At 37.8% G+C, this 72,089-nt stretch overlaps 1 protein-coding gene across 3 annotated transcripts; it reads left to right on the top strand.

Moving 5' to 3' along the window:
• Positions 1–25,720: 25,720 nt before the first annotated feature.
• On the top strand, positions 25,721–46,965 carry Gpr37 (G protein-coupled receptor 37). 3 transcript variants are annotated; one of them, XM_069996674.1, is made up of 3 exons: positions 25,721–25,815; positions 26,162–27,418; positions 45,652–46,965. In XM_069996674.1, the coding sequence occupies exons 2-3, from the start codon at positions 26,423–26,425 to the stop codon at positions 46,468–46,470; spliced, it is 1,815 nt and encodes a 604-aa protein (XP_069852775.1). In that variant the 5' UTR covers positions 25,721–25,815; positions 26,162–26,422; the 3' UTR covers positions 46,471–46,965. The 3 variants fall into 3 exon arrangements, with proteins under 3 accessions (XP_069852775.1, XP_069852777.1, XP_069852776.1); XM_069996676.1 differs by having other exon boundaries at positions 25,722–25,835; XM_069996675.1 differs by lacking the exon at positions 25,721–25,815 and having other exon boundaries at positions 25,979–27,418.
• The last annotated feature ends 25,124 nt before the right edge of the window (positions 46,966–72,089 follow it).

The raw sequence follows: 72,089 nt of genomic DNA, 5'->3' as shown, positions 1-72,089 counted from the left end.
CTTGATCATATCTTTAATATCCTGTTGAAACACCATGTTTTTAGATTTAAGAGTATACCACAGAATTTGACACATGGGATTTGCCAAGATATGAACAATCCAAAAATATTCCTTTTTTGACAATATATGAAAGAACAATTTCACCAGCCACTAATTGAACAACCTGCTAGGGGAAAAAGCCATAGTACTCAGAGAACAAGATCTGAATCCTGTATCACCCCAAAGTAAAATCTGCCATGCCTAGGATATAATGGTTACTCAATATACATACTATGATGCTGGACCAATGGGGGAAATAACACAATAGAAATAAGCCAACAGCGATTGATTCTGTCCTGGAATTAGAAGATAAGTCTTTTAAAATATTACTATTATAACTATTCAGGTACTGAAAGAAAAAGATGGTCATATTAAATAAGCATGTAGAGATCTCAGCATAGAAAGGTAGATATGAAAGAGTACTATGAAAATTCTTGGGCTGGAAATTAAAATATGTTAGATATTAGTACATTGGAGAAACTAGAAGAAACAGTTAAAAGATAAAAGATATCAGCCAATTTGAAGAACAAAGAAAAAAGAAAAGGAAAAGATATTTAAAGATATGCAGATTAGTGAGACAAAGAATAAATGGTGAACCTGACAAGATACTTCATTGGACATGAACTTTACAGCTTGGGGAGAAGAAAAATGGGAGGGAAGTGGGAGAAAATGAGGGAGGAGGTAACAATGTTCAACAAGAACTGTACTCATTACCTTATTTATGTAACTGTGACTACTCTGTAATGTTACAATTAAATTTAAAAAGATATGCAGATTAGCATCAAGTTGAGTTATCTAATCAGTTGTATGTTTAATTAATACATAAACAGCTTTTGACTATGCATCATAGTAAAACTGCTGATAACCCAAAATAAAAAAATTGAAAGCAACGGAGTAGTGGATGTCAGGGGAGGAGATAATAGCCTATTATGCACAATGAAATAGTGATTCAAAGATTTTTCACTTCTCACCAAACATTGCTCAGGCCAGTGAAACAAGATCTTTCAAGTTCTGAAAGACAATTTTCTCTACCCAGAATTATCTCCAGAAAGAACATCTTTCTGAAGAGAAAGACAAGACTGAATTTTCAAATAAGTGAAAGGTGATGATTTTCCCTCAGTAGACATATACTACAAGAAATACTAAAGGATTTTCTTAGAAAAATAGATAAGATTTCAAAAAGTTAGGATTTCAAAAAAAGGTAGGATTTCAAATCTTCAAGAAGGGTTTGAGAGCAGAAAAAAGTAAGAAAATATTAATTTGTTTAAGAACAGTTGCCTTTCAATAGATATGTTTGTGTTTTTAATGTATAGAAATTTGAGATGCATGACAACAACATATAATATGTAGAATTGTGCAGTTAAACTCTGGTACTGTAGTCCAAGTGAAAAAAATTAACTATCTGTAACCTGTGTTAACAGGGTACATCTGATAATTATATATGAAATGCTTTTAAAATCCACTAATAAATATAGCTAAAGTGCTTCCTCTCAAAAAAAGATCCCAAACAAAATATTAAAAATTAACTAGTGTAAAAGGAAAGATTGTACACGTTATTGTAATATAAAAATAAAACTTTACATTGTGATATTGATATAAAATACAAGATAAATGCAAAACAAATGAATGAAAATAGCTCTAGTGGATTAGAATATTGAGAATTGGATTCAGGAATTTACTTTTTTATAACACATTTCCCCCTAATTGTGATTATTATCCATGTTGGAAATTAATGGTATGGATGGGCCTTACCAACTTTCCTGTATTGTGAAAGCACATAGCTTCTCAAACGGCTATTTTCTTCTTCATGTGGACATCTTACTCAATTGCGACAGCAGCGGGAAGTCTGGCCTGTCAGTGGAAGAAGCCGGGTATGGCCTGATGCCCTGCAAGAACGATGTTATCAAAATGGCTGCAGTTATGAAAGCATTGGAGAGTTTAATGGCTTGTATTCCCTTTTATTTTTACACCCCTTTTGTCAAATTTTATCTTCCTTCCATTTGTCTGCCTTTTTGTAGATATCTGATGGTGATAGAATTGTTATAATTTGACACATTTTTTATGAGATAAAGGAGACTTCCAGAGGATTATCAATGTTCTTGGTCAACTCTATTTATGGGCTGACTAAATCTGGCACTGAGATCTTAAGCAGAGAAGACAGTGGCAGAAACTATCCATAGAAAGCCAGGGCTGTGTGTAAGATGGAGAATCTGTCAAAAAAAAAAAAAGTGCTACAGAGGCCAACGGGACCTGGCCTACATTGACAGGAAGTCATGGGATATTTCATACAAACCTGCTTCTCATGTCCCTAGAAATCACCTGCCATTATATTAGGGCAAAATGTAGAAGGAAACTCTTCAATAGCAACATCAAACATACACTGAAATCAGGAAAGTGGTATTAAAATGAAAAGGGTGGATTCTGTCAGTTTTTGACTTTACAAGACCCCCCACATTTGTTGGGGGTGTTATTTATATTTTTATTGGGTTTTGTTGAGCTTCCTTAGTTCAAATATGGAGGTGCCTTTCTAGCCATCACCTTTTCTGTGGTTTGTTGTTCTTCCTGTGTAACTTTAAATGGTTTTACATTCCTGTCTTTCACTCTACCTCATACTTCCACATTCTGAGTACCTTCTTTTCCCATTTGCTTTCACTTACTCATCCTTTTGAGTTTCTGTTGCTAGTTTTAAACTAACCCTAGGCCCATTTTAACTGAAAAATGTCACTCAAACTGTCTGCAGAGAACCAAACTGGTGACAATTTGAAGTAAGGACTCATATTAAAACTTTATAATATTATACATCCCCAGCAGAGACATCAGTTTCTAGACATAAAATTGCTTTGAGCTCATCTAAGGAGAGGATTTATTTCTCATTTACCTCTACTCTGAGGGTTTTACAATGTAAGGTCCATGTTGTACTCCAGCATTAACTCAGCTTTACTTCCTGCTTCTTTCTTCCAGAGTCCTCTCATGGCGTTTTCTGAAACCAATTATCCAAGCAAATTTTATAACTCCCATTGTTATTGTTCTCTTCAAGTTTTGACATTGTGTTCTTTTGACTTGTGACAGGTTGGCTTTATTTTAAAAGGTGCTTGATACTATAACTTGAATTTATGTTGGTTCAGTAGAACTATGGACTGTGTTAACTATGTATGTACCAACTTCAAAGACAGATTTCATTTTATAATGAAGATTAAAACCTTTCTCATCATGGAATAGATTAGCAGCTTTGCTCTCGAGCACATGAATCAAATTCACCCCATATAGTTAACAAAACATCTTCCTGTTATAGTTTGAATATTGAGTATCATTCAAAGTTCCAGGTATTAAAGGCATGGTCCCTGCAATGTACTACAAGCATATCCTTAAGCCCTTGGGTGAGTGTGCCTGAATAGGACTGTAAGACCACAGTCTGTTTCCTCCTACTTTCTGCTTTATGCTATACACAATTTTGCTCCACCACACATTCCTGCAATGGTGTACTACCTTTGCCAAGGACCCGTAGTAATGAGGTTGCCGATCTTGGATTGCAAACCTGCAGACCCATGGGGGAAATTAACTTTTTCCTCTTCTTTAAAAAAAATTGTGTGTTTGTTATAGTGGCAAAAAAACTGATCAGGATACTTTCTTTTATTAAAAGCAAGAAAAAGTTGCATATATCATAATTATGACAGGAAAAAATAAATTTGATTGTTGTCTATGAAATCAATGCTCCTTTATGATCCTTAGAAAAGAAAGAGAAATGCTGCATGATCTTACCTGATCCACTTTGAATTGATGTTAGTATAGGGTGAGAAACAGAAGGGTAATTTGAGTATTCTGCACATAGATTCCATCTTCCCATTGCCATTTCTTGAAGAGGCTATCTTTTCTACAACTTACATTTTATATCTCTTTGTCAAAAGTCAGATGGCTATAGATACAATGATTCACCCCTATAATTTCTTCTAATGTGTTCCATTGGTCTTCAGGGCTGTTTTTGTGTCAGTTCTGTTTCTGTTATGCTTGTAAAGTATAATTTCAACTTCAATATTGTGATACCTTCCACTATTGCTTTTTTTCTTTTTTTGGTTCAAGATTGCTTTGGTTACTTGGGACCTTTAATACTTCCGTATGAGTCTTAAGGGTTCCTTTTTAAATAGATAAATCTTAAATTGTAATAAATAAACTCTGTGGCTAGTGACATTGAGATTTTTGAAGGCTGGACATGTCTTTCTATCTTCTGGTAGCTTCTTTAATTTATTTTTTCAAGGTTTTGTAGTTTTCATTGAAGAACTATTTTATTACTAACTATTGTATTTTGGGAAGCTATTGTAAATGGAATTGTTCTCCCAATTGTCCTCTTATCCTGTTTATTGTTGTTGTACTGAAAAGCTCCTAAAGTGAGAGTGTGGATTTTGTATCCTGCTATACTGCCTAACATGTGTATCAAATCCAGGAGTTTTGTGGTGAAGTCTTTGGGGCCTTTTCAGTAGCATTTAAATTCTATCAGCTAAGTGTTCTTCATAATGTTGCCTACTATATTCATCTGGAAAAATCTTGAGATATTTTGTATTTAGAGCAGTTAATATAAAATTTTTAATGCAGTGTCATAGACATAAAGATGCCAACAACCTCCTGGGAATTTTTATATTATTACATGTTAACGTGTTACATTATGTTAGCATCTTTACTTCACTTTCTCTTCTCTTTTCCTTCTTTCCATCTGTCCTTGCAAATTATTGCTTTACTTTTATTTCTCCACTTTATAGCTACATTTTCATTTTTGTAGTATGCATGCTACATTTTCTTACATCCATTCCATTCTGCACTTTACATTGTACTATCTCTGTAAATCTTGGCACTTACTAAATTAATCTTTCTATATCTTACCATATCCACTTACAGTCTATGTCATAATCCCCTTTCACTTTCTGATATCGGTCCCATCATAAGATAACATTTCTCTCATTTGGACTCAGTTCTTTGGCATTGTGAGTGTTATTCTAGATCAGTTAAATCCAACTGCAAATTCACACCAACCACCAGAGTAACAAAGAAATTGCAAAGAATTATAGGAGAAAGCCTGAGTAAAATGGTTCAGCTTGGAATGCACAGTGCAATGATTATCCCTTGGGTTCCAGAGCCACAGCTGGGTTGAAAACACAACTTCACTACTTCCTGACAGGGTGAGCTTGGTCAATTGAATTCCCTTGGCTTCAGTTTGCCTACATTCTCTTTATATCCTGGGATTTCAAACAATGGATGTAATACAATTAGTGCAGTATATAGTACAATACAGCAAATCACTTAGTATACTTTAATTCATATTACTTTGGGGATCTTCTAAATGCACAATGACAATGAAATAGAACACAAGTGAGTGTCTTGCTGAAAACTAACTTAATTACCATTATGATTAACTTCCCATCGCATTCTTTTTTCGTAACACCTTTCCTTTATTCTGAATCTTGTATGTTTCCTAGTACAACCAACTTCCTTTTTGAGATTCAGAAATTGTATTGCATTTTCAAATATTCATGAACAGAGAAAATCTCAAAATGGCCTTTTAATATCTACTCACTAATTATGGAACATTGTCTACACATTCTTGTTAGAGGAATGAATAATAGGATTTGTTGTAGATAGACAGATGAGACAGATAGGATTTTGTGTATAGCCACATTCTCTCTGGTACCTTGAGTATTTATGTTTTGTATTGTATCCTTTATGAACATGAGAAAAATATTAATTTAGTAAATATTATGATTATTTCAATATTGCTATGGTAAGACAGACATTTCTGTTTTGTGTCTTTTTTTGGTAAGACTGAAAGCTTTAAATTTAGATATTTGGAATTCATTCTTCCTTTAAAGTTTATTTTAAATCATACATAAACATGTCATTTGAATGTTGATTAACTGCCACAATTTTCTCTATAATAATCTCAGAACTGGAAGTGTGCATAAATCAGAACCAAACATTTCTATTCATGCAAAAGCTCATAATAATTTCAGTGATTTTTTAAAGAAAAACTGTAGTCAATGTGCAAATTATATATTTTGTTGATAAATGCACTGTAATAGATGCTTAATTGAACATTTGTTTTTATATAAAACTTAAGATTTGCAGATCAAGGACTGTAAATACACACACAAAGAAGTCTAGCCAAACAAACTGAAGTGAAAACATCATGTAATCAAATTAAACAGCATAGCTGCCATAGGCAGTTAATGATGGAAATCCTGCAGTGGCACGCAGAGGTATTACCTTCTGCAAGGCAGGCGAGGGAGCTCTCCCCCACAATGTGCCAGCTAATAATCTGCAGCAGTAAATCAGGTGTAAAAGGTCCACTCAGAGCAAGTACCCCAGAAGTTCAATTAACATCCTAGCAGATGCTTATTTGGATGCCTAGAAAAATATAATTATGTTGATCACAGCTAGTCATAGGGAAGACTTTGATCAATCTTAGGCAGGTTTTCAGAGATTCCATGTAGTTCTGGAATAACACCAAAGTTACAGTATCTATTCAAAATGGAACAAGGTATTTCAAATCAGCAAATTCCTCCAAGTTTACTCTCATCCTAGAGTATCAAGTGTACTTAAGGCTAATCTATACTATCTGGGCAGGTGCCTTCTAACCAGATTCCTAGACTCCTGGGTGGTGTGGGCAGTGGTGAACAGTGCTGGGATGGGGAACACTTTATTTACTCTTCAGGGAAGTTCTAGTTTCCCTGGTAGAAGATTCCACGCAATGGACTTTGCCTTAGATTCTGGATACTTTCTTTTATGTATCCTTTAAGTTTTGTGAAACATAGAATGGAAGTTTATAAGCTTTGGAAGTTTGAAGATGTGAACTGCCTCTACCTTCTATAAGGGATGGTTTTGTATGTGTGTTTGGGGAACTCAATAGTTAGAATCCTCCTACACTTTTATTCTTCTCTTTAATTTACTCTTTGATAGCTATGAGCCTCTCCTCTTTATTGAATGTATTGTCTGTCATATGGAAGTAGTTATTTATTTTAGATAACAATGGGAGTGAGTATTGCATGTTCCCTAGCCTGAAGTTTGTCTACAATGTGACCATTTTAGTAGCATGTGGATATATATTTAAAAGAACTGTCCACTTTAATCATGTCCTACCGAGCTCATACCGTGTGTTGTACATGATGGGCTTTGAGTTGCCCATCACATCGTGTCAGTCACTGCTGTGAATGCCTGCAGTGGAAACAGGATGCTATTTCTTTTAGCAGACCACTGGACATTTCTTAGGTTCATCAAGGGGTCGGAAATAAGAGTGAAGGTGATGACACTGGATTGTCAGAGAGGGAATTAAATAATTTGCATTGAATTTGTTCTCAGGAATAAATACAAACATCAGATAAGGGGTTATCCTTCAGATGATAACATTTTTTAATAGATTTCTAACAATAAAATCAAAGGAATGAAAATGTTTTCAAGGAAAAATAAGAAAAAATGGAACCCAAATGCCTTTGTAAGTTTTTAATTACTTTATTTCTATCAGCATAGATTGGTTGTACAAGGGTGTTTCATTGAGATATGTCCACACATGCATACCCTGTCTCCTGGTCAAATTTACCTCCTCTGTCCCCCTCCCTCATTCACCATCTTCTACCTCTTAAAATGATCTGGACAGGTTCTGTTTTCATGCATGCATATAAAATACTTAACATATTTACCTACCCTCATTCTCTTCATTCACCTTTTATCTTCCCACTCATACCATCTCCCAACAGCAATATCTTATTAAGCCATCTTTCTTCAATTAAAATCATTGTCTCTGGGGAGAAAAGTTTGATTCTTAGAGAAAAGAACAAGACGCTGAAGACAGCAGAGTCCAGGGTCCACAGCTTACTGACTCCATCAAAGCAGTATTCACATCCTACAGGGAGGCTAAGACTGCAAAGTAGTCCTTTGTGCAAGAAGAGACAGAGTGGATGTAAAAGTCACTGGAGCACTTAATGTTATTCATATTTATAAAATACTCTGAAGGAAAATGAAAGTGTGTGTAAATGTGTATACATATATTCATATTTATACATATATGTGTGCTTTCATTGTATTCATACGCCTTTCTATATGTATGCTTTCATTTTCCCTGTGTATATACTATGCTTTTGTTGCATATAGATGCTTTTATTTTACATGCATATACAAATGCAAATATATGTATAGGCTAGATACAGATATAGACATAGTCCTACGCATTGCCACATGGCAGCATGGGAAATAGGAAATAAAGGAGAAAGCTTGAAGGAAAAAACAGTTCATAAGTGATTATCAGTAATGATTATCTTCTATTTTTCTCTTGGTTAAGTTGTTTATAAGTATCTTGTTAAGAAAGAAAGAAGGGCATGCAAGAAATATTTCTGTCCACTAGAACCAAATTGAATGAAGAACATTAGTTAAGTCAAAAAGTAATGAATATTTTTCCCAGATGCCAATATATACATTTTACTAAGAATTTTTTCCAGCATCTCTATATTATACATGCAGCTTTGCCTACGGCCTGAACAGCTCTGAACCACTGACCCATTTATTTCCTTGCTCTGGGGATACACCATTTGCTGCCTTTTCTTCCTCATTTCCTTCTGCTTTGCTTTGCTTTGCCTCCACTTCCCATCTCTCCATAGGCCCACACTGCCTTTCCATGCCTGGATAGTTTTGATCCAGTCATCTCTCCTGTCATTTTCTTTGTGTGCTTCTTGATTTTTCCCTCGGCCTTCCATATGCATTTGTTTCTCCCCTGCTTTCTCTTAGGCTCTTCTCTTCCTCCTTCACTGAGCACAATTTAAAATAGATCCAGTTTAAAGTTTGAAGTATGTATTAACCAAATCTTGTACTTCCTTTCTTATTTAAAAATGGGGTATTTTGAGTTGTATCTATGATCTTGAAGAAATGACAATCCCACTTGAGTAAATGACCCTGCCATGGACATGTCACTGCATGGTTAACCTGTGTGTCATCACTCAGCTGGCTGTATCAAAGCTTACTTGAGCAGAGACAACAATGCCAACTCTTTTGTTTCCTCCACTGCTCACCATCCCTTAATGCTCATCTGCATGAACTCCATCAACATCTGATAGTGATAGCCATGTTTGTTACTTTGCTTGTGATTCAGATTTCTTGTGCTCAGACCTATGATGTAGTTGGGTATAAATTAGACAATTGCTTGTTAAAAGAAGCCAACAGCATTTCATGCAGTTAGAATAGGAGTTAGTAGATGTGTAGTCCTAGGAGAATGATCCAGAAAGAAAATCACTATTCTAAGCCATTACTGCTCTCTTCTTTGTGCTTTCCTTCTCTCTTCCTTCCTGGTGACCTTGACTTCTTTCATCCCTGCAACTTGTCTTCTAGGATGTCACATGCTTTTCAGCATCCTGCCTACACCTTCTAATTAATCTTTGATAAATAAGCCTTTAAATGATCCTCATTGGAATGTATAACATATATTCTATTGGACTTGGCCCAGAGTAATGCATTCAACTCTTGCTTCATTTAACAAATTGCTCTTCATTGTCCATTAAGTTGAAGATATGGACCCAGAATTAAGGGAGGGCATGAAGCATAGACAAAACCCTGCCATCCCTTTATCCTCATAGGTAATAAAACTTAGAATAAAACTCTCCACTTTTGTGGAAGACTAAAATGGACTGGGTTCTTTATTTGGTATTAAAAAATAAAGATCAGTCTTAACTTAAATGTCACTTCAAACATTGTCAGTAGTTTCCTTTTCTCCTTAGTATACTTTCTAACAGATATTTTGTTGAAGAATGTGTGGGAGTGCCAGGTGCAGGTATTTTCGATAGGAACATAGTAATTAGCTGCTAATAATTTCACCTGGTTAGAGGTGTGATGTGGAGATAGAGTTCTTCCTCAGAAAACTGCACAGATAGGTGAATTCAAGTAAATGTGAAATTATCCTAAACTGATAGAGGAATTCATTTGACTACTCACTTTATTTCATCGAGGGTAATCTAAAATAGTCAGTTTCTTTGCAAGAAGTTCAGTCATTTGAATGTGTGTATGACAAGTGACTTGTAATCATCTTGAATTTTTTTAAACATGTAGATGCTCTTGCATTTTTAATCTATGTTGTGATATTAAAATCATCCTACCTGCCCTGACTTCTGATCATAATACTGCAGCAAGATAACTATTTGTAATATAAAATATTTGCAAGAAAAAAGTAGGTTAAGAGAGGATCAGAAAAACCTTCAAGACAAAAGACTTGCATGAAAAACTTAAGTACTTGAGCACTGAAGTGTCAGAAGTGTAGACTGAAGAGGGGAATGGATAGATCACATGGAGTCTTTGGCTCGTACCCTTTCGGGAGATACCTTCCATCAAGGGTCTGGTTACCAACATAGTACGACCTGCTTTGCTACTGTCTACATGGAACTTGCGTTTTATATCTTTTCTCATGCTAATCCTCCTGCATGGAATATCTGCCTTGTTCTCCTGGTTCATCATTCAAAGTTCAGTTCTAATGTTCTTGCCCATCTTTATGTTCTCTTTCTGGTCTAATTATTTCCCCTGCTCCTGTATTCTGTTAGTTACTATCATGCTTGCAAGGTCTATGATATCGCCATTTCCCTTCTGATTTTAAGGGTGATGTCTCATCACCCTTGAGGAAACCAGTCTCAGCTAGGCCCTAGTTGCCTGGGTTCCCTGGGCAAATACGATCCTACCTCAAGGCCTTTGCATTTAATGTCTCTTCTATCGGTGATGCTCTGCCTACAGGGTCTGGATAGCAATTTCTTTATTTCCACTCAACTTTCCTCACAAAAGGCACCTATTCTAGATAGGCTTTTCCTTTTCAGATAATATGCTTATTTCTTAAAAGTAGTGACTGATACTGGACACCGGTGGTTCATCCCTTGTAATCCTAGCTACTCAGGAGGCTGAGATCTGAGGATCATGGTTCAAAGCCAGCCCGGGCAGGAAAGTCCGTGAGACTCTTATCTCCAATAAACCATCAGAAAACCAGAAGTGGGGCTATGGCTCAGGTGGTAGAGCACTAGTTTTGAGCTGAAGCCTGAGGGACAGAGCCCAGACCCAGAGTTAAAGCTCCACCACCAACCAAAAAAAAAAGTAGTGATTGCTTCCTGAAAGGAGCTTATTCATGGTTTGGTTTGCTTTTTTAGTTACCAATCTTTTATTTACTCTGCTATGATGGAAAGAGGTTAGAGAAAGGATCTTGTGTGACACCATTTTTCTCTATTATATCCTGAGCTTCTGAAACCAGTGTGTGAGGTTCTCGGGTGTTCAAGAAGTTTTTGATGAATAACTACATGAATAAGTGAATGGAAAAAAATCGAAGTCAATGAAAACTAATCTAGGACATAACCCATAACTTCTTTCTCCAAGCATTTTACACCCTAACTTGCTAGATTGAACCCATGAACCATATGAAACATATCCCAAGAAGTTTATGGCCATGCCGACCATTTCTTAAGAATCCCTTGAGAAGCATAAGTCATGGAGAAAGAAACTTCTTGGGGTGAAGTAGTTCATACAACTGTAGAGTCTGGCAAGTTCAGAATCTCCATGGTCACTAGGGAGTCTGGAAATTGTTATCAAGGTCAAAGCCAGTCTTCTGGTACCAGGAGTGGTCATCGGTTTGCTGTATTCAGCCTTCAGCTAACTGACAGAGGCCCACCAGATGCAAACCACACCCCTCCCCCGCCGCAGCTATGTACACATATCCTACTGCTATCAGCCTGATTGTATGCTTGCCTCTTCTCTGGGTGCAAATACGTAATGCAAAACAAAACGAGCACCTTCCTATGTGTTTACATGAGGTGGGATGAGGTGAAGTTCTATTAGCCAGGATGAGGCTGTGGCAGGCCTGGGCTTCAAGCTCTGTGAGGATCCCTCCCACAAACAAGATGCTCAACGTAGAGGCACTGAAAGCACCCATCATGGAACAGACATTTGTTCACTCACAAATGAGGACCCTGTGACACAGGAAATGCCCTGCAGAATTCGGTAGGCACCGGATTGGATGGATTTCAGAAGATAAGATTCCTTGAGCTTACTGTTTTAAGTCACTCATGACAGCAAGTTATTATCAGGTGTTCTTCTGTAGATTATTGTTCAGCGAATTATTCAGTGGACTCTATTCAGTGAATATCTGTTTGTACATATCTGCAACTTTTATAAATGGACTATAACTTTATCCTATGTTCTTCTCCAATAGAACAGAGTTCATTATTATTTTACTTATTATATTGGATATTTTACTTATCATATTGCCAAGAAACTACACAGCATATGTTTAAAATAATTATTTAAATATTTGGTTAGTTTTAGTAAGATTATGCTCGCTTGTGATTTTCTTCCTGACAAGAATAGCCAAGTATACAATGTAGTAACACAAGTCCTACCTTTTGAAAGCTATTTAGCTGTATTATGTGGCACTGAAAATATATACATGTGCAGATTCTGGTTTTGCAGCTTTAATATTTTCTTATATGCTATACTATATTTGTATTTTTCCACAATCTGGATATAAAAACACTTTTCATTCAACCTCAACAATTCTTACCATTCTCAAAAACTGTTAACAATGATAGCTGTGTGTTGATAAAATTAAGACATGGTTAAATATTGTGCAAAACCAACCTGTTCGATTCATGCCACTCAAACACTAAGACATCTCATCCCCAGAAGACATGCACAGGCATATAGACTCTCTCCACCCCAGCCCCCAAACTCTCTCACAGAGCTACCTTAAATACTTCATTGACTTTATATACCTCTCAGGTTACCAACAAAACAAAAGTATCTCAGGTCTATACTAAATTCAACATCTGGCCCCCAAGTCTCTTCATTCATTCTCATGTCTCATGCTATAGACACTTGCTGCTCTGCCTTAATCACAGCAATCCTCTTTCAGTCTCTCAGCTGATCATATTCTCTCTCCTGCCCCAATGCCTTTGGACATGCTATTTATTTCCTTCTGCCTGGAATATCTCTGTCCCCTTGCTGAGTAGTTAATGTCTAAGAATCCGTTAGAATTTTTTTTTTAATAAAAGCTGTGCTTAACCTTCTGGATTAGATAAAATGCTCCAGTCACAGACTCTCAGAATCTTATATCTGTAGCTCTCTTTTCATCAACTTTGTCTCCAAGGCAATGTCACACTTGCATGTGTCAAATGAATTGCTATGCGGCCACCCCATCCTCATTACACTGTGACCTTATGAGGAAGAATGCTGGTCCATTTCTACACAACACTACATCTCTTGGTGCCCAGCACTGTGCCTTGATGTATTAGGAGCCTTATAAATGCAGAAAAGAGCAAAGAAATAAGTATGAGCAGTGCATAAAATCATGTAACGATGGCCTAGTTTTAAGTCTATAATTTTGTGCATCTGGGTTGTCAGAGACATGTAGAAGGCTTACTTGGTGGGGAATATTAAAAGGAAAGGTTTCTAATATTTCTGTTCTTGATTTCTATTCCTTGGGGGCACCTACTAATTTGCCAAATTCCTTCAATGAAAATGTTTGCATTTTCTGAGGCTTTTGTTTGTTTGTCTCTACCATCCCCAGAGAGCAGAATGCCTGTCTGATTCATTCTGACAGATGAGCGGCAGCAGATTTGCTGTTACTGAGAATTCGCCACCCTAAAGGCTCTATCTCTCCTGCAGAGAGAGCTCACAAGCAACGTCTCTCTGCAGCAGCTGTGCATTGTTGAAGATGTTCAGTGAGAAAAGATGGCATTTTCATAGAAAATCATGAAAAGTTTTCAGGTTACCTACTATATATTAAAACAACTTTTCACCTATAGCCTAAGAAATTGCTTTATCCTTTGGCTTTTTAAAAATTCTCTTTAAAATTAACTCATTTACTCTCAATTTGCAGGAAGGATGCTTTCATCTAAGAGGTTATTATTTACAGCTGGTGTTCACTCCCTTTTTAAATAGAGTATTTCACTCCTCATAGTTTAAAGTTATGGAAAGAAACCTTTTTAAATAGAATATTTCACTCCCCTAGTTTAAAATTATAGAAAGAAACCTTTCCTACAGGTAGGACAATAGATATGCAAGCTTCTTAACAGAGATTTCTTGTTGCTCTTTTTATTAACATGAAAGCACTTCCCTTGAATACAAAAGCCAAAGAATATATTTTGAATCATGTAAATAGCCTGTGTACATGCATTTATTCACAAACACTTTAAAAAATAGTAATACTTTAATACATCTTTTTAGATGTTTTTATAGCAATGAACTACAATGAACAACTGCATGAAAACCATAAAGTTAGATGATCAAGTAGATTTTGAGCAAGCAATGTATTTTCTTATAAAATGCAAATATTGGAGTAGTCAAATTAAAGAGGTGTTAATACATATGTCTACGTTTGTTTTCTTTCAGGTTATTATAGTTCAGGAATTTAATTCTATGCTTTGTTCATAATTTAAAAAGTATTTAGGGGCTGGAAAGGTGGCTCAGTAGTAGAGTGCTTGCCTTGCATGCTTAAGGCCCTGGGTTCAATTCTTCAGCACCACAGAAGCAGAAAAAGCCGGAAGTGGTGCTCAAATGGTAGAGCACTAGCCTTGAGCTGAAGAGCTGAGGGATAGTGCCCAGGCCGAGTTCAGGCCCCTCGAGTAACAACAACAACAAAAAAGTATTTAGGAGCAAAGGGTGGGTTTGAGCTTCTAGCGGAAAGGAGCCTTATATGGGATTAAAAGTTTGCTATATGCAGTAATGATTAGCATACTGGAACCTAAAAACAAAGTTAGAACAAGAATTTTCATATCTAACAGACAATTGAAAAGCAGTAATAAGTGATTACTTTGTATCTTATTTTGATCTAAAGCACATGAATGTTTATGCACCAATTTTGATGGTGGCTAGCTTACGGCCCTCATTTTGTTTCTTGCATAAATCATGTCCATCACACATTAGTTATAGCTCTGTTTGGGGGGGGTCTCAGTAGAACTTAATACGGAAACGCAAACACTTTTACTATATTATGATGCTGTTTTGTAGTTGTCTGCTTCACATCTAATTTTACAGTATTTTAAAAACCAAACATTCAAAATAATGCCTCTTCACTTTCTTAGTCACATCTTGCATTTAAGCATAGTGCTAACTTGCATAATTATTAAGACAAGTCCAACTAACTCTCACAGGTGAGTAAACAAACCTAATAGATTTTGTCTTTGAAAAGTCATAAAGGTCAAGGAGGTGACTGGGAACAGAATTGCTAGAGTCTATTATTGAGCAGTGTACTGGTGACTGGCTGTTCGTTGGCAGTCTGCATTTTATGGGTGGAACAATAGCATTAGTGAATCTAGCAATTTCTCTTAAAATCTTTCTTGAAGGAAAATATGTTTATCACAGAACTTTGAACACAAGACACTGAGTGCTCCACTTGGAAAATTACTACAAATATGTTTAACAATTTTTGCAATCATTCTCAATCCACAATCTTTAAAAGATAGACCACTGTAGCATTCTGTTAAACAGAGTTGATATTTTTGGCTAGTACTGTATGTATCATGTATTATATATATATATATACATAAATGAGCCATTATTCCTGTAATAACTCATGAATATTAGTACTAAAGTCAAAAATATAGCCAGTTTCCTTTTCTTTCTTCTGGTGTATAACTGATCTATAAGAAAGAGATTTTTAATGAGTAATATAAGTAGTATAAAGTACTAATACATTCATTAAGCAAATATTTTAAATGTTTATCATTTTTTAAATTTCATTTATTCCAACACTGTTTTAAAGTTTCCAAATATTATATTTGCACAAAAATATGAACTATATAATCTCTGTAGTTAATGAAAACCTCATGCTTATCATCCAATCATCCATTAATATAATATATATATATAAATGCTAATTAACACAGAGTAATTTTGATTTAAGTAGTGGTCTGAAGGTATACTTTTACTAAATATATTTTCCCCAATTAGAAAGCTTCAACATCTATTGAGCATTCTCAGTCATAACTTCAAATTATAATAATTTTTATAACAATAGAAGATTAGCAGGATGTCCGCATAAAATGAAACTGAACTGATTTTTCCAAATGGCACCCAAAGTTTATAGAGTTATAGAACTTCTTAGAGATTAAAAGTGCTTTTTTATATAATTTTGATGTCTAGCTGTAGATTGTAAAGAACTCAAAATTAAGAACTGCCGTAGTGAAGAGAAAAAAGCCCTATAGGATAGTGTCATCATAGTTAAAATGGAATAATGGTGACTAAAGTCTGATGAGAGAAAGATAGGGAAAGTTTGATTATTGAGTATTAGATTAGAGTATAATAGGAGAAAAAATCAGCTATCTACTTATACAGTGGGGTGACAATAAACAGTGATTATGTACTATATATTATGTATATATAATATACAGTATATATACTATCAGTATAGATATATATGTATATATATCATCTTTTTTAATATATATTTTTAAAATAAATAAATATATATATATATGTATCATCTTTCGGGGGGGATCCAGTTGTGGGGCCTGAACTCTGGGCCTGGATGCTGTCCTCAGCTCTTTGTATCATCTTTCTTAAATATTTCACTTGTTCCATTTCTCTTCTTCTCAAGCCCAGACAGGGGAAATGCTTTTGCCACTCAGCTTCCATATTCTCTGGAAGAATTAGGTAACTCTGCTCCAGTGCTAAAATCCTAGGTTACAGGTCTTGTGAGTGTGCCTCAAGGCATGTAGGGGACAGTGGAGGTATATGACTCATTTTCCTGTAACAGCTTCCAGAAGGGTTATGCTACAAACTCACCTTCGAAGATTGAGCAGGTAGAGATGTGGGAGGGCTAATGTTCTTCCCTCCTTTACACTCCTCCATTATAGTTTCTATAGCAGATACTTGTTTATATGTGAAAACCCTCATGGCTTATGGGCAAAACATTTTTGTTTAGTGATTCAATCAAAATATGAAAAGAGTCTTAAACAGATTTAAAGGCAAAACTCTAGAAGAGTCAGTGCTGAACACATTGCTCTTCCTGTTCAGAATCCCTTCACAGACTGACAATTGTCCTAGAACTCACTTCTGTACATAATGTAACTGTGAGCTGTCTGTAAAGGCTATATGCTATTCGTTACACATTTCCTCCGCCATGGGTTAGAAGCCCAGGAATGGTTATCTGGCCTTGTTGCAGCCTCTCCTGGAACACCGAACAACCAGAAAAGAATCATGTCAATGACTAACTTTTCCATGCCTAAGAAAGGAAGGAGTTGACAGGTGAATTTCATGATGTGGGGGGGGGGGGCAAAGGAAGTTGGAATGTAGACAGAAAGGAAAACTAAGTGTCCGGAGGAAGTGAGGGATGGAGCTTTGTTCAAATATTTCCTTGTCCCTCCCTTTGCCCTCTCCCTCTATTCCTGTCACTTTTACTGTACATACTATCGGGTCTCTTTTTGTTGAAGATTTCTGGGTCTTACATCCATTCCGAATGTATTATGTATACCTTTACTGACTCTCTGCTCCACCTCTCCCCGCTTGTTTCAACTCTGTTTCCAGCTTGTTATCCACACTGACATTTTGTAATGTCTGTGCTGCTGAATTTCAGCCACTCCTGGTTTCATTTGCCTTTTTACCTCTTTCCTCCTATTCTCCCATGTACACCCACAGGTCTCAGGTTAAATCTTTTTGTTGTTGTTGTTGTTTGCAAAGAAGGGGGCAGGCAGTCCTGGAGCTTGAACTCTGGGCCTATGCACTGTTCCTGTATTCTTTTTTGTTCCAGAGTAGCACTCTACAACTTGAGCCACAGTGCCATTTTGGCTTTTTCTATGACTAATTGGATATAAGAATATCACAGACATTCCTGCAGGGGTTGGCTTCAAACTGCAATCCTCAGATCTCAGCCACCTGAGTAGCTAGGATTACAGCTTGAGCCATAGTCACCCAGCTCAGTTTAAATCCTTAAGGACATCCATTTGATCTTGTCACTAGTGTATGTAAGGTATTTTTCTATGCCTTTGTAGAATTTTCCATTTCCATTCTACAGATAATTTTATCATGGCATATTCTCTTTTATGTGAAACATCTTTATTAAGGTAACCCCATTTATGGACATATGGAATACAAATTCCAGATTTAACATCACATTGTTTATTTTCACAATGGGAATTTTAGTCAATCCCCTTTGTAGTTAAAAGACTTATTTGTGAATCTATGCTGTATGTGATAACTAGTTCCTAATGCACAAGACCCCTTCACTCCTCTCTGCATGGGTCATCATTTTATCCAATACACAAAAGCTGTCTTTTTATTGGTAGTTAAAAAGAGAATTCAGTTTTCTTCAATGGCGTTCCACCAAGTCACCAAAAGGGAATTAGCAGTAACCAAGACTTTTTAAAGCAATATGAATTTATTTTTTTCCAAAAGGTCTCGGTAGACTAGAATATTTTAAAGTGCTACATGGCTGTTCATGTAATTATACAAGAGCATAGAAGGTCCTAGGGAGGAGAAAGTAATTTCATTATAAAATATTTGTGATTGAGCTGGGGGCTGGTGGCTCATGCCTGTAATCCTAGCTACTCAGGAGGCTGAGATCTGAGGATTGTAGTTCAAAGCCAACCTGGGTGGGAGAGTCTGTGAGACTCTTATCTCCAAATAACCACCACCAGAAAACCAGAAGTGGCATTGTGGCTCAAGTGGTAGAGCACTAAGCCTTGAGCTAAAGAGTGCAGGGACAACATCCAAACCCAGAGTTTAAGCCCTATGACAAAAGAAAAAAATGTGATTGGGAGAATATGGCTCCATTTTAAAGTCTAATGAAGAACATAGTGTTAACTGGTCCGGGAGGTTAAGGATCCATGACCTCCTTGCTCACCACTGTCTGGCCAGCCTACATACCACAGTAGTAGGTTGGCACATACATAGACACAATAATGTGTATTTGGAGGTCATCATATTCACAAGTTTATCTGTAGGTCAAATGACCTGTTTCTATAATTAAGCAGCTCTTCCAAAAATAAATTATAGGCATTTTTAAGACCAAAACTTTTTATATTACTCTTAACACAACATGGACTGCTCTTGCTTCTATACATTCTATCTTCCTTCTCTTCTCCATGTCTTTTCTGTAGCCTCTCTCTGCATCATGGACTCTTTCTTCCTCCCACTTTATATATCTGGCTTTCTCCAGCTCCTGCAGGAACCCTCCCAGAATTTCTGTCTCTTTCCCTTAAAACCTCTGAATTTTAATGCAAGTTCCATTTCTACTGCACTGCATGATAGAGAGAAAATAACCTCACCCATTTTAGTCTTAATATCTGTATCTCTAAAGGGATTAGACGTCAAATTCTATTTACCAATGCAATTTATTATATGAAGTCTGATATTGACATTGACAGAAGTCTTGTCAAAGAGCAAATGATCTCCTCTTCTCCCTTAAGCTAAGAAGCTTCTTGGAAACTTGGGAGGGAAAAATGCTGCACCCTGTGTTGTCCAGAAGCGCCACCATGTGGACGCAGCCATCAGCAGAGGACACATTTTCCCAGGTCAGGCCACCACAAAGGTCTGCAGCATGCCATCGTGGGTGTGTGGCTTCTGCCACTGAAGAGGAAACTTCAGTTTCTTTGTTGTCTGAAAGGCTAAACAAAAGCTTTCACAGTGTCTATGGATGGGTGATCAGGGAAAAATGCAGATTTCATGGAGAAGGCATCCATCTGTGGCTAGTTTGGAAGTAGGTGCCTATGGCAAACTAAAAATACAAACGATAACATTGACTACCTTGAGCCAAAGGTTACATTTTCATGTCAAACTGAAACTCCTTTGTAAAATCAGGTAAAGAATTAAAAATATCATAGAGTGAAATAAAAAACAAAACTTCTAAAATAGCTGTCAGCTGACTGCACTAATAATAGACACACCTCCTATACCTTTTGAGGGTTAAAAATAAATATAAAATGGACAGAGAAAATACTCTGTATAGAACATCCTGCAAAGCTAAGGAAAGCAACCCAAAGATTGCACTGGAAATGTTTACTTTTTGTTGACCAGTCTTTAGGATAAAGTTTTATAATCCTCATGAGGCAAAACTTGTCATGGTACCATTTCTATTTCAACTATGAATCAATGAAATGGCTAATGAAAGTGTGAAGACTCAAGGCAGGCTTAGATGTCTTCATTGATTTTTTTTTCTTTTTAAAACGGGGGTTCAAATCTAGTAGGTTGTCAAAAGAGCCAAGTCTATGGTATTTTCTTTTCTAAAGTCCCTCCAAACAACGTCAACCTTTCACTCTTCCCAGAGAAATGCATGGTCTGCCTCATTAGATCTGTGTGCAAAGATTAATTTCTAGTCAAATGTATTAGCATTTGTTGTGTTTGGTAATGACTGATACTTCGGTAGTTTGGCTTGCTTTTGTCATATCGAGTATCAGCTTGTCACAGAAAACTGACTTATAGCATATATTTGGCCAGAGATAGGGCTACAGAAGATGAGAATGGTTTGTTTTGGAGAGTTTTCAGAGGACTCTTGTTATTAGCACAAGCACTCTTGTTATAGCACTCTTGTTATTATCTTTGACCCAAGTAGTAGTCGAAAAGAAGAAAAAATGTTTCTCAATAATATAATCTTCCCTCAGGATAATTCTTGAAATTTTCTACTGGCTATGTGTTTATAAGACATAATGTTAAAGCAATGTAATTAACTGGTAAAAGGAAGTGTATCACTTGAGAAACTCTGACAGAACAAACCCTGAGATTCTCTGGTCTCAGATCATGCCTGGCATCATTATTGACTCAAGGTGCAGTGAGTGCCTAATTATCTGTTTCTCAATGGGTTTTCATTTAGAAAAATGAAGCTGCATTTCACAAGCATTTGTAGCCACAGAAATGTGTGAACATTTGGTTGCATATATGCTGATTCACTTTTACCTCTTTTTGTATTCTAGTTTCTTTCTTTCTTTCTTTCTTTCTTTCTTTCTTTCTTTCTTTCTTTCTTTCTTTCTTTCTTTCTTTCTTTCTTTCTTTCTTTCTTTCTTTTTTAAAGAATAGTTGCTCTGATGGGTAGAGTAATGATACCAGTAGGGTCCAAACATATTTTATAATCCCAAGAGCCACATTATTTTTTGACATGAACAAAGGACTATTCAAAATATTGTTCTTCCTTTTTACATATTAAGTAATTTTGATGTTTGACATTTTTAAAGAAACACAACTGTATGGATTTATAATCCCTAAAAGAATACTCTCTGTCCCCCTTAATTTCTAATCAGTCTTTCATATGTGGCAAAAGATAAGGAGTAGACTAGCTGGACAATGGAATCTTCCAGAATTACAATTAGTAAGTCAAAGATTTTTGTTTTGTTTTGCTGTTGTTTCACTTTTAAAAATTTGAATCTTAGAAAAAGTCTGTTGGTAGCATGCTACACTTTCTTTTGGAAGCATGGTCCTTTGTAATTCTCTGAAGCAAAAGTATAAGGAAAATATTTGGGAGGAGAATTGACTTCTGGGTAAAATTTTTTCCTGCTTAATGATGTACCTTAAAACTTATATAGTCATATCTTTTCATCCATAATATGTTTTATTTCAACTCACCACACTCTAAAGAGTGTGTAATGGATTTTATAGAAATGTCGAGACAGCTAATACTTTACATGTTCTCTTTTGTATAAAAAAATCAATATTATGTAATATAACCCTTCTAGAATGCTTACACAGAGAAAACTCTATGTTTAAGTCACTACTTTATGTATAGATAAATGGCTGGGGTTCTCTGCCAGACAGTAACCAGCTAACTTCTTTTGCTATTTGTATTTCTCAAGTGCAAACTGCAAAAATAGATTAACTGTCACTACTCCCATTTAAAAATTATACTTACAGCTGAGATAAGCTTTGGGCAACATTTGTAAGACATTTGTTTTTCTTGGTGCAGTGAATGCATTCTAAATTTTTAAATAAAATAAGCCTGTTACTTTCAAAGTTTATTGATCAAGCTTATTCTCCTTTAAGACTTGTAAGTTCTTAATGGCATTTAAGAATATTTAATGGTTAAACAGTACTAATACTTGAAGCAACCACGACACTGAATATTTTCTACTTCGACTTGTCTTTTCATACCCTCTTAATCAACGTAACAACTCGGGTGGGCAGAGCCACAGGGAGGTATTGGTATCTCTGATTTAAAGGTGACAAAATTGTGTTTCTGAATAAAAGTCCAATACCTGATTTTGTGCTGAGGTCCAGCACCATAGTGGCCAGAATAAAGTCCTTACTTAAGTTGCCAGGAAAGCACTATTGTTTAAGTGGAGAAGTGAGGGGGGGTGTACTGAAGAACAGAGAGGTCTCAACACAAACATGCACAGCAGCCCTTCCTCCCACAGTGGATACAGGTGATAGAGCCCACCATTTTGTGAAAGAGGCCAGACTCAAGTCATTCATGGGAAAATTGCACTGGAGCATCTAGGAAAGGGATCAAGGGGTGCCCCTTGTTTAACCTCAATTCCTTTCTGAGTTGAGGTTCAACTCTGTGACACATTCAGGTAATCTCAAGTAAAAATGAAGAGGAAAACTGGTTGCACATATGACCTAGGGGTCAAGATAATAAGATGAGAAGGAGGAACTATCACTGGCTTTATTTTGGCAACTCTGCCCCTCAGTCACTCCACAGTTAACCCAGATTATTCTCTTCCTGCATTCTTTCTAAAGAAACAAAATATCACAGTTAGTGGAGAGGATTCCTCCCATATTATTCTCATTGCTATTTCTTGAATTGACTGGTATTCTTAAGTTGTATATTTTCCACTTATATATCTTTCAGGATATGACTTAAATTGTTTTGTATTCATCTTAAAAGTTACACAGAAGTGGGCTGGGAAGGTGGCTCAGTGGTAGAGTGCTTGCCTTGCATGCATGAGGCCCTAGGTTCTATTCCTCAGCACCACATAAGCAGAAAAAGCCAGAAGTGGCGCTGTGGCTCAAGTGGTAGAGCACTTGCCTTGAGCTGAAGAGCCAAGGGACAGCTCCCAGGCCCAGAGTTCAGGCCCTACGACCAAAACAAACAAATAAATAAATAAAAGTTACCTAGAAGAGACATCATACATTTAAGCTGCTGAAGTTCAACAGCTTAAGTATACTGTTTCTGAGATGCAGGATGCAGTCTGGGTGATACAGGTAAGTCTGGGTTTTATTTGCTTCTGTGTGTGTGTGTGTGTGTGTGTGTGTGTGTGTGTGTGTGTGTGTGTGTGTGTGTGTCTGTGTCTGTGTCTGTGTCTGTGTCTGTGTCTGTGTGTGTCTGTGTGTTTCAGTACTGTGGATTGAACTCAGGTAGGGTCTTAATTTATGCCCAGGTCAGTCTGGGCTGTAATCTTCCTGCTTGTGCTACCTTTTGTTACTGGAGGTGATAGTCACATGTCATGCTACCCAGCTATTAGGTGATGGAGTCTTGTGAACTTTCATGCCTAGGCTGTCCTTGAATCATGATTTCCTATTTATGCCTCCCAAGCATCTAGGATTACAGGCTCTGGGCATTGCACCCAGTGTCTACCTTTTATTTTTTCTACAATAATATTAAAATTTGTATTCTTACATTGACACTGTTTGTATCCTTTTTAGTCTGAAAAAATAAATATGGAGGTTTACGCTTGCTACAATCCAAAGCTATAGTAGGGTATGCTTTTATGTCTAGTATGTTCTCAGAACATAAAGACCTTCAATGTTTTAAAGTATTAATAAATCAGCAGAGCTTGAGAGTTCCTGTTTCTTCCTATTGTCTTAGTTAACTATTATCATTCTCTTTGATTTTTGCCAGTTTAATCGGGTTCAATTTCATCTGTATTTTCATTTGGGGTTTTCTAATTATTAGCTAACTTTCTATATCTTCATTGGTTATGTGATTTTTCTGTTTGGTGAAATTATTGATCCCATGCTTTGTCAGTCATTTTCAATTGGGTATTATTTTTCCTTGTCAGTTACTAGATTTGTTTTGTAAATATTGGGCATTAGTCTTGTATTCTAGCCTGCAAACATTTCCCTCTTTGTTTTTTTCTGATTTTCATATTAAAGTATTTTTTTATTTTATATTAGTGTATATTTATTCCCTAGGCCATGACAAACTCCTGTCTTCTCATGAGTGCATATTGTTGAATGATTTGGTTTCTTTAATGTCATACTTTGAGTTAGCTTTCTGCACATTTTTTTTCTTGAGTTACTTTCACAGTTCATATTTTCTATCTCTTGTCTATAGTTCCACATTGCCTTGTGTATTCGATGACTCTTGCTATTGCAACAAATAGCCACTAACTGAGTGTCTGAAAACACATATTCATAGTTGGGCAGGCCAGCCTTCTCAGAGGGTAGCAGAGCCCTGTTCAGGCCCTCAGAGCTGGCTCATATAACTTGTGGCTCTGCCCCCTTCTGCCTTCCACTTTCAAGGACTCCTGGGATCACAATGTACTGACCCGTTATTCTTTCCTTCTCCTCTGCTTGAACTCGTGGGATCAGGAAGGAGTACCTCTGCTTGGGAGCCTTTAGGCTTCTGATCATGATTAGCACGCCTTGCTCACATCCTCTTACAGGTTAGATTAGTTCATTTTGTTGGGGTGGTCATGTTTCGTGGAAGAATGTTTGTGTCTTCTTTATCATTTTCTTTTGCTTTATCTGATACGTGGCTGTTAACTGCTATTTTCCCTTATTGGCTACACGGGGCAGTGGGATTATACAAAGACGCTCAGCTCAAGGGCTGTTAGTTGAGTTTACAGCTCTTTCCACGCCCGCATGCACAACCCCCTGGGTAGTCCTCACTGGCCTTGTGCTCTGGGTAGCTGGAAGTACCTGTGTGGTTGGATGCTTCCTAAGTTAGTGTTAAAGGTGCCAGTTCAACCGGAGCATGTTCATTCTGCACCCCGGCTCAGCCCCTGGACGTGAAGCTTCAGTCAGCGCTCCCCATAATCTCTAAACCTGGGCATGCGCACCACAGCCTCAGCCGGGCGTGAGCTACCGCCTGGTATGGCTTGGGTAACCCCACTTCTCCCCTCTCGGCCACGCCCACTCTTGCCCGCCCCTCCCCCTCGATTCTCACCCCGCCCTCCCGGGGGATTCCGGGCTCCTGGTCCCCAGGGGCACTGAACCAGCTCAGCGGAACTCCTGGGTCTCCGAGCCTCCGCCCTGGCTCCCGGGCCACTCCCAGCTCCGGGGGAAAGCTGTTACAAAAGGCATGAATGAAACGTGTGTGTGTGTGTGTGGTGAACCACCGTGGGATGTGGGGGGGGAATCCCGTCTCCCCACAAACCAGATTGTTAAGGGGGGGGAAGGAGGGGGAAGGAGAGGGGGAGGAGGGGGAGGAGGAAGAGGAGGAGGAGGGGGGTGGGAGGGAGGGAGGGACGGAGGGGGGGGCTGGTCTCGCGGGCGCGCGCGCAGTGGCCAGGGGGTGCGGGGAGGCTGGGCCTCCCCCTCCCCTTCCTCTCCCGCTTCCCGCTCCCTCCCCCCCGCCCCTCCTCCCCCCCGCTCCCTCCTCCTCCCTCCCCCTCCGCTCCCGCCCTCCCCGCCCCGCCCGCCCCAGGCGGCGGTTCCAGGCACCGCACGCTCCGCCTGCGCCGCGCTGCCCTGCGCCGCGGCGGCCGTGCCGAGCTCCAGCGGCGCGCAGCGCTGCCCACCGGCGAGCAGCGCCCGGTCCCCGCACCGGCTGGGCGGGGGCAGCTCCGCAGGGGCAGGTCGCCCAGCCCGCCGCCGGTGCCCTCCGCCCGGTCAACTTTGAGCCGGAGGAGAAGCAAGTTGAAGCAGTGGGCGCGGATCGGGAATCCGGCTGCGTCTGGGTGGCAAAGTGGCCGGACTTAGGTGGGGCAGGAGTTTGCCAGGTGCCATCCCTCGGGCCGTCTGTCTGGCAACCTGTTCGCAGAGAGCGGGGAGGGGGGTTGTGCCTGTCACAGTCACCTGCGGGGGGGGGGCGGGGGGAAGGGGAGGGGACTCGGCCGGCCACGGGATCCAGCCGTGTGGAAAGGATGTAAATAAGCCCAGCAACTGTCACCACCAGGCAGCCACCACCCGGAGGCAGGGAGGAGCGCGCGGGGCTTCGCCGGGCCCGGCGCCGCAGCAGTCCATCAGCAGGTGGTGTTCGCAACTTTTCAAGGTCAGCCCCTTGGACCAGCTTTCTTTTTTGTGTTTGTTTTGTTTTTCCTCCCAGAATCTTCAAGGATACGCGGAGCTTGGATTGCATCTGGTGGGGAGAAAAGCCCAGAACGCCGATCGCGGGGAAGACTTGTGAGGATGTGTTTATGACTCCCAGGACCCATCCCCCACGCCCCCTGCGCGCGTCCTCCCTTCCCCGCGCTCCGGGCGGGAGGGGAGCGAGTGCGTGATGAGAGTCTCACTCGCCGCCGCGAGTTAGGCAGCAGGTGTCGGTCCCGAGCCAGAATCCGGCTGCCTGGGGCGCCCTCGCCCAGCCATGCGCCGCCCGGGCGCGCCTGGCGCTCGCCTGGCGCCGCTGCTGCTTCTCCTGCTGCTCCGGGCGTGTGTCTCTTCGGTGCTGGGGAGTCAGACGTGTCTTGGGGAGAGCTGTTCCCCCCTGATCCAGCGTCGCAGCCGAGATGCTCGGGGACCGGGAAATGCTGCTGCGAGCGACGTCCTGCGAGTCCGTGAGCCCAGGGAAGGAGGGCTGAAGGCGGCCGGGCAGGTGGCGTCCTCCTGGGACCAACCTGTGGCCCCCGGCCGCGACCCAGGTGCGGACCGAGGGGCGGAGGCGTCCGAGCCTCGGCTCTCGGGACCCCCGACGAGGTCCCCCGGCCGCTGGAGATGGAAAAGTGCCCGCGGTCAGGAACGCCCTGGAAATCCGAGGAGTGGGGACCCCATGGATCTCCAACTTTACCTGCAGACTTCCGAAGAGGAAGAGGAGAGTCCCCGAGACTCGGGCATTCCCCGACGCAGCCAGGAGCCGGAGCCAGGAGCCAGGGATCTTTTCTACTGGCCAAGGAGAGGCGGGGCACTCCAAGGTTCCCATCACAAACTTCCTCCCAAGCTGGGCTACGGACCCTTAGGGCTGGAAGGGCGGACTGTGGCGCTCCCCGGGAGGGCGCTACCCCAGAATGGGTCCTTGGGTGATGAGGTCCACGAACCTGGGGGTCCCCGCCGGGGGAACAGCACAAGCCGTCGCTTGAGACTGAAGAATCCCTTCTACCCGCTGACCCAGGAGTCCTACGGAGCCTACGCGGTCATGTGCTTGTCCGTGGTGATCTTCGGCACGGGCATCATAGGCAACCTGGCGGTGATGTGCATCGTGTGCCACAACTACTACATGCGCAGCATCTCCAACTCTCTTTTAGCCAACTTGGCCTTCTGGGACTTTCTCATCATCTTCTTCTGCCTTCCACTTGTCATCTTCCACGAGCTGACCAAGAAATGGCTGCTGGAGGACTTTTCTTGCAAGATCGTGCCCTATATCGAGGTAATAATGCCTTCTAAGGGGGTCTCAAGCTACTGGCTCTATCCATTCCCAGGATTATAGAGCGTCAAAGAACTGCAGCTGGATGCAGCTACTTGGTTGGACCCCTGGGGCTTTTCTGTGGGTCTCTCTTCCATTCCTTTCCCCAATCATGTACACACATACAGGTGTATATATACATATATATGGATATATATATATATATATGTATATCTCCACACACATATACTGGCAGCTTTGCTGAATCACCTTCAGTTTCTTCTGGGCCTGGGAAAAAACCGATTTTATCTGGTATAGAATTATGTGGATTATAAATCTAGATCTCTGAATTTGGTAGTACGTGTATTTCTAATTTGCTACCCATCAGAGAGACAAGGGTTAAATAATGGCCAGTTCATGGGTGTCCTCATCAGGGCCTGACAAGACACACAAAAATTAAAAAGGAAGTGATTAGCACGTGTGGACTAGATTTCTCATGCTTCAATAGGATTCCACCTCCCCTGTTCTTCCACCAAGGAAGACTACTGCATTTTCTTTTCTTTTCTTTTCTCTTTACTTTTTTTATGGCCTAAGTTGGAGTAACTGATTTTTCTTTAAAGGAAATCTTTGTCAGTTGGCTTCATGATATACAAATACCTCTCAAATTCCTTTAACTATCTGGCTGTCATCCAGACTACTTTTTTAAATTCTTAGGTCATTTCTTGTTTCTCTGTGTTTCCTTCCCAATTTCTTAAAACTTATTTTCTTTCTTTTTTTATATATGAATGATTTTAAGCAAAAATAAGGTGCTGGTCACCATGGCACACAATCTGTTTAGCATTCTCGAAGTACGTAAAATGTATTTGTGATTTTTATTATGGGGGATAAAGGACTTGCTATTTTAAGGCATTTATTATTAGACTACTAAATTTCTTAGAGAGAAAGAGACATGTAATAGGTTCCAAAGTTTGGAAATGTGAATTGTTTGTTTAAGACTTTCCGACCCCATGCTACAGCTAAAGGTCCTGAGCCATTACTGTGGTCGTTAGGATTTGCTCTGTAAATGGCCTCTCTTTAAACACCAGCTCTTGGAAGGGGCCCAAGTACTTTGCTGCCAGTAGTGTTTTTAGCCAGCTGGCCCCTTGATTTTCTCCATTCAGACTGTCCTTTTCATTTATGGAAGCAGAAGAAGGGAAACTGTAAATATCCCAGAGCCTCTGATCCTGTCTGGCACCAGGCCCAGTCAACATCATGTTCAACATTGTTCCAGGGCCTACAGCTAAGGAGAAAGTAAACAGAGAACAGTACCTACTTAGAAGACCAAAGCAAAAGACAGTAAATAAGACCCTCTGTTTTCCTGTCAGGGATCAGATGCACAATCATTCTCATGGCTACTAAATCAGCTCTTGCTGTTTTGCCAAAGTACAAGACTTCTCCTTTCCCCAAGCTGGAATATCTATATTTCTTTGGGACATAATTCATTGAATTATAGGAGGAGGAGGTAGTTGAATTTATGTTAGTGAATTTGTGTCACCCACTACCTTTCAGTTTGAACTTTCTCTTTTTTTGAAGAATGGAGAAGAAATTTATTTGTACAAGAAGGAGATGAAGAATACACTGAAAAGTTAAGCGAGAAAGGTTCCCAATAAGAGGAAGTGTATTGGTTTGTCTCAGTGGACTTACATTGGATTAAAGACATCGATATACTTTAGATAGGAAAAACAATTGACAGATAAAAAACAAATAGGCAAAGAAGAAGGAATTATCAGGTATTTTTTTAGGGGGGAGATCTTTAAATGAAAAGAATGACCAAATTCAAAAAAATATAAATATAGATTAGGGCCATGAGACCTAAGGGTTGCAAAAGGTATTTTATAGACATTTGTTTTAGTGTTCTGTCTTACTGATTCTGATAGTCCAAAAAATGTAATATCTTCTAAATTTATTTCACATTTCAAATTAATTTCTCCTCCTTAAAAGTATTTTGGTTTTGCTACTTTTTCATTGTTAATATTATTGCTCACTTTATAGTTTGTTTTCTCTCCTAAGTTTTAGAGCCCTTTCAGTTTTCCAGTAACTGGTACCAGGATTTATTTTTTTTCCCAGAAAAGAACAAAATGCACATACTTTTTTTCCCTTGAGAAACTAAGCTATACATTTTTACAATCCACACTTTTTAATGTTCGAACTGTGAAGGGCAATATTAATATGCCATGGTTTTACATTCCTACCTGGTCTTTATTCTTCTGAAATAAGCTTATAATGTTTCAACAAGCCACGTCAGCTTCCTATTTCCTAACTTCTGAGGACCAGAACTAAAGTTCCAATCTCAGGATGAAGTAGTTCTGCCTCCAGGAGGCGCTGCTGCGCTCACATAAGATGTGACACTTGTGTATTGGCTACTGAAATAGCTCATCCTAAAGCGGGGATTGATAGGAATATTAAGTTTATCAGGGCATACTTTTTGGTTCTGCACCCATTAAGTAAGGAAGGGCAGAGGGAGACAGCGAACTGTGGTGTACTGGAGGCAAGGATGTCAGCTCACTCCATGAGGTGTTGTTCTAGGGTTTGCAGTGGCTATGGGAAGAGGATCCAGCTTTTACTCTATCCCTTCCTCCCTGCTTCCCTTCCTCCTTTTCTTGAAGGTGCCAAACATGATGGTCTTGATGATCAATTAAAGTTATGTAGGATGCATTTTATGTTCTGAAAATCACAAAACATGTTAGGTTGATAAGATATTGTCAGTATATTACATTTGTTCAGACATTTTCCTCCAATTGGGAAACTTTCCCTACACTATTGTTTCTTCTTTACCTAAAGATTTACTACAAGTTAGTTGGCATTATTGTTTGTCTTTGTGCATTTTTCCCTTTTTACTTTTTATTTATTGGTATTTTATTTGGGGGGAGGGGTAGTGTTAGTGGTAGGATGGCAGTTTGAACTCAGGACTCTGTGTGCTCTACTGCATGAGCTACACCCATAGCTCACTTTTGCTTTTTTTTTTTCAGATAGGATCTTGTCCAGTGTTGGCTTCAGACTTATATCCTCCTGCCTACAGCTTCTTGAGTGGTCTTATATCACAGCCATGTGTCATTAGACATGGCTTATTGATTGAGATAGAGATTCATTAACTTTTTGCCCAAGTTAGCCTAAGTTTTGTTCCTCACAATCTCTGCCTCCCATAGCTGGGAATACAGGTGTGAGCCATTGTGCTGGTTTATTTTCTGTTTTTCTTTTCTTTTTGTTTCATGCCTGGTAAGCTCTTGTTGATTATAATATAGGATAAACTTTTTCTGAGAAGCATGGTTAGCTTTTCTCGTAATGTTATTCTTAAATTTTTTTCTTAATTTAAAATTTTATCCACAATTGATAATGACTAATATTTACAGTTTATTTTTCCTTTCACATCTCTTGTGTTCATTTTCCTTTTCTACTGTAGCTCTGTTATTTTTCCTACCAATGGTTGTTAGCATAATCCAAAGCATATAATGGAGTTCAGTGGAGAGTTAGATTTATGTAAAAACATAGGAGATTGTGTTGAGCAGAAACTGCATGCCCATTTGTTGCCATTTGTATTCAAGTCTTCTGTTAATTTAAATTTGTGTGTCCCAAGGATAGCACCTGGCTTTCAGGGTCCTTCTTAAGCAAGGGGGTTTTACGATAATGTGGCTGAGCCGCAATGTGCTAGAAGCCATTGTAGTTGCTAAGTTCTCTCTTTCTCTTCCAGGATTATGGTATCTTTGTGGCCGAAGCGATAAATCTCATAAAGGCCCAGGGAAAATGGAATGATGGAAAAAGAAGGGATAGGACATAAGAGGGTTTGAATGGATTTGGGGGATGATTATCATAAATAAAGCCTTTTAATCTGGTTTACTATGTAGTCACCAGAAAAAAAGTTATATTCTACCCTCAGTGCAATAGTTGTATGTCCAGGGAAGTGGGATGGAGTGAGGGAATGGAGTCAGAGGGAAAAGAACAGATAGAGTTAATTAGTTAGATGAATAGGCCTAGGTATACCTTACACAAGGAAATTGGCAGGGAGAGTCCCCTAGCACACCATACTGAAAGGATCCCTAGCTTCCATCCCAGGGAACCACGTGGAGGCAGGCAGGCACAGGAGAAAGATTATCACAGGTTTATTAGAGGAGCCATATTTGCCCCAGAGAGAGAGTACATGGCGACCTTGCTATCTAGGTAGCAGCATGGTCTGAGGGTAGGAGGTGAGGTAGATGGGAGTTCAGGTGGGTCTGGGTGGAGAGAGGGAGGGGCCAGGTGTATGTCTGGAACTCCAGGGCAGGGAGGAGCTCAGGCCTGGGTGGAGCTGAGCTCCAAAGGTGGGCATAAGGCTTACACCTACAACTAAGGATCTAACAAGTGTTTAAAGAGAAATAATTCAGGCACTGCCTATGGGAACAGGAAGAGCTCTGGGCTCCTTACTTGATGGATAGAAGCCAATCAGTCAGTATGTCAAATGAGCCAGACACACTGGTAAATATTTACTTCTATTCTGAACTTCAATTGGAGATTTGAATGACCTAGGTTCTTATTTAAAGAACTCACACTTTTCTGGTTGGGCAAAAGATTTCAAGTAGGTTTAAGATAACCCCAAGCACAACTGTATTTTTTTTTAAACGGAGACACACAATTCCTATGTCATTGTAAAGAGCAAATGAAGGATCATATCTTACCAAGGCTTTTGGTCAGGGATTTAATCTTTTCTGACCAGAGGAGACAGCTTCCAATCAATGACCCTGAGAATAGTGGTTTTAAAGTATGTGAAAGAATTGACACTGTAATGGTTGTGTTTGTAGTCAGCACTATCAAAAAGAAAAAAAGAAATGAAAGGTGTTGGAGGCTGAAGATGGCATGGCCATACAACTATGAGAGTTTGCACATATTTGCCTGGAAGGCCTACAATGGAGTAATAGCACATGTATAATGGCAGATGCTTAATTTTTTTCTACTGGTGGATTTGCCATTAGGTATTCTGATGGACTTTTAAGTGGAAGCATGCAGTTTTATGGGCAATTTGAAAGTCACTAATAATATTCTCAGGGAAAATGGACTCAATCTGTGAGCCTGTACTTAAGAAATACTTTATGACTTTCCGTTAATCCCTTTGTAATCATTTCTACATTTCTATAAAGTGAAAATGCCTAGCTGATGACTCTAGCAGGAAAGCAAACCAGTCTCTTAGTTATTTTTATTTATAACTTCATTCCTGAATGAAGTTATATTTAAGTTAACTGAATTTGTGACTTACATAGCAAACAAAATCTGCCATACTGAAATTCAAATTTCAAATCATTAGCTATTGCTTAAAATGAGACTACATCTTTTTCTAAGGCCTGTGAGAGAATATGTATTTTTCTTTACTTCCCTGTTAGATTTATTATTTAGCATTAAGCTGCTAAGGATTATATATAAAATAGCAGTACTGAATAACTTATTAAAGGATCGTTTGCATAATTCATTATATACAAAAATCATTTTTTATGTACAACATCATACATTTACTGGTTTACCATCCATCTATTCATTACACATTTATTGGGCTTTTCTTCAATGAGAGACAGGATATTAGGGGTAGGTAGTAAAAAGATTGGAAGAAGATAAGAGGCAAGAGCTTCCAAAGATGAATGCCATAGGCAAACTTTTTTAAAATGAAGGTATGAAAAAGTAATATAATGTTTTCATAATCAAAAATACAGGTTTGAACAATACAGTAGGAAAGTTCAGGAATGGCCCCGGGATGCACTGGCTCACCATTATACTTGGTTATGACCAAAGATGAGAAGATTCAGGTGAAATCTGCAGTTAAGAAATATAGTCCCTAAAATGACTATCTTCACTTGATAATTATTATTCTTTATTAACTAAGAAGACATAAAATAAATTAGATTTTAATATTTTACATGTAATTTTTTGCAATGTAGTAACAGTATATTAAATTGAGTTCTCCCCCCCCCCCCCCCCGGAAAATGTCAGAAACATGCAAAGTACTGAAGATAAGCTCAGAGGACTTAGGGAAAGATGGTAACAAGGAAGAAACTTCAGATGTTTTTGTAGATTGGGGAAAAGCATTGTGAACACACAGTCATGAAGATTTACTTCTAAGGTCCCAATTATGTCAGCCTGACATCCTTCAGCAGAGAAATGGAAGAAAATGTATCTGTAGAGCCAACCAAGCTTATCAGTGCCCAGAGCTGATAAGTGAGGGTCTTACCTTGCCTTTCTGCTAACACTGCATTGACTACAATGTAATGGAATTTGCTCATCTTTTACAGGATTCTGAGGTGCTGAGACTTGGTTTAACATTGTCATACAGGAAGCACACTATAGCATGTAGGAAAACACAGAGAGGCAGATGGCTAGAAACTGCCAGGGCCATCTCCTAAGTATTATAATTAAAATAGTATTCTTTGGGGCTGGGAAGGTGGCTCAGTGGTAGAATGCTTGCCTTGCATGCATGAGGCTCTGGGTTCAATTCCTCAGCATCACATAAGCAGAAAAAGCCAGAAGTGGTGCTGTGGCTCAAGTGGTAGAGTGCTAGCCTTGAGCTGAAGAGCTGAAGAATTGAGGCCCAGAGTTCAAGCCCCACGACCAACAAAAAAATCAAAAACAAAAAAACCCTACGGTATTCTTTGTGCCAGAGGAGATGATCTCATCTAAAATTTCAAGGTAGAGTACACAAAGAGATTACTATAACCTTAAGTAGGGAATCTTTCCATTTGCTCAACAAGTATGAGTGTGTTTTTTTGTTAATAATAAAATTTCCATTCAGCACAGGATGAAATCTCAACAACAAGCTTGTTTCTGAGACAGAATTCTTTCAACTTGTAACATTACAATTGTTGTTAATGCTATCTCTGTGCCCAGTTGGATAGCTTTTACTTCATAATATTAAGGAGGTAAAGGTTGTTGATTTGAGCCCATCTAGAAATAAGTCATTCTCATTAAGTCTATGTCTACTAAAAGCTAATAAGGCCTCATTTTTTCCCACTCTCCACATTTTCAGGGTCTTTCCTTCTACATTTATTGTTTTGTCCATCCATCAAATCTCATCTCAGACTGAAGAAAACCTTTGATAAATTAATTCACATCAGGATGTGAGAATTAGAAATATCTATCCTCATAAGAGGCTTAAATAATCTCTCCTTAATAGACTACCAATGGTAGAATTTTGATTAAAGCTGAGAAATTTCATCTTCAAATGTCATTTTCACTACCATTCAAATCAGAATCACTCAACTATAAAAAAAAATATGCCGTTAGTTTGAATTCACTATCATGCAAATCACTGCCAGAAGTCTAAAGAGAAGTAGATAAAAATTCATCACTGTGTCTATGGAAGGACCCATGTGAAAACTGTAACTCCAGATTACCTTAAAATGGTTAGGAGCATGATAATCGTACTGAGGCCTGAAAACTAGGCTGGGATTTGGGGTGTAATATACAATTCAAAATGAATTTTTTATTCTTTTTCCCCAATTTTTATTACCTTTAACAGTTGTTCAAAGGGGGTATCTTCTAACAAAGCAATTTTATGAATACAGTGCATCTTGATCAGTGTTACCTCCTTCAAAATGAATTTCTAATTTTTAGGAATATGGAATATGAACATTTCTTTAGACTGGTTGATTCAGCAGTTACATTAGGACAAGTGAAACTAATCTGCCTTCATTTGCATTTGAACATTAATGAACATGACAAATTTACAATTAAATCATAGTGTTAGACAAGATGTAGTAAAATGAATTTTATTATAAAAGAATATACTGTACTGTACACATTTTAAGTGATAAAATGAGAATTTTATGGCATAAAATTGCTCAGTATTTAGTTCTAGCAATAAATGTTTCAATAATATTTATAACATTTTCCTGGATAGATTTCATTTGTAATAAATTTTATTTTCCATTATTAAAAAGAGGCTTAAATGATATGCATTCACAGAACTGTGTTGCTTTTTATAACCTAACATTAAATATTTTTTGAAATCATTAGAAGAAGTTAGAGTTGAAAGGAAGCTTTAATTCCATCTGGAAGCATGAGAGGTAAAAGTATTTATATGATAAGACAAGTTTGGGAACAGTTTCTGAGCTTTTAAACAGTCTTAATTGGATTTTTAATATGTGCTTGCTGATAAACTGAAGCAAGGGAAAAGAAGGTGGAAAGTGAGGCAAAAATAATAGGCAATTGTTGATGCCTTTGAAATATTTTTATGTTGTTGAGACTCACATATAAATTAAATTGAATGTAATAGGCATAAATGGATTTTTATTGTATATGTATCTGTTAGATTAAATTTTGATGCTGTGGATGGGGTATGAAGCTTTCTCTTCGAGGAAGATTGATCATGAAAAACTCTACTTCATCCTAGAGATGGTTGCAGGCTTTTGTGAGGCAAGTTTCCTCTGATTTCTCTGTACTTAGTTTGGGAATTATTTTATTTTATTTTATTTATGTATTTGTTCTTGTTGTTGTGGGGCTTGAACTTGGGGGCCTAAGCACTGTCGTTGAGCGTATTTTTTTGCTCCAGACTAGCACTCTACCACTCTGAACCACAGTGCCACTTCTGGTTTTCTAGTGGTTAATTGGAAATCAGTGTCTCATGGACTTCCTGCCTGGGCTGACTTTGAACCACTATCCTCTGATCTTCATCTCCTGAGTAGCTAGGATTTCAGGTGTGAGCCACCAGCAACTGGCTGGTTTGGAAATTTTAATCCAAGTGTGTCCAACCATCCTACCATGCTCTCTGAAGTGAATACCTGTGGTAGAGGGCCTCACATCACTGCAGTTTGGTTAATGGTGAGACTCTCTAGCATGCCCTCCCACTGGTGGGAAAAGCACTATTTTCTGTACTCCCTGAAGTGCTATAAAGTTGAGAGCTACAGAAAAGACAAGAAGCCAAAGGCATTACAAGCTCAACCCATTTAGAGTTTCAAAGGAAACTCTACCCTGTGTTCCTCTTGCTTTTTTCCTGACTGGTTGTTAGTCCTGTAACCCCTGACTCACAAAAGATTATCATTCATGGCCAAAATGAATGGATTTTCTTAACAATAATGCCCTTGTTTCTGAGGGCTACTTGTAAACAAAGGGCAACACATAAATAGATGTATTATATTAGACATTTTTTTGATGAAAAATAGAAGTTAGAATGTAGTTTTCATGACCTTGGTTAGGAATTTTCCTATTTTATAAAAATGAGTGTATTCTATTCATATACATAAGCATGTAGATTCACAGGAAGAAAATTATGCTTAGAAGTACATTGATTTTTTTTGACCTAACAATGGCATCACTGATTTGTATCAGAAAATTTAGAAAAGGATACTATTTACTTTATGAGTTGTACTGTGCTCTGTGCAATCCGTTTTACCTTTTGACAGGTTCACTTTCATTTGCTGTTTGTCTATAATAAACACCTGGGAAATGGAGCACTAGGTACAACAAAGTCTCCATAGACAACTGTTTTCCTAAAGCATCTACATGCTCTTGCTTTATATCATGTTAAATGAATAATAATTTCATGCATTACACAGAATATGTTTTACCCAAGTCTTCTGTGGGACCTGATGTTTTGTGAATTAGAAACCTGAATGATAGCAAAGAAATCCAGTAGTATATCTTTATATAAAAATTATGTTTCCATGCAATTATTGTGCTTTTCCTTATTAATTTTACTTTTTAAAAACAGAAACACAGGAAACCACTGACCTTCAAATTAGCTTGTGATAGGAAAAAAATGCATTTTTTTTCTTATTAGGGGAGAAGACATTTTCACTCTGAGTCTTTCCACAAAGTCACTACTATCCCATACTTGTGTGAATGAATTAATTTATCAATTGCATAAAATAGCAATTTTAAACTGGCTAAACTATGGCTGAACAGAAATTCAGGATTCATTCTATACATACAGATCAAAGAGAGGGATAAAATATTTGAAAAGCTAGAAAATGTCCATGGTTCTTATAACGACTGGATTGAGTTTTTCTTAATTCAGTCTTCCCATACAAATAAATGAATAGGCAAAGAACTTTATTTACGTTCATGCAGGAAACTCCATGCAGTTATGTTACTTGATCACCATTTTCATCATTGTCATTATTATCATCATCATCATCAAACAACCCACTTTTTGTTGTTTCTTTCCATAACAAAATAGAAAAGGCAATTGTTGAAGCCATTCACAAAAATGTCATTAGAGTTTTAAAGTCCTTTACTCTTTGGCTTTCTTTCTTCTTTTTTATATGGCTTTCTTTTCTCTTTTTCCAGTGTTTAATCTTCTCTGGGTCCAAAGTGAAGGAAAAAATGTGCATGTGTATAATTACTCTAATTCCTTATTAAGGAAATTGAAGCAAGGGGAAGATGAGCACTGTCATTGTGTTAGATATCAAATGAAATGTATTGTCTTCACCAGAGTCAATAGCACCTTTATTGTGATTAGGAATAAACTCTTTCAGTTGATTACTTTGGGTTAGTATAACTTTTAAAATATCTTTTATAACCAGGGTAATACAAACCCTTGCTATTCATTCTCAAGTACCACATGAAGCTTGAAATTAGCAAATATTGTAAAAACAAAGCATTAATTTTATCCATAAAATACATTAGAATATAAGGGAAAATTTAAGTAATACATTCAAACATTTAAAAAAATCCATAATTGACCAAAGTAATACATAAAACTGTTCATCTTCTTTTCCTGGCTACTTACATTTTTTTCATGGAAGCAAAATTCCTAAAGCTTTATAAAGTTTACTGTGTATATCAAGCTGACAGAAAGGATTTTGAGAATGAAATGCTGAGTGGTCTTCAAGGCCTCTTGCTTTTGTGCACCATCCTTGCATTCCGTAGATGTAAGTATAACTCATTCTGTCCTGGAATGGATGCTACCATGTAACTCAGACCATTAAATCTTAAGATTATCCTATTAGACTAAAACATACATGGTATTCTCAAGGATTTAGATCATCTCCCCTAAAATAACAACTGCATTCATGGGAGGTTTATATCAGGGTTATTTTGGGGAAGCTAGTTAGGCATGTGTGTCAGTTTCCTAGGAGATACTTAGTAATTTTTGTCTCTCAATCTCCATACTAACTCCTTGAGTTGATTCTCAACTATATGACTTTGACCCAGAGCCAGAGGAGCCATGGAAACATGGCAGGAATTGGGTAAAGTCAAATAGATCTGTTCAGAAGATAGTAATGAGCCATGTCATAGGTACATTTATCTATTGGGTGAGGGGAGGCAGGTAAGAAATAGTAAAGAAATTCTGTTTCAGAGTGTAAACCTATTCATCATGATCTGTGGAAGAAAGCACAATAGAACATTTTGTAATCCTTATCTCTGCTTCTCCAAAAATGTGTTTGTTTGTGTGTGTGTGTGTGTGTGTGTGTGTGTGTGTGTGTGTGTGTGTGTGTGTGTGTGTGTGTGTGTGTGTGTGTGTGACTGAGCTGATGCAGCACTCTCTTTGCCACTGAGAACTAAGTTCAGTAAAGCCATAATGGTACTGAAACAGGAGCATAGACAGTATGGGAATGATCACAAGGAGAAACCCCAGAGTCTATATTTGTACTGGGGCTGCTGCTCCCTGCGTGTAAACTCTTGACTAGATTTTGGTTCTAACAAAGCTGAAGGTGGCTGCATCTGCCTGGCATGTCCACAGGAGCTGAAGGACCATCATTGTTGTTACTCTGGGATACAAAGAACAACAGGACATTGTTGTTGAAAGAAAGATCTTAGAGTTGTTTGTTTTGATTCCATTGCCATTTCTGAGTTTTCCTTTCAAAATATTAATGATGTATTTTCCTCAAGAGTTAAACTTTCTTTTATAATTTTTAATTTTTTCCTTGGTTTTTGAAATTTTCAAAACCTACTACCTGTCTATTGAAAGTATTTACAGTTTCTGGTTTTGTTGCTGTTAACGATTCCTCCTATTTCAGTTTAATTCATGAGAGTTTGCAATCTTACTCATTTCATCTCTGAATGTTGCTTGAAAGAACGATCCCCCTAAGCAAACACTTAACAACGTTCCTCCCCAAAGCATATTTATAGTGATACTAAATTTTAGCAATCAGATATGGTCATTAAATGCAGAAGATCCAACATTCATGATACAGTTTTCTAATTGCATATAATTGCACCATTCATCTTGTTAGAAATTTTAATAGGCTTTACATAAACAAGCATATTTAAGAACTGTGATGGAAATCATGTTATCCTAACATTTAGGAATTTTAATTACATGGGTATGTTTTATATTGGAGTAAGCAGAAACTAGGTCAACCTCATCTTCATATGATTGTGTTTTATCCATTTCTGAGATGTTTTGCTCATTATTTACCTTTGCTAAAACTTTCTATAAATTTCTTGAGCAAGTACTGAGTAAGGCTTTTGTATCTTTCTTGATCTTTCACATCACAGAATTTAACATAGAACTGAATTTGCAGATAATATCTAAATTGGTAACACCATAAGTGGTGGGCAGAAGAAAACATAGATGCCTAAGTCAACATTGCTAAAAGCAACTTCCAGAAAATCATTTGTGACAGTCCAGCTTACTTTACTTTTTTCAGCAACATTTTCTTTTTTTTTTGGTCTGAACGCTAGGCCTGGGCGCTGTCCCTCAGCTCTTCAGCTCAAGGCTAGCGCTCTACCACTTGAGCCACAGCGCCACTTCTGGCTTTTTTCTTTTTGCTTATGTGGCGCTGAGGAATCGAACCCAGGGCCTTGAGCATGCAAGGCAAGCGTTCTACCACTGAGCCACCTTCCCAGCCCTCAGCAACATTTTCTGATGCTCCTGTGAACCTCCTGGACGGTTCTTTCTTCATGTCTTACCGGATCCTGCCTGCAGAACATTCTATCAGAACAAAGTAAAATTTGAAAACAAGAACCTGGACACGGGAGCTTCTTAAATTGTATGTAGAAAAACAAAGACAGTTCCCTATATACATGGTTTGTCAAGATGACTATAGATCTTCCTCAATTTGTTAAAGGTTATACTTCAGTACTAGAACTTTTGGAAATATGCCTGAAGATCTGACCATCTTCACATACAATACAGTTCAAATAATTCCTGATTATAAAAAGGGAGAATAGAAATCTTGCTTAAAATTTTCCCAGGCTTTTGTTATTTTGTGAGATTGACTCTTTGGGACCTGAAAAATGTTTTGCTTGTTGAGACAGAAAAACCTTCTTGTGTAAAAGAGCTTTTGATATCTAAGGAGCTGGCAATCTAACACACCCATCTTAACACACTTCTGTCCATCTGTATTTGTTGTTACATGTCATGAAATGCACCACATCCTACATGGACGTAGGGATGCTGATGCTGATACTTGTGGTAATTCCAGGCATTTGAAGATCTCTACACTTATAATTAAGGAGATTAATTGAGTAGAAGATGCTATCCATTGTGTATTGAATTTAAGTAATGATAGAAACTCCAGTGAATAGATGTGCTAAGATATGAACAGAGCGTCTCTTCTTAGAACCTCTGCTATTGCTATATTACTGAACTTGCCTTTTAATAAAAACACTTCCATACTTTTAAAATAATACATGTCATAAAACTTGGTAGCTTCATCTTTGTGGACTGACTCCGGGCATACAGTGAGAGAAAGGTATTCCAAAGATTTCCCTTCAGCTGGACGCTGGTGGCTCAAGACTGTAATCCTAGTTACTGAGAAGGCTGAGATCTGAGGATCATGGTTCAAAGCAACTCCAGGCAGGAAAATCCGTGAAACTTTTATCTTTAATAAACCCCCAGAAAACAGGAAGTGGTACTGTGGTTAGAGCATTAGCCCTGTGCTAAAAAGCTGAGGACAGCACCCAGGCCCAGAGTTCAAGCCCCACAACCAAACCACCGCCCCCCCCCCGCTTCCTCCCCCCACAAAAAAAGATTTGCCTTCGTAAAAACTTGAAACTTTTTCTGAAGATTGTATGCATCAGATCGTTTGAGGTATTTTTTTTGTCTCACATCTTAAAAGGAAGCAAAATAAATGAAAAACTTAAATAGAAAGTTAACAACTAAAAAAATCTATAAGATGAACTATTGTTATTTTTACATGCTACTGCTTGGCATAGATCTTCAGATAATGGGCACCCTTCCCACATTCCATAAGGAAGGTCACAAATGGTATGACAAAGCATAGGATTGGAAAGAAATTGTGCCATGTTAGCATTCATATTTGGAATTGTTTGAGGTTCTGAGAATGGATGCAAACAATCCCATGGTTATGAATGATCCATTAATTAGAAAGTTGATTTTTATGAAGTGTGTGTCAAGATGGCTTGTTACCCCATCCAGCTAAGGTTGGTGGCTTTGTTCATGGTTTTGTCTCATGTTCTGAGCAATTTGGAGAGTAAGAATTGTGCTTGCAGCTCGACCATGATCTGTTCATTTGCAATGATTTAGAGCTGTATTCATCTCATTTTTCTTCAGTTTTGCTTTTTCTGTAATTAAAACCTTTCTGTGCCTCTTTACAGACAGTATCCACTCATAGCTACAGGTCTGCTCACATCCTGGCTGGTACATCCTCATTTCCACACTAGAACTAGGAGACACTGTGTGATGTGTCGTGTGTGGGAGGAGGAGAGAGTATTTGCCATTAGAACTCTCAGAACCCACACAGCAAGTTGCCATAGCTCTGGGGACAGTGACAGCTTGACTGCAGTAGATAAACAACACGTGCTTAAAGTATTAAAATCGCCTGACAAATGGTTTTCCTTTTGTCACCATGGTCCCATCAAACTCTAAAAAGTTAGATACTGACATTATGCGTATTTATTTCCTTACTCCCTTGACAAGGGAGGCTCTTATTACGATGTTTCTTATACATTCCCATATGCGAGCATGGGAGAGGAAAGTAGCATACACAGATTTGGGCAGGACAAAACTCAAAGTCTTTTCTTCACCAAGAGAATTTCTTTTAAAAATCATATTTTATCTGAAACCTCACTGACATTTTACAGTCTATGCATTGGCCTTGCTCAAATATATAAATAATGACTGCATTTACTCCACACTAAATTGCTTAAATTTCCCCTGAAATACCTGAGTAGATTTGATGCTCTCAGATGATTACTGTATTTATCTTTGACTTTGAGAACCACTCAACTCTCAGTGGTATGTGATGATCTCTAGAAAGGAATGGTCCATATTTTATCCATCTTTCTCTCTCCAGTATTGAGCTAAGTGCCTGGTATAAATCTCACATCAGCAAATATGTTTGTGTCAGGTATGTTTCTGTGTGCCTTGTGAGAGAATTGGTGGTGCTCAGTTAATATTTAATTAATAGTGTGTCCACATTAGGGACATGTCAGGGGAACCCTCTGAGTGGAAAATGTAGGACTCTATTTTTGGAGTGGTGGTGGTGGTTGAGAAACAAGTAATTGTTCATTAATTTAATTGTTGATTTTTTTGGGGTTTCTGGATCAGTGCCTTTTCGATATGCTGTGTGTGTGTGTGTGTGTGTGTGTGTGTGTGTGTGTGTGAGAGAGAGAGAGAGAGAGAGAGAGAGAGAGAGAGAGAGGCAGACAGACAGACAGACAGAGACAGAGACAGAGAGAGAAACAGAGAGAGAGAGGAGAATTCTGAGGCTTGAACTCAGGGACTGGGCGCTATCCCTGAGGTTATTTATTTTTTTATTTTCTCTCAAGGCTAGTGCTCTACCACTTAGCCATAGCTCCACTTCTAGCTTTTTGGAGGTTAATTGGAGTCTCCCAGACTTCCTTGCCCCAGCTGGCCTTGAACCAGGATGCTTAGATCTCAGGCTCCTGAGTAGCTAGGATTATAGGTGTGAGCCACTGACGCCCAGCTTGGGTAGGTTGTTCTTTTTGGCCATGTAAGAATGTTTTTTGATCTAAAATTTTCCTGCAGCTAGGATATCTAAATATGCTAGCTGGTTTCTTTATGCCCATTTTTATGGTTACTTGTATATACTATTTTAGACACATTAGTAGCTCCTGTATCTTTAAATTTGATAAACATGTAATCCATGATTACATGTGATGTCTTTTTCTCTACATTATATCCTTTGGCATAAAATTCTATTGAGGTTGATTATCTCTCCTATATTGTGATTTATTCTTTATTCTTTGAACTTATTTTCACTTGAATTTCATCAGTGGGATTTCTCTGAGTCCTGGTTTTGAAGTGTATTCTTCCAGAGAGGACTTTTTGTCTTTTTTGCCTCCACTAGACAAACATAAATGTGGTTTAAATGGCTTTTTGTTTTTCTACAGAGATGGTGTGAATTCTAGTCCTAGGGTCATGTTAGTTCAGGCTCTTACAATTGGCTATTTTTTTCTCCTTCCCCCTCTATTCTCTCTGGCTACTATAATGTAGGCAACTTTCATTGTTTTTCCCATTTTTTTTCTTTTTACACCCCTGAAGACATCAGAATTAGGGGAATTCCAGATTCAAAAGGAAATCTCTGCCCTAGTTACTTCCACTTTGGTGCCGGTTTTGTCTCCTACTTCTGGGGACCTGGGAACCTGTACCAATTCTGTGGCTAAAACTAACTTGACATGGAGCACCAGTGGCTCCGGTCTGTAATCCTAACTCTATAGGAAGGTGGAATCTATCTGAAGACCTCACTCAGTTTGAAGCTATCCCAGACAGAAACATCAAAAATATTCTCTATTCAATTATCCACCCAAAAAGTTGGATGAGAGGGATGGCATAAATGGTAGAGTACCAGTGAAAATGCCCAGTAAGATCACACACACACACACACACACACACACACACACACACACACACACACACACACACACACACAGAGTGTAGTAAAATAGGTATTAACTTGCTTAGAGTTCATTTTCTCATGGATTTCTTTGCCACTGGAAAATTTCTTTCTTATTTTCCATAAATGAATGCCTTTGCAAGAAATATTTAAAAGCTTTGTTTTGCACTTACAAAAAAAATTGAGGATGAGTCCTAATCATCCAGCTTGCTTGGAGCAATAAGCTTTTTTTAAAAAAAATATGGTTTTTATTGTGAAAATATCGTACAAAGGGGTTAGAATTACATGAGCAAGGTAATGAGTACATTTCTTATCAAGCATTGTTGCCTGCTCCTCTGTTTTTCCCCTACCACCCGTTCCCTCACACCTCCATGACTATACTCCCCCCACCTAAATTGTAAAGTTTGTTTTCCAACATAGCATTTTGTACATCTCATGCCTCATTGTTGCAGTGGGCCCACTTCAATTTTTCCCTTCCCCTCCCCAAATTATATTAAGCTAAGTAAGCCAGGCCCAAAGAATCATAGGTCCCCTGGTTTCCCTTATTTGCAATAACTAGTATATGTCTGAGACAAGCAGAAAAGGTCAGGTAAGATGATGTTAGGTGAAATGAACCCCCCAAGATAAGGACACAAGTGGTTTTTTCTTTCTCGATATTATTTCTAGCAATAAGCTTTTGAGAGCTTGCTGTATGTAATGCAAATTATTCAAAAATATGATCATGGATTTCTATTTTATGTGTTATTAACCCTGGACTTGATCTTTCCATTCTTTTTTAAACTTTATTTTATTGTAAAGATGCTGTGTAGAGGGGTTACAGTTACATGAGTTTTGAGTTTTTTTTGTTTTGTTTGTTTTGTTTTTGTTTTTGTTTTTGTTTTTTGTCAGTTGTGGGGCTTGAATTCTGGGCTTGGGCACTGTCCCTCAGCTCTTCAGCTCAAGGCTAGCGCTCTACCACTTGAGCCACAGCACCACTTCCCTACAGTTACATGAGTAAGGCAATGAGTACATTTCTTGTCCATTCTTTATGGCTCTATCTATGGCTCTATATACTCCCTTCCCTCCCTCCCTCCCTCCCTCCCTCCCTCCCTCCCTCCCTTCCTTCCTTCCTTCCTTCCTTCCTTCCTTCCTTCGTTCTTCCCTTCCTCCCTCTTTCCTTTCCCTTTCCCTTCCTTTCTCTTTTTCTTTCTTTCTCTTTTTCTTTCATCCTTTCTTTGTTTTATACATTACCTCTCTCTTCTCTTTCTTCCTCTTTCCTTTCTTTTTGTCTACACCACCAGGCAAAACACCCAAAGCATTATAATGTTTTTCTGTAAATCTGTTTACCATGATTCATTTAAGAAGAGCATCTCAAATCCTTCCCCCTCCTCCCCTCCCCTCCTCCCTGGCCTGCCTTCTTCCTCTCCTCACTTCTCTTCTCTCTCCCGGGTAGGTATGTACTTCCCAGTGCTCTCAGCTTCGTGAGAACCCCAGAGTAAATCTCTCCCATGTCCTCCCCAGGTGGCTTCTCTGGGTGTCACCACCTTCACCCTGTGTGCGCTGTGCATAGACCGCTTCCGTGCCGCCACCAACGTACAGATGTACTACGAAATGATTGAAAACTGTTCCTCAACCACCGCCAAACTGGCTGTTATATGGGTTGGCGCTCTGCTGTTGGCTCTCCCAGAAGTCGTCCTCCGCCAGCTGAGCAAGGAAGACTTGGGGTTCAGTGGCCGAGCGCCCGCAGAACGGTGCATTATAAAGATCTCTCCCGATTTACCGGATACCATCTACGTCCTGGCCCTCACCTACGACAGCGCCAGGCTCTGGTGGTATTTTGGTTGCTACTTCTGTTTACCCACCCTGTTCACCATCACCTGCTCTTTAGTGACTGCCAGGAAGATCCGTCAGGCGGAGAAAGCCAGTACCCGCGGGAATAAGAGGCAGATCCAGCTGGAAAGCCAGATGAACTGCACAGTGGTGGCCCTGACCATTCTGTACGGGTTTTGCATCATTCCTGAGAATATCTGCAACATCGTCACGGCCTACATGGCGACCGGGGTCTCTCAGCAGACCATGGACCTTCTCAACATTATCAGCCAGTTCCTTCTGTTCTTCAAGTCCTGCGTCACCCCCGTGCTCCTCTTCTGTCTCTGCAAGCCCTTCAGCAGGGCCTTCATGGAGTGCTGCTGCTGCTGCTGCGAAGCGTGCATTCAGAAGTCGTCCACGCTGACCAGCGATGACAACGACAACGAGTACACCACGGAGCTCGAACTGTCGCCCTTCAGCACCATCCGCCGGGAGATGTCCACCTTCGCTTCTGTCGGAACGCATTGCTAACCGAGGCCTGGACTTGGCATCATCAGCCTTGTTCATTGGTTTGGTTTTCCTATGGGGTGAAAGTTTTTACTTCGTAGTTTTCCTTACAGGAAAAAAAAAACACGCAAAAGGAAAGAAAAAGAAAAAGAAAGAAAAACATATTAACTACTATAGAACTGATTTTTTTGCAAATTTAATATTTGTGCTCGGAGAAAGACATGTTTATATTTAGTTATTTAAGAAGAATGGAGAAGGCTGATAGTTTTAGATCATTTTATCTGGTCTGGTGCTAATATTTTATTCAAGAAAAGTTGCTGCACCTTAACTTAATAGCTAGATTTCTTGCTTTCTTTTAAAAAATATAATCCTTGTATATTGGTTCTAGCCATGTGATATTTGCAAGTTATTTTACGTTTCGGTTGTGATCGAAAGTATATTGTATATGGTATTGTGAGATGATTTGTATGTTGAGGAATTTACAAAGTAGCACCAAATAAATTACACTCTATTCTTTAATGTCATTGTCAATCTACTTTTAACCAAGACTCAATAAATCTTTTACTTGCCTTAAAGACACAATTACTGGTTCTATGCACAACTTAATAACAACTTTACTGTTTTACAATTGTACTTTTCTTTATAGTTTCCATTATATTATAGAAACTAATAGTACAGTTTCCTCATAGTAATATGTATGATTCACAAAATAAAATGTTTAAGCAAAAAATTTATTTTTAATACTTAGAAATAGTTTAAAGACCCTTTTGCGTATGTATAAAGTATGAATCGATGACAGAGTACAAGGAAATTATCCTTCTAAAAGTGGACCTCTGAACTAGCATGTGGAGGTACTGATTTTTCCATGAGGAATTATGGGTTGAATGTGGAATGAAAAACACAGTGCTTGTCATTTGACTTCATCTGGACTATAGCCGCTGGAGCTTGCATAAAGCATTCTGAATTCTGATTTTCTTCCTTTGAGAAAATGAACCTGATTAAGTCTGTATGCTTTAAATTCCTTAAGTATATATTTAAATACAGCAATAGAATAAGAACAAAACAATAAAATATTTCTACATCTAGATTACAGCATTTGAATATTCACATGCTACCTTGAAAATGAAGTTTCACGCATGGCTAATTTTAAAAAAAATAGGAAACACTAACCGCATCCATTCAGATTATGTGAATACCCTCTTTTGTGTCTATAGGTGTTTAAGTATCAGCAGTTCTGTGAGCGGCCCTAACACATAGGGAGCATATCTAAACGAGATGGCAGGGGTACTGACCTGGTGACGCAAAGATATTTAAAAGCTATGACAGAACTTGTGTGATGGAAGATCTCTTTCTTTTGGAAATTTCTATAATAGAGAAACACATTTTCTGTCTGCTTAATGTGCTTTCTCTTTGTCAAGTCTATGCTATTTAGCATACTGATTCAGAGCTCTCCTTCTTCTAGACTCTAACAAGATGTATTGAAAAATCATTAAGCTCCAGAGGTAGAAAAAAACTCAAAAAGACTTGATCCAGACCATTTATCTTACAGAGAACGCAAGTCAACTAAATGGTAGTGCTCAAATCACCTATATTTCTCCAGTCTGATAATCTTCAAAAGCGTTTTCCTTCACCACAGAGCAGGGATTTGAGAGGAGGTTAATAACAAAGCATCATTGTACTCTCACAGCCGCTGTTAGTAGGTCTTTGGGAAATTCTCAAGAGGGCATCTGAAGGCCAGGTTTGTTCTGCAGAGAAGATCAACAATTTTGATTTCACTATGACTCTCTTGATACTTTGGCAACTCTCTACATCCAGAGAATTCATTATGTAGAAAGGTTCTATGCTATTAGTGCTTCACAGCTTACAAAACCTGGCAGAGATAGATGGACAATAAAAAATAAGTAGTAAGACAAATACATGAACAGCTATAATATAAATCTGGGCCTGTACCAAAAGGAAAATATAAAGTTAACTATTCAAAAAAGAGAGACGAGAGAAGTCAGATTGGAGGAGAGCATGAATTGAAAGATAAGTTAACAAAGAAACAGTAGGAAAATTAATTGTGTTTGATGAAGAATGAGTAAGTAGTCCGGCTTTGTGCCTCTAGCATGGGTTGGATATGGGCAACCTGGGTCTCCCAGTGGTTATTTTTTTTGACTAGAAACTTGATCCTCCATGTGGAGTTGATTGGACTTGATGGAACCTTTCGAAGATATAGTTTAGGGAAACTGACCAGACCATCATTAGATTAATGTGTCTCATGGGATTTCTAGAACTTATTTTTTTCTTTTTGAAAAAATGTATTTTTGTTATCAAGGCAATGTATAGAGGGGGATATAGTTATATCAGTCAGGTAATAAGTACATTTCTTTTTGAACAGTGTCGCCTCTTCCCTCATTTTCTCCCAGTGTTTGTTTCCCTCCAGAACCCTCTCTGCACAAATTGTATAGTTCATTTAGAACATAGTTTCTAGTGAGTGTCACTGCTGCATTAGTTTGCCCTTTGTCCCATTAGAAAAGTTGCTCAAGAACAGAGTAGACTGAGTAAAGAAAGACTACCTCATATTATTGGTTGCTTCTGCCCACATCGCCACCTTGCAATGTAGTAAGTGGGTCCTCACAGAGACTAAAGAGGTGGGGTATGAAATTAGACAAGTAGTCTTCAAAACTAGGTTTCAAATAAACTATTATACTTTGGGGTATAGCCATGAGTATTTTTTTATACCAATAGAATACCAACCTAACAGAGATGCCTTGTGAAAAAATATGTATTAAAGCCATAGAATAAAAAAATACTATGTTTTGAAAGATGTTTAGATGTCATTTTAAGTGAGGCTTTAAAAAAGATTCCTATATATTTCAGAAACTGTCAGTGTGACTCTGTATGAGAAAGATAAACTTGAAAACAGTATAAAAAGGCTGGTGGAGAAGAGTCTGAGCACAAAAACACGACATATATTGCATTACAAAGGAGACAGTATAACTTAAAGTTGTTATAAGTCAGGAAGAGGTGGTAGCAATTGAGGTGAAATCACCTTTCTCTGAGTCAGAGACTGGCAGGAAAACAGGAAGGCGGGAGGGCTTCACAGAGGCAGAACCAGTGCTCAATATTCATTTGATAAATATAAGCATACAGACAGTTTAAATTGTGTTGATTCCAATGAAATACTTATTTTTAAATCTGTTCCTAAAAATATTTTTTCTTTTGATTATTTTTCATAGAAGAAAAATGAAACATCCAGTTCGCTAAGAACAATGGTACAATGGGCTTTCAGGTGTGACAAAAAATACTAAGTGTAGAGCATCTGTTAAGTAATAGATCATTCACAACACTCAGACACTAATTAAATAAATGCTTAGTGAGTATTCTCCACAGAAAGCACTGTGACAAGCATGGGATAGGGTTGAAAACATTTCCCCAAGAAGCTTGTCCTGTGCGGTTGCATAAGACACTACAAAATAAACTAAAGAGAATACATAATATTTTCTCCATTTTTTTTCCCTCTTTCAGCAGTTCTGGGGATTGATCTCAGAGTCTGAAACTTGTTAGGCTCTACCACTTGAACCGTGCCTTTAGCCTTTTCTTGCTTTAGTTTGTTATTCAGATAAGATCCCAATTGTTTTTAGAAGGGTTGGTGATTAGGCCCAGGCCTCAAACCTTGGTCTTCCTACTGTGCCTTCCAGGGCAAGATGTGGATGGAGTAAACACTATTCACTCAATGAAATGTTTATTAAAAACCGGATTCATGCTGAGAAAGCAAAGTGCTTGGGAGTTTGTAACAGGGGAGCCTGATCTAATTGCAGTGTCAGAGCAATTCCCTTGAGGAAATTCTAAGAAAGGCTTAAAGGTGCTGAGGGAAGGAGGGAGTAGAAGAAGCAGGTTCTGAACAGAGCGAGTTCGGAACACTAGGTTTACAAAACAGTAGAAAGAAGAGCATAGCAGTTTACATGAGACAAATAGATGTTTATTTAGAATAGATTTGTCATATATGGATAGGATAACTTCACTTCATCGTTGTTAGATTGCTTTTCAATGTATCAGGAGATAGCACTCATCACATTGTCAAAGAGCAAACATACATATTTGAAAGTTACAGCCTCACAAGCCCTGATTTTTAACTTTTCTTCATAGAATTATGCCCGCCACAGTTTTACTCAAACACTGTGGTCCTCACAGGTTGCAAACGTTATATTTACTTAAATGAAACAGAATTATTACTGAGCCATCATGGCATTACATCAGTCTTGCATTGTAGCCTATAGATTTTTGTAGAGTATTAGAAGACTTTGTGGCTCATCTTATAAATTGTAGAGAACTAAAAGACTTTGTAGCTCAGATGACCAGAATATGAGTGACTAGCTTTTAAAGTATGGTTGAATCAACTTCATTATGATCATTCTCCTGAGCTAATAATATTATAGAATTAATCAATACTATTTTACTATATACTATAATAATAATATAATCAACCTCATGCCTATTGATGACATTTCCATTTCCTGTTAGTTCACTTGTTAATTATCCAATTGAAATATTTTTTTCTAGAATTTTAAAGATAGTTAAGTAATGCATTATAAGCATTTAATTAGTATGTTTAACTTTTAAATAATTTTAATTTTCCTATTTTTAAGTAGTTGTTCAAAGGGGAAACCATTAAACAAATCAGTGTACTGATTTTATATAGAGACAATTAGGCAGTTTACTGATTTACTTTTTTATATACTTCAAATTAAATTTAACTACAGATATTTAAAATTTACTATTTAATCATAATTTATCTTGTTCAGTTTTGAGAAAATACAAAGCTTATTGGACTTGTGTTCTTTACACACTGTTCCTTACACAATTTTATATTTAAAAATGTATTTAGAAGTTTAGGCTGACTAGGATATTTTCCCCTTAAACAAATATTTCAAAATAATGTTTTAAACTTGATAAAATTTGGAAATTAGTCTCAAAATGTAGCAGTTTTCAAGACTTTGTATATGCTCTCTTTTATTAGCATAAACCAGTTATACAAAGAGGTTCATTGTGATATTTCTACATATGTATAAAATATATTATGCTCAATCTTACCCACTCTGTCAGGCTGCTCCATTTCACGCCTCCTTGGTAGACAATTTCAATAGATTTCATTGTTCTATTTTCATACATGCAAATGAATGACATTGGCCATATTCATCTTTATTGACCCTGTTTCTTAGTCTTCCCAGCTATTATCCATCTGAACCTATTTTACTTTCCTGTCATTATTTAGAATTTAGAAGTTTAAGGGAACAATTCTCACTGGGAGAAAGGCACTGTTCACACACATACACAGAATGAGTGGTGTCCAGAATAAGTACAATGGGACAGTGATGATTGTGAAAAAAAAACTTGCAAACAAATTTACAAAATCATGTAATCATATTTTTATCCCTTGTCTTCCCACCGATGAATTCTTTTCTCAAGTTATTTGTTATCCCAGACATGTCTATTTAGAAGAATGACTCTGATCACAAGTGCTTTAAAAGTAATGGAATTATAATTGTAATCATAAGATGTGTTGGCAGTAGGAAATCAATGTTTAAATATATAATTATGCACTTTAGTCATTACAAGAACTCATCCATATTACTGTTTAAAAAGGTGTTTGCCACGTGTTTTGATCATAGTGATATTTCCATTTTAAACCTAGAGATTTAAAGAATAGCGTGTGAAGTCTAATGGGCTATTTTGTGAATTATCAATATGTGTATCACATTGGGGTCCCTGAAGCTACATGAGTCACATGCTCTTGAACTGTGAAAGTGAAATCTTGTCCCATGCAAGTGGACTAGTGTGGGTGGGATTCAGTTCTAAGAGGCTCTAATCTTGTCTCCCTAGGAAAGAAGACATTTTTGTTTCTGCCTAACGATGTTTGAATTAGCCTTGATGATTTGGTGTTTGAGCAATCTATGCTGACTTACTCTGATTTGAATTCCAAGCTGACTGAACAAACTCCACATTAACAGGTTCACATTATTCTGTGCACATAATACAAGGATTGTTAGAGAAGTGTGGCTTCAAAGTCCACCCGGGGTGGCAGATAGTAAATAAGCCTTTTGTTGGCTTTGGGGGTTGGATTATTTTTCTTTGTCTTGTTGAATTTGAGATTGTTGGACAGAAATTTAACTTTTTCTTCTTTCCTTTTGGCAAGAGATTAAACATCTCCATAATGTTTCTTCCAAAGGCTTCATTGGCCCCTCTAAAACTTTGTTTCTGAATTAACTTTTATCTCCTGCAAGCTTTGGGTAGGACAAACCAGCCATTGACAAGGCTCTTGCAACAATTAGAAAGTTCACTGGTTGGGACTGATCTTTGGTCAGTGAGTTTAAAAAGATTGGATGCTGTAATGCCAGTTGGTTGTGTGATTGTTTAAAACTCCATCAGAAAGGATTTCAGCTGGAGTCTTTGTTTAAGGCAAGCCTGAGGTCCCCAGCTGCATTGGCCCAGGGAATGAAAGCCTTTGTGTAAATGGTGAGCCAGGCTCTGATATTTGATCAGCCCCTATTTGTATCCCAACATCTTTCTACAAAAGCAAACGACAGGCTTTGTAATGTGGTTGAGAAAATGCACAGATATTTGGAGATTCCCCTCTCTACTGTCACCTTTGGATGATTAAGAAGAAAGGAAACACAGAATGACTACTCCATGCCAAACTGAGCTCTAGGACCAGGCATTTGTTTTTAATGTTGCAATTCCCTGTAGCCAAGGGGGAGCTATCTGGATTTGGTGCTTTGATTCATCAAATGATCTAGAAATTCAAATAGGTCTTGTCATCTTAGTCACTAGATGTCAGTAACTGGAAAAGGTGGAGGGAACAGGAAGGAAGGAGGGAGAGAACAAAAAAAGAACAAGAGAGAAAGAGAGGGAGAATATATGAACAGTTATGGCTTTTTATAAAAGTAAGAAACTCATGTAAATCCAGCTTAACCCCCTTCCCCCTCCCCCTCATATGCACAAACAGTGCTTTATCCAGGTAGTACAATTTTCTACTGAGATAGCAGTAGGAAATCCACTTAGATCTCCATTGTGCCCTTGCTTACATCAAAATCTCAGAAAGTAAGCATTCACCTGAATATCATGTAGGAACAGTGTTTCTCAGCAAAAATATCATGGGTATTGGGGACAAGAGAGTTCTCTATTGCTACTTGTTGGTTTAGTATAACTCCTCCTCCTCCCTTACTCCTTCAAGACATGCCCTCCCCTCCTGCATTGGTATCATTCATCAGAAATATTTCCCCATCATTTTAATACCACAGAGCACCTCCTTTTCCATCCCAACCTGTCACCTTTCCAGATGTTCCTGGTAGGATGCGGAAGCATGCCAGACCATGCAGTCTGAAAACCACAGTAAGGTAGTATGGTTAGAAGATACTATAAAAATACGTAAGTATAACTCCTATTCATAGTATATAGGATGGTATAAAAGTTAAAATATGAACAAAACCCGAACTGCTTTAAAAGTCTGTGAAACATGTGGACAATTTCTGAGTTTTAGAATGTGATGTCAAGAGAGATTTAATGCTTTTAATTACTTATTTGTAACTGGATGTATAAATTTCTAGGTTGTCTTCCTAAGATTCATTTGATAAGTTGTGGATGTAAAAAAAAAAATACAAATACCAATGGTTTGGCAAGATTTGAAGTGCCAGCAGGGTAAGAAACCCTAGAGTTGACTTTCCCAAAGTCCCAAAGCTAACTTGGATGTCAGAGTAACGAGGACTCGTGTGATTTTAGGTGACTGAGATGGAATAAGAATTCCAGTTACAGGGGAGCTCTATGTGAGTCTTTTGAGGAACCTCTATACTGCTTTCCAAAGTGGTTGAACAAGTTTACACTCCCACCAACAATGAAGTAAGGTTCCCTTCTGTCCACATCCCCTCCAGCATCTGTTGTTATTAGAGTTCCTGATTGTAGCCATTCTAACTGTGGTGAGGTGGAATCTCAATGTTGTTTTGATTTGCATTTCTTTTATGGCTAGAGAGGTTGGGCATTTCTTCATAATGTCCATTGGCCATTCTTATTTCCAGTGTGTATAAATATGCATTCTCATCCTATAGCCAAGACATCCAGGCCTAATATGAAAAAACCTGAGGATCTATACTGGTAATGGTTCTGTGGTTCTCAAGAAGATGACAGGGCTACTGTCTTTTCTCCTCTTGGCTTTTGGGCCAAGTTACTTCATTACTGAAATGTCATGTCCCCTGGATACTGAATTACTTTCCTTTGGATAGTGTTGAGTAAGATGAATGAATTTATTTCTATAGGCTTTTACGTAAATTTCACTAATTGAATTGAATACTGTGTCTGGCCAACATTAGTTTCAAATGCTTGGAAAGTTTTTGGTTTCTTCAAACTTGGACTGATATTAACTTTGCCTTAAGAAGGAAATAGTCTTTGTCATCACTCAGAGTTAACCTAGAAGCTTAGCCAGATCACATACCACAGTAACCCATTATAGAGTTAAAATAGCATTAATGACAAAAATATCTATAGCATTTTTCCATGTCAAAAATGAAAATGGAAAGTAAGTATATGCTAATAAACATTTGCAGAACTCTTGAAAGACCTCCATGAATAGAGGATTATAAAATAAATTGAAAGAGACTGATGTAATATGTTTATGAGTTCATAATCCTAGATTTTTCTAAGTAATGGAAACATTGTAACCTCATAAACATTTGCTCATGCTTGTGTCTTAACCTCATTTTTCTTCTGGTAAGCATCAAGTAAGCAATCTCCAAGAATTAAATGTCATTTACTCTCTTTCCAGGCAGGTCTTGTGACAAAGTACATTCTCTACAGATGTAAAAAAGATGTCTCTCTCTTTCATTAATATATATATATATAGAGAGAGAGAGAGAGAGAGAGAGAGAGATACATACTTAGTAGATACATATATATGTATCTATATATACTCTCTTTAATATATGTATATATATGTATGTGCATATATATATATATATATATATATGAGTTACTTTAGATTTCCTCATTTGCAAGGAGGGTCACAGCTTATTATTTTATTTAAGTCTAACCTGAATTTTTAAAATATAATATTTACCTAGGATAATTCATAGTAAGGATATTAATGAGTTACAGTGTATCTGTAGGGAGTTTAAGGAAATGGAGATGTAAATAAAGAAGGCTTTAATATGACAAGATTTGAAGAGCTCTCAATGCACGGTGTACACTGCTCTCAAGTGTCTCAGAGAAAAGGGTACTATTCTCCAACATGACTATCAAAATGTTATTGGCTCACTATACCCTTCAAAACCCTGACATTTTCCATTAGGAGGTACAGTCCATTTCTTTGATCCTTGAACTTGGTCAGGTTTGTGAGCACTCCAACCAATAGGGTGAAAGTTATTCATGTGATTTCTGCAGCCAGGTTATACTTTTGAAAAGGCTTAGCCTATTTGAATATATATTTGCAGAATGGAAGTAATAACAATGATAAAAAACTGAATACTATAGTGACTTTTACTCCTGTGGGTATTATATCAATATTCTTATTAAAATGATCCACAACCTTGAAAGAAAAAACATCATCATGTTATTACTGCTATTGGATAACTAATGAAGTAAAGTGAAAGGAAGTAAATCATTCTGGATCAAAATAACTGAACTTGTGACTCTACTAACTCTAGATCTGACACCCTACTGCATGCTTTTCTCAACATTTCCTGGACTCTCTATCTAAAGCCTACTTTCTAAAGTCAAATATCTCATAAAGGCACAATAGGTTGTAGTAATGAATGCTTTTTACCAGCTCCCTTAAACCACAAAGTAATATGCTGAAAGGATAAGAAGTAGTTTACAGAAGAAAATGCAGGTAACATGATAGCTCTGGAGTCCAGATTAGGATCAAATAACACAAGGGAGATGATTGTGAGCTAGTGCAGTCCTCTTCAAGATTCAAATCTTCATCCACCCATGCTGAGGCCTGAAGAAGAGCAATGTGTCTGACAGCACTGCAGAGATTGCATGATGGGATTTGGGAGGCAGAGAGCATTTCTCCCAAGGGAAGTAAGGCTATTATTACAAGAGACAGCAGAAAGATGCTGAGCAGCTTAAAACAAATGTCCACTCTGCTGAATTCTAGAACTGCTTCAGACATTAAGTAAGTATGAGATGGCTAGAACATCATGTTCAAGATAGTAGTGATTATTCTTATTATCTTCACTTAAGTAAAACCCAAGAGTCAAAATGTCTGATGCATTAAACATGTAGTTTGAAAATAATCAGCAACATTAATCACGCTTTATGTGAGATAAAGATTTTCTCAGAGAGGTTGATACATACATTTCTGTAAATTGTGTTGTCAGGCAGGAAGCCAACCAGTTAAGCACTTGAGGCACAAGAACATCAGTGATTGTATCTCATTCCCTCTATGTCCATGCCAATACTAGAATTGCTATTACCATTTGAGGGACTGGTCAAATTGGGCAGTGACTAACAGTGTAGAGTGTGATGTCTTTATAGACACTGGAGCAGGGTAATAGCTTAATTAGCTTTAACAAGGTGCAGATTTGGAATCTGGGTAATTTTGCCCTAGATGCTAGCCATGATTAACTAAGATATTTTTTGATGGCAGAGCATTATCTCAGTTGAAATGCCTGTAGCACTTTGTCTAGTACTACATGACTTTGTATAAGGCAGAAATGCAGGACCATATTATAGGATATTTTCAAAATACCCCCCCAAATCTACCAAATGTTTGCTTCTATCTTCTTAATAAGGCACTTATGTGAATAGTCCCATTTTAGGGCTTTCTGCTGAAGAAAGAGAGTAATTATTTCAAGAAAAGCCTACCACCACTGTAAATTGAAAAAAATCTCTAAAGTTAAAAATGCATTAACACAAATATAAATAGAATAAAAAAACTGTATACCAGGAAAAACATCATTGTAAAGGATGACTGCTGAAAGCATGCAAAGAATCCTGGGTCTCTAGAAACTCAAAAACTCATGAATGCTAAGAAGCAGCAATGGAGAGCAAAACTACCTCAACAAGCATTTGCCTTATTTTAAAATTTGATCAGGATATTTGGCATGAGGATAGTTGCCAAGTAATCATAAAGCTATAGGTAACTCACCAGTGTTCAACTAACATTGCTAGTTATTTCTGGGAGCAGAATGTGAAGATTAAGGAATAAATGAAAATGAAGAACACTAAATGACATGAGATCCTCTAGTTTTATTGAAACTGTTAAGGTTTCTAGCCTCTCCTATTAATGTCACCTTCTTTACATTTATGTATAGAGGAGAGAAATAAAGAAGACTTGTGACTTCCAATGTTTCTAGTTAATGTTTAAAATGTTATCAAATCAAAATCATTTTAAGGAACTTGAGTAGGCTATGCATTATGACCATGCATCACATTGCCACTATTAAATCTTAAGAGATTTAATAGTAATTATAAAACGTATCAGAAAACTGTCACATCTCATTATTAATTATGTGTCAGGCTTGTTTACTCAATTACAAAGCTACCCATTAAAGGTTCCTTAATAAGCCCAGAGGTTTATGATGATTTTATTGTCTCCTGCCATGCTTCTATTTCCTTTCTCATGGGTGCCCAATATTCACCTTGACTTTATTCAGTCTTAAGATAGCAAATGGATAATTGACCAAAGCCTTCAGATTCATGACACAACAGCTCACATAGAAAAACTAGGCACTTAGGTAGAGTGGTCAATCTCTATCCATTAATATATTATGATCGCTATAAAATTATTGTATATCTTTATATGTGTTAGAGCTGTACTGATGGGCTTTTTCCAAGGTGAATGTGTGTACAGGACATAGATACCATTTGATTAATAACAGAGCTCTATTCCATACCTGCAGACAGGACACAGGGACATAGGTCACAGGTGAAATTGTGGTTGAATCATCTGTAGCTGCATCCAATTACAAACACACATAAGCTGGATTAAGACAAGGATCAAATATAGTTAACTGTTAAAACCATATTAGGAGAGCATGTTATTGAGAGAACATGTCCAATGTTGTCATGACTTTTGTCAAATACTCCAGCAGTGATCCTGCAAATTTTAGGATCCTAGGATTATAGAGTTTACACTTGCTGAGAAAATGATCCTATCACAAATAGCTAATTTTGTAATGATAAATATTAGCTCATCCATCACTAATTGTACTATGGAAGTCAACAGACTAAAATGAATTGCAACTATTATTAAATGACAGCTTCTGATTAAATTATTAACTTTTTACTAAATTATTAAAAGATGTTTTTTGAGAAAGTCAAAGAAATTAAGTGTTCTTATACCATGCTTATAAACTTTTAGAACTATTTAAATTAGAAACACAGGGTCATTATCCACTTTATATTTGGTTTAAATCAAACCATCACAGCTATTTTACATATTGAAAACAGTTAAAATATTGGAGTTTGCAGATAGATCAGCATAGGAGTCAAGAAAGTGCAAATAATTTACACAAGCTCAGGGAGTTGAGTGTGTGTGGCAAAGCCAGGTTTGATCCAAAGCCTATGTCCAAATATCTCAGCCTGTGTACTTTCAGTGTTTAGACCCGCTTAGTGTTTCTGTGGCATCCTCTGTGACGTCTGCAGCTCTGTGGCAGTTACACAGTTATCAGAGCAGGGTATCCTAGAACACTTCCACATCCCAGTGAGACACAGCAAACATTTGGGTCTACTTTCTGCCATACTTTCAGAATGCATGGATCTATTCTTCTCTCTTTGAAGATCTAACCCTTGGTGAAACCCAGAGAGAAGATATAGTCTTTAGCAGTATGTGCAACAACAACAACAACAACAAAACAAGTCCCAGGTACCTTAAAAAACAAAGTGCATCCAAATATATTTTATAAACCAGATGTTCTTCCAGAGACACTATTGTATTATATGTATTTTTGTACACATATGCTGTTTGAGGCAAGAAACAAAAATAGCCTTGATTCTTTGCATAACTATGCACCTAAATTCTTTCCTTGTGTGTTTTTTTGCCTTATCAACTTAAAATCTCTTGAATTAAAATTAGATAATGTACAGTTAAAATTAAAAAGAGTAAAATGATGTTCTTTTCCTCATTGGAGATACAGGTATATATGCATAATTTTTTTCTCCTATTCTCCTATCCTACTGTATATGGGGCTGTTTCTGGGATATTTTATTTTGAAGGGAGAAGCATAGAACCATTCGACATAGGCTAATATTTTCCTCATAGAGAAATGTGGGGTCATGTCAGCCATAATTTCATTCTCTGAAAATAATTGTAAAGGCCCACCCGTGGTCTGCTTTGGAAATGTTTGTCTCTTTATTTCCTTTATGTAACAGAGATTTTTATCTCTTGGCTTTGTATGGAATCAGAACTGAGCATGTTTCTATAAAAAAATCCATTTAAATTGTAATATCAAGGAAAAATGAGCTCTTGAACATCCTACAAAGATACACATTTATTTTACTCCCTTCTATTCTTTTTACATTCAGCCCCATCATACTGATGTTGTAGGAAATTATTTTTAGAAAAGGATATGTAGCTGGAATTCCAAGCATAAATAGAATATGTGCTTTTTTATGTTTGTGGAGAATATCACGAGTTTTCTGATAGTTAAAATAGTGATCTAATTATTATATTTTCAAAATTTGCTATAGCTGGTATCAAGAATTATATAGAAGTAAATATTTAAAGCCAGATTTATCAAACTATGACCAGAGAGTGAAACTACTTTAGTTGTTCTGCTTTGATTAAAAAAGTTGGGCTTTGAGTTACTTGAGGTAGGTGAGGTTGTAATACAGTAATAATTCCCCAATATAATGCCCTAAATATGAACCTCATGTGTCTAGTTTGAAGACTCAGCTATGATGTGACATACCACCATGATTGTGGCAGCAAGAGAGAATGCTCTGGCATGTCGCACTTCGATTGCTCCATGCTTCTACCCGGGGATTACACTAATCATCTCTAGTTATCTTCTGTTTCCTAATCTCAAGGAGGCAAGGGAGTGTGGTGAACTCTTCTATCCAGAAGGAAAAAATCAAAAGCATTTGAAGGGCACCAGAGGACAACTGGACAACAGTAATTTTCCCCTATCTTTGTTCATGGTCTTTTCACAAGCTGCTAAGAGTATCTTCAGAAGATCCTACAGTCTCATTGGCTGGAGAAACAAAGTAGAAAATATTGATATTAGAAGTATACACAGGGGTTGTAGATTTAGCTCAATGAAAGTGTACTTGCCTAGCAAGTGCAAGGCCCCGAGTTTGACTATTAGCTTTGCAAAATAAAAACAAAAAAATTAATAAAAAGAAGTATGCACAGACAGGCAAACATGTAGGGTGAAAGCTTGACTGTAAACCTCCTCTAGATTCTCAGTTCTTGTCATTACTCGTTTTCTTTATTCTCTAAATTGTTTCCTTTAGCTTCCACTGTTTGCAAGAAAATCAGGGCTTTTCCCCAACTGGGTTCTTACTGTAATATTACCCACTTACAGTGGCACGTTCTTTCATCTGTCAGCCGCTCACACGGGGCATTCCCCATCTGCTCTTTATCTCTTGTTCAGCCCCAGTGCTTTCCTCTTGTAGCAGTGTCTTTTTGGCTGACTCAGTTCTTTCTTATTCTCACAATTTAATTAACCCAAAATACTATTTTTCTAGTATTTTTGTTCTAATTCACATCTCTTATCTTTGTTTTTCTCTTTGGCTACAATATGGTCTGTATTATTTTTCTCATGGCAGTGACCAACTATCTAAAACAATCAAGGGGGAGGAATTATGTATTTTGCTGCTGGGTTCAAAGGTGTGAATCCAGCATAGTGATGCCATAGAGGCCAGAAAGCAGAATGGAAGGATGTATACGAGGAGAGTCAGAACAAGATATAGACCCCAGAAGCAGTGACCTACTTCCTTAAACAAGGTCTCATGCCCTGTATTTCACAATCTGCCAATACTGCCCTTGTATTATGAATCTATATCATATTGATTAGCTCAGAAACCTCAAAATCGAATCATCTTTAAAAAGCTGGCCATAGCACCCCCAATGCCAAATCCTCTGGGGGACCACTTCTTCTTCAAACCAGTCTCTGTTTTTCTCATGAGTGTTTTACCACTAGTATACACTATCATCTAATACTCATAAGACAAGTTTAACTTTTCTCATACAAAACTGGGGAAAAGTTATTCATGATAGTCATGTCTGTTTATTCCATAAATAGTTTTAAGGTATGGTTAGAAAAAAAATGGATTCATTTATTTTTGGGGTTTTCCCTATGGTGAATAAAGAACTGTATTCCAATATGGCCAACCAGTCTCCAACTGCTACCTCCCATTCACACATTTGTAAAAGTCTCTCTTACCCAAATGTCTAAAGCTTTTAACTGATTTGATGGTTTTTTTGTTCATTCTTTTTGTATATATGCATTCTAAAATGGTTCTTAGGATTTTGAAAATTAAGTTTGTTTGTTTATTGTAATGGAATAGCAAATAAGTATAAATACTCCCGATCCATTGCCATGTATTCTGAAAATTTCACAGTATTAACAACTCCTTAGGCCTTAGACTGGGTGCTTCAATGTTTATAGGCATTACTGTATCAGATTTATGTCTTTTACTTCGGGAAGACTTGCAACTTCGTCCTGTTCACCCAGGCTAACTGGCTCTCTCTTCCATTTTCAGCATTTCCATGTCCAATTTGTTCCCACATTAATCTTACAGAACCCTCCCTAGCCATGGAATCCAATTTGGGAAAAATTGAACCATCTGAAACGGAAAAATATCTACAGTGTGATTAATATCTTGCATGTGCTTGAAGGAGCAACATGTAGAGACGGCTTCAAAATTGTGTCCAAAATTCCTAAGTCTTTGTCCTGTCATGAGAGCTGATCAATGACTACCACCAGTGGGACATTGAGCTTGGGTCTGACGGGTTTCTATTAACACTGGGCATTATTGATGGTGCCCTCTTGCATCCAAACAGTCACGTGATTCGCAGTTGGCATCTTGCTGAAGATTGATGGCCACGCATGAAATGATGGGTCTGTGATGGATTTCACTTATGACTCTTCCTTGACTGTTTCACTTGGTATTTCTCTCAAACTAGGCATTCAGCAGTTCAAGTCACTGAGCACAATAAATGCAGGATTTCAAAATTTCACGTATGTACTAACCATATCTTTCTAAAATTTTTCTTTTCTATTAAAATGTGAATAAAATAAATAAAATTGGTATGGTTTCTCTTTCTACCCAAAACAAACTGTCCTCATCTAAATACAAATTATGAAGTAACTATCCTAAGTGTTGGTTTACTTTTTTTTGTCATTTAAAACCTTTATAAAACACATAAGTCAGAGGATGACTATAAGGTCTAATTCTGTTTTCAAAAAAATCACTCAAGAGATATTTTATTGTAATTTATTCACCTAAAAACATGACCAGTATAAATTAAAATTAAATTTTAAATAGTTTAAAAGTAGTTGGAAAAAGAAAAAGGCTTAACTGGGAAAATATAAACCATTTCTAAATTTTACTTGTTTTATTTTTGAATTAGCATGAGTTTGTACTATGGGGGTTTCACTGTGATATTTCTATACATGAGCACAGCACATATTGAACAAATTCACCTTCTCACCACAGTCCTTTTTAACCATCCCTCACACCTTTTAAAACAATATGTGGTTGGTTCCATTATGTTGTATTTGTGTATATATACATATCAGATCTTTCAATCCTAGGTACCTCCTCAGTAACTCTTTCTCCCCATGTGTCCTTTCTAAGACAACCCTCATTTGGAATTCATGACTCATTACATTGTAAAATCATGACCAAATGTTTTCCAATTGTGATTCTTTTTGATCGATTTTAATGTTTGGATGCATGATATTCTGGCTTCATTTCCTTGACTACTTCTTCATCAGTAATGTACTTCCTTCTACACATTGCCAACTTTGCCTCTGTCACTGCCATCTTCTTTCTCCTATGAAAATCTTACCACCTATTTCATGAGTGAACAAGAGCAAAATAAGACAACTTTCCAAAATTGCACCCTTCCACTCACCTATGACATCATGGTCTGCACCTTCTCTCTACCTCTCTTCACAAGGAGCTCATTGTCCATGCTTCTAACTAAACCACTGTTTCTATTGTGAACTAGCTTCCATCCTTTATCACTTACTTAATTGCTTGGCTATTATCACCTCTCTGTCCTATTAAATTTTCCTCTCTGTTATATTATTCTCATTAATATAAAGCTGATGTTATTTCTCCTCGTTAAAATAGAGATAATCTTCTCTTAACTTTTCTTCATCTCCAACTACTGTATTTTTAAAGCAGACTTTATTAGACCTGGTGTCTATAACCTGTGTCTTACTCCCTTTTTACTCCAGTGTCTTAAACCTATTGTGAACAGCGATTTTCTCCTTCCAGGCCAGAAAATGTCCACTTATGAAGGCCACCAATGATGTTCTTGTCAATTCAACCAGTAGATTCTGTTATTTGTCTTCACATTATATCCAAAGCCTCTTCATTTTGTATCATTTCTACTGCCACCCTGCTCAAAGTCATTTGGACTATAAACCACCTGGATCATGATAATAATCTCTCAACCTATCTGCCTGATTTAACATTCATTATTTCCCCCATTCTATTTTCAGCATTGAAGTGAATCTGTGACAAAGCAAGCAGATCATTCCACTCACTGTTCAAAACATTCTAGTTCTTCACACCTACTTCAGAGCAAATGTCAAATTTCTGTATATAGCCTATGAGTCCTTCTCCTTAACCCTTTCTCATTATTCCTTTGATGCAAATTGTCCCCTTGCTCTTTACACAGGTCACCTGAGCCTCCTAAATGTATCACTTCAGAGGACTGTACTGACTGCACAAAATGGATCCATATCTTGATTAATAAGAAACTGAAACAAACCTGGTCAAAGGTAGATGTAAATTGATTTCCTATAGCACAGGAGTTATTTCCAAAGGAACAAAAAATTTTATTTTAGGAGCCTATACTTATTCATATAGAGTAATTTACTTTAAGGGCAGACCCGTTCTTCAGCATTCCCACTTAAGGAGTACATTCCTGAGCATACTGAATTTAATATAGTTCAGTGGGATTGGCCTGCTAAGTTCATAGTGTTGCAGTGTTTGTTTAAACAGTTAAAATGGCTGACAAGAATATATACTCATGCTCAGCTGTATCATAGATGGAGGAGAGGAACGCCTTTGGACAATTTTCTCCACAAACTTTGTGAAGGAAGGCTGTCTTGAAGGTGTGTTAGTGTAGGAGGTGTCTTCCTTGCTTGGTGATTAACAGTGCAATTTGTTTTCAGTTTCTTTCTGGAATTCTTTCCCCCAGTTATTGCTCAAGGCTCATGGATTTTCTTTTTCTTTTCTTTTTTTTTGGGGGGGTCCAGTTGTGGAGCCTGAACTCTGTCTGGGCCTGGGCGCTGTCCCTCAGCTCTTCAGCTCAAGGTTAGCACTCTACCACTTGAGCCACAGCGCCACTTCTGGCTTTTTTCTTTTTGCTTATGTGGTGCTGAGGAATCGAACCCAGGGCCTCATGCATGCAAGGCAAGCACTCTACCACTGAGCCACCTTCCCAGCCCATGGATTTTCTTTCTTGAGGTCTGATCCTCTTTATGTGAAAGTATTCTCTGACAATCAATTTAAATTTGCATTCTTATTCTCCCCAGTGTAAGCATTGATGGTCATCTGGAGTATGTTGTATTTCACCTTTTTTCACTTGATTACTACCACTGTGGTGTAAGCTTAACAAGGGAAGAATCTTGGATATCTTTCTGTGGCTGGGTCACAGTAGCAGAAGAGTACTTGGGGAAGAGTGACAGACCTTCAATGCAACATTCTTAAATTTTAAATGTATACTATATATTGTGCTTGGTTTGAGTTACATGAGAACACATTTCCAACATCTCCACATTCTAAAAATCCTTTATTACTAAACTAATATCAATTTCTCATTTTTATGACTCTGATAGTTTCTTGAAGTTCAATATGTTTATTTCTTTATTAGTACATTTTTATCACCTAGGAAAAGAGAACATAGCAATACTTGCAGAGTCAATATATGAAACAAAAAGGATGAACTTAAAGATCCAGTCATTTGTATCTTCCATAAACTAGAAATATGGTCAGAAGATGGGGTATCTAGAGTAGTCTTAAGTAGTGCTATGGAGACAATGATGCCCCAAACTATGATCTGAACATTTATAAAGGACCTTCTACACATAGGCTGGGATGAGTGGTAGAACGTAAGACCCTGAGTTCAAAATCCCAGTACTGTTAAGAGAAAAGAAAAGCAACAACAACAAACAACAAAAGTCCAAGATCATTGTATTTTTCTCTGAGATTAATTTAGAATGAGCATTGTGATTAATTTTAATTGCTGTAGAAATCAGATAAATGTAAATTGACTTGATTTTAAAAGAGGTCAAAACAGGGCTGTCAGCATAATTTATAATTCTTTAAAAATAGGATTTTTCAAGATATAATTTTCTTTTCTTTTTTTTGGAGGGGGGCGTCTGGTCGTGTAGCTTGAACTCTGGGCCTGGGCACTGTCCCTCAGCTCTTCAGCTCAAGACTAGCACTCTACCACTTGAGCCACAGCACCACTTCTGGCTTTTTTTCTTTTTGCTTATGTGGTGCTGGGGAATCGAACCCAGGGCCTCATGCATGCAAGGCAAGTGCTCTACCACTGAGCCACCTTCCCAGCCCGATACAATTTCATATTATGAAAATTGCACATTTATAAAGTACATAATGTATTGTCTTAGTGTGTTTACATAGTTAAGCAACTATGATAATAAAAAAAAACCTCCAACATTCTTTTCTGTCTCAAAAGAAACTCCCATACTCGTTAGCCATTCCTCAACCTTTACCTAGCTCCTGAGAACCACTAATCTACTTGATGCTTCTCTGAACTTGCCTATTTAATATGATTCTAAATATAGTACGAGCTGCCTGTATGAGTGGTATTCTCAGTATAATATTGTTAAAGTCATCAATGATGTAATATGTATTAGCAGTTCAGTCTTTTTTACTGTTCAAAGTATTGCAATGTGTAAACAAAATTAAGGTTTGTTTATCTGTTCATCAGCTGATGGACATTTGCTTTATTTTCACTTTGGGCTATTTTGGAAAGTTTCTGTTAGGAACATTTAAAAAAATTTTATTTTACTTTATGTAAGGGTGATGTTAAGGGAGTAATGAATACATTTCTTGTCAAACATTGTTACCTCTCCCTTGTTTTCTCCCACTTTCCCTCCCCATTCCCGACTCCCTCCCCCAACTTTTAAAGTTCATTTCCAACAGTGTATTGTGAGTTTGTTGTTGCATTGGCTAAGAAAATGTGGCGTATATATACACAATGGAATTCTTTTTTTAAATTGTCATAATTAAATGGAATTCTATGCTTCCATCAGAATGGAAGCAAATGGAAAGACTTGGACAAAATTATATTAATTGAAGTAAGCCAGATCCAAGGAAAAATAGGCTCCATGGTTTCCCTCATTTGTAATACTTAGTATATGTCTAGTATATGTCTGATAGTGGATCACAATAGCTCAATAGCTATGTACATATGACCATATAAGGTGGAGCTAATTGAAATGAGCTCCAAGATTGGAAACCAGAAGTGTTTTTTGTTTCTTTGTTTTTTATTTTTTAATGTGTTGTGTGAAGTTATTTCTGTTTTAATTTTTCCCTTTGGTTTATCCCCTGTTGTCACTGGTTTTGATTTTGGTACCCTGAGTCTTGTATATACATTTATCTGATTTGGGGAAGAGAAGGGAAATAAAATCTTAGGAACATTTTTGTGTATATATGTTTTCATTTCTGTTCTTTATAGAATTGCTGGGTCATATGGTAATTCTTTGTTTAATGTTTTGAAAACTGAAAGTTGTTTTCCAAAGTGGTTGTACCAGTTTTCAATCCCACTAGCAACATATGAGAATTCCAAATTCTCTCTCTACATCTTTGCTAATCGTTGTTGATATCTGCTTTACTTTCCCTTTCATTTTCTTCCTCTTAGTGATTGAGAAGTGATTGATATTATGGATTGCTTTGCACTTCCCTAATGATTGATAAGATTGGGTAGCTTTTCACCTGCTTATTGAGGCCTAAGAATAGAATGTTTTCAGAGAAGGTTTCTATTGGCAGAGGAAAATTGGGGGAATAACCACTTTAGTGAGTGTGAAATGCAGGTAAAGGTTTTAGTTGGGATAAACATAGGGAAAGTACTCTCTCTATTGAGAGAGGGACTATTACTTATAAAGACTCTAAGGCTTATTGATGAATGTTTCCTGAGGAGCCTGTGAAGGGTATTGTCCCTGTCCAGAGCCTGGGAGGTAGAGTGGACGTAAGAGTTCAGGGTAGCCAGTCAGAGTTGAAGCATACATAAACGCTATGAGACATAATTAAGAAGATTCATTTCATTCATAGGGCAGAGAGAAGGCTGTAAATTTTTTAAGCCAAGAAGTGAGATCATCTGATTTATGCTAATGATAGCTGATGACACATAGTGCTTACATGTTCTGGGCACCATTTAAAGGATTTTATAAATATTTACTACCCCCACAACCCTATGAAGTAGTCCATCTTTTTCCTGCTGTGAGTAGAACAAATTACAAACATTTTAGTTGTTTAAGACAAATCAGTTCATTATCTTCCTGTTCTGGAGGACCAAAATCAGTTTATCCAGGTTAAGGTGTCACAAGAGCTGTTTTTCTGGTGGCTTTTGAGGAGAACCTACTTCCTTGCTTTTATTCAGTTCTTGCAAGCTGTGGACACTTTCCAGCCATGGACCTACCTCACTGTGATACTTGCTCTGTCCTAGCTTTCCTGTTCCAATTCTACTACCTGTGCTTCTCTCTTTCATACAAGTACCCTTGGGAATACATTGGGCCAGCCGGAGAAATCCAGAGACATCTCTCCTCCTCAAGATTCTAAGCCTAATGTCTCTGAAAAGTACTTTTAGCTATGCAAGGGAATGCATTCTCAGATATCAAGAATTAGGATGTTGGGGGGGGCATTATTCTGTCTACTACTTGAATTCCTGTAGTCACTTATGCAAGGTCACATACATAGTGACACAGCCCTAGGGCTGAAACCCAGATATCTGACTTCAGGATGCTGACCTTTAACTACTATGCTATTGTCATGGTTACTAGATGTTTACAAGTGTAATTATTTATTTTCTATTGGAACGTCCCTTTTTGAACTGCATATCAGAATATGATTAATATACTTGATAAATAATTCTCCTATAAGTATGTGGTGAAATTCTGTATATTTGGTTCTCTCTAAACATATGGTTTATTTTCCTACAACTCAACTGATGTATAATTGATATATAAAATTATGTCTATTTTATATGTATAGTGATTGCATATGGTTTCATGACTAGAATTATTTACAAACACCCTTGATACCAGAACCATAATCAAGATGATAAGCATTTCCAAAAGCTTCTCCAATTTCCCTTTTTGACTTTGACCAACCCCTTAGCAAAATTTGAAGTGCACAATGTTGTTTTGTTAATTATAGGTACTATATTGTACAGCAATCTTGAGGGTTTATTTGCGTACATTTTATATAACTGAAGTGATATTTCCATGGAAAATATCCCCTACTTTCCACTTTCTACCTCTGAGAATGTCTCTACAGCTGTGGGTCTCACTGTCATAGACAACTCCTGTTTCTGTATGCACAACTGCATACATGTTCAGGATTTTCTGCTGCTCTGGTTTTCACTTAGACTTCTTTTCTTCACTCTTCCTTTTTTTTCTCTCTCTCTCTCTCTGGTCGTAGGGCCTGAACTCTGGGCTTGGGTGCTGTCCCTGAGATCTCCAGCTCAAGGCTAGTGCTCTACCACTTGAGCTACAGTACCACTTTTGGCTTTTTCTGCTTATGTGGTGCTGAGGAATCGAACCCAGGGCCTCGTGCATGCAAGGCAAGCACTCTACCACTGAGCCACCTTCCCAGCCCTTCACTCTTCCTTTTTCCTTCTTTTTGATGACTGTCAGGGTCAGGGTTCATGACTGAGAGGGTTAATATTTCTCTTCTTCCTTTTAACTATTCCTTTTTTAAAAGAGAAATCAAACTGTCAGAAATCAGAGTCAAGTGACATTCCTTCTACCAATTAACACATTTCAGTTTCTGCTCCTTTAAATAAGACATATCTGTGTGCTAAGTAGCAAATTTAAGGGCATAGAAAAAGGCTATTTCTACTATTTTTATACCTGAATGATAATTATGTTTTTTTTCTGTTGAAATGATTCCAGATTAAGAGTAGCAAGATGAATGGTCAAGTTATTTATATCCCCTGAGTGAATACTAATTAAACATCTCATCTGCAATATCTTATAATTAACAAACCTTTCCAAAGGCAGCATCCAAAAATCAAAGCCAGTCAAAGGTATAGAGTTTTAAAACTTATAGGGCAGGGAAATTTATGAATTTTACATACCTATATAAAAATTACCCATTAAAAATAATCACCAGTTTTTATAAATAATCCCAATAGTCCCCAGGTAAAATTGACACTGAGATATAGTTATTATTACTTTTTCATTTTAACAAAACATTGAAGGAATTTTGTGCTATGAAGAAAGTGATACAAATGGAGGCACATTCTACTGTGCCTTGATATAGGAAGTATAAGTAATGTTTTACCATATGTATGAAGCATCCCTCAGATTAAAAGATGGTTGTTGCCTTTATCCTAACTTTATTAGCTTCTCTTCATTGTGAGCCCTACTTCCTGTAAGAGGGTTTTCACAAAGACTTAATCACATTGTTCTTTGTTGTCTCCTTCCTAATTACAGTCACACTGTCCTCACAGTAGAGGGCTAATTGTTTCAAAATACAGTTCTGAACATAAAGTCTCAGGTGTATAGCTATATGAGGTGTTAATTGGGTGGCAGATGCATTTACAGGGGCTTAAGAAAACCAAAGGGTTGGCAGTCAGCTAGCAGATAATGAATCATTTTAAGGATTCACCATATTGGCTTATTTTTTTTCAGGTTTGATATTTATAAGTTTAAGTAATCTTGGGGTCTGAAATGTAGATGTAGCCTGGGAAAAAATCAAATGTTTACTCTGATAAGAAGTAGAAAACTAACTTCTTTTGTAGATAGATTACTTTTTGTTTACTCATGCAGAGCAGAAATTAATCTGAGCTATTGCTAGCGCTCTGCTATCTTTGCTGATGCTGATGCCCTCTCTCTCTCTCTCTCTCGCTCTCTCTCTCTCTCTTTTTCAGTAGTGGGGCTTGTACTTTGGGCCTGGGCGGAGCTCTTCAGCTCAATGTGAGTGCTTTACCACATGAACCACAGCACCACATCCAGTTTTCTGGTGGTTAATTAGAGATAAGAGTCTCACAGACATTATCTGATCTGACCCCTGATTATCAAGATTGGGAATTGAGATATCCGGATTTGCCATTTTTCTTGTGTTTTTCCGGCTTACTCTGCCCATTTGAGATGAAAATAGCACCAGTTTTGTGCTAGAACACTATCTTAAGGCAACCATCAACCAACGTTTGCATTTATACAGTCAATAGTCTACAGATACAATCTAGTTCAACAGATATATCTATTCAACATCAAACAACTATATTTTAATGGGCTTTGAACCGCAGAGAAGAATTTGGAAAACCAGAAATTTTTAGGGTTAGGGAGAGATGTGGGTAAAAAATAGGAATAGATTGGTGTGGGGAGGCACAGGGAGAGTTAACCATGTCTTAATCTCAATGCAGGAAATAGGTTGGGTAGGATGTAAGGAAAGAGAGAGAGAAAAAGAAGAAAGGGAAAGGGAAATGAAAAGAGAAAAAAATAGAAACGTAAAAATTAATATAGTTATGGATATTGAAAGACCATCTATTTGGAGAGGAATGTGAATATATTGAGAAAACAGGAGGGAGATAGAGGAGATTTTTTTCTTTCATGCATGTGTTTCTAACGCATTTATAAGATTATCTCTTTGTTGCTTTGTATGTCCCTCCCCCACAGTATAACCCCTGCTTTCACTATATCAGTATAACTTGTGGAGGAGATGGGGAAAAACCAGTTGTTTAAGGATACAGGTGGACCTGTTGCAACAATGAGAAGTACAAGTTGTCATGTCCAAAACGAGCTTTACAACGTCGGTGCGGGGGGGGGGGGGGGGGGGGGGAGGGGCCGGGAAGGAGAAGGATTGGGATTGGGGGGAGGGGGGAGGCTGGGAAGGGATGTGAAGGGTAAACACAGGAGGAGGCTGCAATGCTTGGTAAGAAATGTACGCATTATCCTGCCCATGTAATTGTAACTCCTCTGTACAGTATGTTCACAAATAAAATAAAATTAAATTAAAAAAAAAAAAGAGTCTCACAGACTTTCCTTGCCATCGCTGGCTTTAAACTGAGATCCTCAGACCTCAGCCTCCTGAGTAGCTAGGATTACAGGCATGAGCCACTGGCACCCTGCTAATGATGCCTCTTCTTGATACATTCAGAACTGTCAAGGTGGTACTGTTGACTGATGACCTTCTCTTTCAAATCCCAAGTGAGCCTCAAAACTCACATCTGTAACTGCTCATTCACTAATAGTGAAGCCGCGACACAGATGCTTCTGTTGTGCTTGTTACTA

This window comes from Dipodomys merriami, unplaced genomic scaffold (genome assembly GCF_024711535.1).
Source record: "Dipodomys merriami isolate MVZ:Mamm:240054 unplaced genomic scaffold, mDipMer1.0.p SCAF_5, whole genome shotgun sequence".
Lineage (NCBI taxonomy): Eukaryota > Metazoa > Chordata > Mammalia > Rodentia > Heteromyidae > Dipodomys > Dipodomys merriami.
Note: the sequence above shows the minus strand (reverse complement) of the source record. Positions and strands in the feature narration are given on the sequence as shown.

What these genes read in the sequence shown, in the direction of transcription:
- Gpr37 (XM_069996674.1), top strand. Translation starts at nt 26,423, where the DNA reads ATGCGCCGCCCGGGCGCGCCTGGCGCTCGCCTGGCGCCGCTGCTGCTT. An exon ending in AGATCGTGCCCTATATCGAG is followed by an intron (nt 27,419 to 45,651) that starts GTAATAATGCCT and finishes TGTCCTCCCCAG; the next exon opens with GTGGCTTCTCTGGGTGTCAC.